The following is a 72,089-nucleotide window of genomic DNA, read 5'->3' on the forward strand; positions in this document are numbered from 1 at the left end:
CGCTCTAAGACACGAACAGGTAAAGTATGAAAGACAGGATCCTTACAGTACAACAGTGAAGCACGTATGAAGCTATTAGTGTCTCATTATCATTCCATGTTGGAAGTCAAATTATAGGGATGAATGTGGGATTAGATGTCGCTCGTACCTCTGCATCGTGGATAAATGTTCCAGACAATGTGAGGCAGCAGCTTGTCTGCTGAGCTGCAGCTCCACTGCAAGAGGACTGCTGGGATTCGATCAAGGAAGTAATTGGACACAACAACATGTGCAAACTTGATCACAGCTGTTGTAATTAGGAGAAATATGGGACAATCAATTGTTTCATGATTCAGGCTCGACGCTGAGTCACCCACAATAACTGCACTCCAATATACAAGACAGTGTAATCCTCTTATGGTGTGCTTAAAATGAGTCTGCAATATTTTTCGGAGAATGAAACGAGACACTCTGATCTCAACCACAGTGAGAATTTTCTATATTATAGAATAAGAATGACTGCAGAGCTGAAATGCAGGTTTATACATTTGGGGGGCCAGTGTGTTGGATTTAGGGGGATTTATTGGCAGAAATTAAATATAATTTTCATAATTGTATTTTTTCTTAGTGTATAAATCACCTGAAAGAATCATGTTTTCGTTCCTTTAGGATGAGTGAGAGCTGGGCGCCACCGTAAGATGCTTTGCTGGCTTGAATTTATGTGCAATGACAAAGAAACTAGACAGCTTTTCTTACGCTATTAGGACAATGTTTTGAGGTTTGTTTGTGAAACTTTGACCCATTTTGACTTTTTTTTCAGTGTTTTATTTTTCTTCTGTTGAGCTTTAAGGGACTGCATCGAAGTTATTGGAGTGTTTAAGTCGCCCATTCGTAGAAAAGGTTTGCTCCATGCTGAACTTGAAATCAATCAGAGGTTAACGTCATATGACACATTTCATACTGACTTTATGATGCAGAAGAAAATGAATGTGGTTCGTGAAATATGATGCATATGAGATGTTCAATACGGCTCTTAAAACCGACCTGTTGGCTCAACTGGTTGAAGGTGATGAGAAAATAAAGCGCTGACACAGAAACAAGATTTTAGATTTTTATCCTCTGCATAAGGCCAAGCACATTCAAAAGCCATTTTGTAGTGAATACAACATAAAGAACCACGCCCTAATACTTGCCATACACTCCCTAACTGACAGCATTTCACCAGCATAAGCCATGATCAAATATATTTTGGAAATTATTAATTTCTCACGATATTCAGAATAATTCCCTTGACGGAAGTGAAGAAAAAGAAATCCCCTTTACAAATGGCCAGCAGAAATCATTAAAAGCCAACTTTGATTGATCTCTATATTAACTAAAGACCTGCGGAAGCAGTTTGACGAGTAAGTTGGAAGACGGCTCTTTGTCATGCTCGTCCAGCGAGTCATGGATTGAGTTGTGCCGCTGTGAGGAATGTCTGGCACGTGCCGTTGAAGTGAGGAAAGTATAATGTCTCAGTTTGGGGCGATGAGATTTGTGCTGTGAGCCAGAGACATTTCACCTCGAGGGAATGACATCATGGATACACTGCCGTCTCCCAGTTATAGAGCACTTGAGGCCAACTGTTATGTAACTCCATCCATCTGTTGTATCATAATCTGAGCGATTATGTATTTGTCAGCTGTGATGCTGTTTGCATTTGCCACTATAACACCAGTTATGTATTACATGTCTGTGTTTTTTTAAGGCTCAAACCTCTTGTTCTCTCATTTGAGTCATTTTACATGTATGAACAATTCTTGCACTCGGTGCATATTTCAAAGAGACGATTTAAGAGTCAAATTTAAGCTATTATTTTCTGGGACGTTGGCGTTTTGTAAATTATGGGCTTGAAGAGAGAACGGCATGATGTTTATGAATCTTAAGAAGCTGTCTGTCGGAGAGCTTTGTTTCCCTCAGCCGGGTGTCAGTGTCTGCACGGAGCAACAAGACCAGAACACAGTGCGAATGGAGACTGTGCAAAGCTGAGGCGAGAGCTCCCAATCGAATCAAATGGTTCTGATGCAGGGTATTGACTGCTTTTGGAAGCTTAATAGGAGATTTAATAGGCCCAGACAGAGAAACAGCGTACATTTTTCATGAGGCTATTTCTCAGGTGTATTTGTGTTTGAACAAGCTCACAAAGCTACATGATATTTATAAACGGGTCTTGTGGTCGCTGCAATTCATGTGTCCCCGAGGATCTTTTTGGGTTGGATTCGTAGGGCTCAATTGGATTTCTCTCTAAATGAAACACAGACATACCTGCTTGGAGAAAATTGGTTCTACACTACAGTACAGTAACGTTATTGATAAATACCTCTTTGGCTGAGGACAGGGTCAGTATAATTCAGACAGAATGCAGTTAATACACCATGCCAGACTCTGTGGATGGATGGATTGATACATACATCGATAGATCCAGGGCTGTAGGATGTGAGGAAAATATGCGCCGTGCGTTAACGTCGTTGAATATCCCGACAACAATATTACTTGCGATAAATGAACCGACATGAAAGTGTACTCAGTTCTGTCTTTTCCTGCTTTCAGTACGGTACTAAAATACCACAAGTTGCTTCTTCAATAAAATAAATGAAGGGAAATTATTTCCAACATTCTTTTATTGAACAAGTTGAACGTTGAACTGAACACAAAAGCAACCAATAACAAACAATGATACTATTGATACTCTCTTTCAACCAGCTCAAACAATAACCTCGCCGCGGTAATATGACAGGAGATATTGTGTTAAGAGAAGACATCTTGTTAGCAGCTTATAAGAAGGCCAAGAGAATGTACAAGGCAGAACCACCATCACAAGATGGGTGGCTGATAATTGTGAATGAAATATATGACATAGAACTGTTAACACACAGAATAAGAGCACAAGAGGAGCGATGTGGTGAGAAGTGGGAGGAATTGACGATGTTTACAAGTGAACGATAAGACAGGATAAGAAGCCCTGAATATGTCTCAGGATGTATCATGCTTTTGAGGGGACAGAGCAATCCGGATCCTTTTTATGTTTTTTCCCTTTTTGTATGTATGTCTTCTGTCTATGATGAAAAGGCAACAAAAATAAAGTGTGAAAAGAACCCAGTATGAACAGATCCTTCTTTTCAGTTTGAGGATGTGCTTGTTGACTAATTGTTGGTATCAAACTGGTCTCTGTATTTAGCTCTTGTCATCACAGCAGTTGGTTAACGTTTGGAAAAGATCACGGTCTTGGTTGAACACGGAAAAATGTTAAAATGTGATGTGCAGTACAAGAAACATGTTTACTTTATAAGCGTTTAACCGAAGCCCTAACTTTAAGCCCTGAAAAGCTATTTTCTCAATCACCTTCTTACGATGAGCGATGTGGTACCTGAAGACATTTCTGTGAAAAGTAAAACAGTTTTGGTTGTTTCATAGGAGCTGTTTTTGTATTTGTGTATTTCCTGATTGGTTGGAAGTGGGCTCAGTTTGACAAATGCGATGTCACGTTCTTCTCAGCACAAAACTAGATTTTCAACATTTGAATTCATACAGATCAAGCACCCTATGCGCCGCAACAATCTCCCCATTGCTCGTGTCGCAGTACATGAATTTAGCTGCACTACACACATAATCCAGGCAGCATTTTACATTTCCTCATGAAACACAATTGGTAACACAATATTAGCAGTATAGACGGTTTATTTCTAGGAGACAGGGTTGGTGTGGGGAGGCAGTTAGCCTTGAGGACGACACTGGGGATACTGTGAAGCAGGCTGTTGATAGTCAGTAAATAACTCCAAAATTAAGGACTGCCTGTTTTTTAAAACACATGATTCGTTTTCTCTTTCTATCCATGATGAACACAACATATATGACAAGTGGGTATGAAGGCTCTGGGGGTTGCTTCCTGACACCTTTGACGGACCTGGGATGAGAGATGAAGGTATACGTAACATGTAACAGACCGAGATAGAGAGTGAGAGTGAGCCTGAGACTTTAAACAGAGATCGAGGCTTTTGCAGGGTTAGCGTCACAGAAAATGAAATGCATCCTGCCTGCAGACACCATCCGCTGCACTCTCTCCTGCGGGAGTGGATTTAGTTGGATTTTTAATTATCCAACTCTGATTTCTAAATTAGTTTTTTTATGCCAAAACTAATAATAACAATAGACAGTGATGGATCTTGGGAGACTTGAATATGCTTATGTGGAAACAGATTGTTCTCTATCCATGCGTCAGAGATTACCACCCCCACTCAGAGGGCTGTAAGCAAATAAAAACACTTGTAAGACAATTAAATGACACAATCCCACGAAGGTCTTAATCATTCTTCTTGATAGCACGAGCATGAGAATAACATTCATTCACTTCTCATTGATAGCCTATTTGCCCAACAATTAAAATATGTCAGCATTTCAAAGCTTGATGCTTCCTTCTACACGGTAAATTGTTGAATGAACAAGAAAAAAACGTGATTTTCTGTATACAAGCAAATACGCTGACGTGAAACAGCAAGATACGATGATTTTCAGAAATATAATACTGAAGTCTGCAAGTAAAGCAATCCTGATGGAGACAGTGTCTTCAAATCACAACAATATGTCTTCCTCTCCAACTGGGTGAAAGCTCCCAACTGGGTGAAAGCTCACCCATCCGTCCACCCACACACAGACGCATTGTCACCACTGTCACACACACACACACACACACGCACACACACACACAAGCAGACTCCGAGACAAACCTTCGTCCTTCATTTGCTGGCACCGTCTCTGTCTGTGTCCCTCCGTACAGCTGAAACACAACACCAATAATCACTAATTTTGACCAAGCTACACCACGAGGCTGCCTTTGCTGGCGCTTCAAGGTGAAAAGACATGATTATTACCTAAAGGCAACATACTGTATCGCAGCAGCTTGGATGCCAGCTACAGACGAGGATAGACAGATGGTAATTACCAATTCTGTGTGATGCATAGAGACTAAGCAGTCTGCTTTGGCTCTCTTGGTGTGTACCATTGGCAGTAGAGTCCTATTCGAGACCCTCTGAATAAGCACATCCTCTTGCTTCGATCTCAGGAGACTTAAGTGTAGCTGGACATTGTTTGTGATTCCTGCCAAATTGCCGGAAAGTTTTCCTCTCTTGCAGCTTTTTGTAACCCAAACACAGCAGGGTCCCTGTGCTGTTATTCTCAGCCCATCATCAGATTCACGACTGTTGAAAAAAGCTGATGAGACCAAAATAACCGCCATCTGAGGGGCATCATCAGTCACATTACGTCCTCGGGGTCAAACACACAAGGTATGATGTCTTGATAGTGCTTGCATCACGGATTGCTTGCTCACATTCCGCATGTATGACTGATGTTTTACCAACCCAGTCACCAGAAAAAAATATGAGCATTGAACACGTTTCTGCAACCAGAAACGTTGAGTGTCGACGACTCTGAACCAAAACCACGTTTCATAAGTACTTTTCATATCCGCCTCGTATCGCGCTTGCAGAAACGCACAATGCCACGTCATTAACGTTGTGAAAGGTTGAGGCAAAAAACCTGATTGCTTTAGGTTAGAACAAATACAGCGTGGTGGTTTGTGTACAATGCCATTATTCTTTCCGGGCGACTGGGCTGTGTTTTATAGAGTTCATTAACTGGTAAAGCCGTACTGAACTATGTCATATATATTGCTGATCATTAGAATCTTACTGACGGTTAGAAAATGATCAGACTAAGATGAAAAAAATATCCTCAATATTAGTATTAGATAGAAATGAAAGCCTATCATGATTTAGAAAGAACACAATTCAAATACATGACTAATATAACCTAAAAGGTTTTCCATGTCAGATTCCTGTGAAAAAGCCTTAAATATACATGTTGGGGTAAACAGAAATGTAAGAGCCACACTAGTGACAAGAATAAGAGTCTACAGTCAAGCTATAACTCTGCAAAGCTAGAGGCACACTGGTGCTTTGAACTAAATGCTAATGTTAATACGCTAAATGTTGACCTGCTTGTACATGAGAAAAGTCATTCATCATCTGGATTTCATAGTTGTTGATATATTTCAGTCTGGACCAAAGTGGTGGACTGCTCAATGGACCAATCAACCGATAGACATTGCTAATTAAAATGTAGCCTTTTAATTACTTTGTGAGAACAATACAAATATATCTTAACTTTAAGGGTGTCACTTAAAATCATTGCTGTGGAAATGCTTCAAATATCCATATTTGGGGAAACACAAATTTCCCATTGCGAACTCAATTTAGTGGGATAAAAGAAGTGAGGCAATGCCCCTGAAAGCATTTCAGCAGTTTGAAATGAGCTTGATCAGTGTTTCAGTTAAGAAATGACAATGAAAATACACGAAGAATCATCGAGGCACAGAGTGGAACCGACACACACTTGTATCTAACCTCGTAAATATCTCTGCGGAGAGGCACAGGGAAATGAACTCTTGTCTGTAAATAACGGCGTCCGGTGTCAAACCAGTGCTGCATGCACACCGCTCTGCTCTTGACGTGTTACTGTCAATTGTCTACTTCTACATCAGGCTGTATTCTTCTACGAATACTGTTCTGTTGGTTTCCAAGTGAAGATATCTCACCAAGAACATGATTACTGATGATAAGTTGCACGGAATGATCTGCAAAATAAGGTTATAGTCCCACACATACCTACTTACAGCTGTTATCCATTCAGCACTCGTGTCACACCGTCACACTGCAGCTGTCAGAGAAAGCCACTCTCGTTCATAATAAAGCAATCCAATTGCTAACCAACATTACGTTTTGTGTTGTGCAAGTTGCAGATCACAGTAATAATGATGTGAGTCATAGCATGTGAGTTTGTGGTATTGGTCCCAGTGGGGAGGTTCTCTTTCTGTTTGCCTATACTCTACAGGAAGTACTGGTTTAGGATGCAGGGTCTTGCTGACGGACACTTCAGCAGGGCGGATGATTGCTAATGCTGGAGTCTGAACCCAGATCCTCGAGACGATAGAGCTCCCTACTCGCTAGAATAGACCGCCGATATTGATGTGGTAAACAGATAGAGGTTTGTGTGCCGTTTCCTGCACTCGAAGAGATAAGGTGCTATGGCCCGTTACGATTAAACCCTGAATTTATGTACTCACACTTGTAATTCAGTGCATGGCACATCGGCAGCAAGGTTGCTCTAAACTAAAGCAGGTGAGGGAAAGACACAGCAACCTTATTTACCAAATTACAGATGCATATGAACCTATTTTAGGAGTCATCCGGGCGATGCTTTAGAATAGATAGTCGTCCTAAGGGTGTTTTAGATTTAGATGCCCACACAAATGGAAGGAGGTATTCATGTGGGAAAGCTATTGGAGTGCTGAATTAACCCTCTCAGTACAGATATGTGGTTGTTGGGACATGTCTGCCGAACATCTCAATGAGTGTTTGCAGAACAAAGACAAAAAAGATGTTGGTCCGGATAATTACTCTTTTTGTCAAACAAAAAACATCTTTCAACTGGTCGGACCTCGTGGTGGTCTGTCTGGGTTCAGACCTTTGAATCCGCCCACTCCACTGAGTTTGAGTAGACTGTTTCGTCTGGCCTTGGGACATTAAACAGGGGTTTCTAGAATAGCAAGTAATTGACCAATAAGCTCAGCGGGGGGTGCTAACGATTACTCAATCAGCGCCAGGGGCGGGACTATCATGTTCTCAAGCTGTTGTCAAGATGTTGTTAAATGTGCACCGGAGCCGAGGACTCACAAGAACAAGAACGGAGACCTATTAACGCTGCTATCGAGACTGTTCTAAATCAATAAAAAAGTATTGAATACTTCGACACCTAAACATCACTCTGCTTTGATGTGTTGAAAAAGACGTATTATTTACCTCTGTCGCACTGTACGAGATGCTGGGTCGACACTCATAGCTTCTTATTCCAAGATGTCTTTGTTGGCCTACATGGGAGAATTACTTGGACGTCTCTGAGTCTGTCACTCTGACCTCTCTTTTGTGTTTGTGCTGTTTAATAACACTTTGAATTTGACATGACCCCCTTATTTAATGTTACATGTACGGCATATACTCTCGCAATTGCCCGACATCGTTGACTAGTTCTGTTTTTCTAACTTTTTCTTTTACCTCGCTCCGCTCCACTCTCAGAACACTGGCACAAACCATGTTGCCGTTGGCAATACATCATCGCCTGTCCACTTAGAATGCCGTTAGATTCAGGCAGGTACGTTGGTCTCTAGTGATTGGCAAGCGAAAATTTAAACCTCAACCCCCCCCCATGGAAAATTGATGAGAGTGGAGGCAACGTCAGACTGAGGATGGAAACAGAGTGTAACAAGGGGACAGTTCTGTCTAAAACAGGCAAGTTCCACAACATAAACAACCGGAATCTAATCTGGATTTTATCGTTGCTCTGTAAATCATAAAGTCTTTCATCGAAGTGCACCTCCAAGATTTTGCCTGTCCTTGATTCCCCGTCCATACATACATAAACCCTGACATCCTTGCCTTTCCTATTGGGCTTCCTCATTTCCTAAATTGTGTGATAAATGTTTCTGCCTCTTTTCCAGATAGCTCAATCATCCGCACACAATAACTGTATATACACAAATTGCTTATCAATTATTAATAGTCACAGGGGGAAAAAATTTAAATTAATTCAAATGTTTCTGAGCAAAGGGATCTTGACATATATTGTCATGGTACTGTAACGCTGGGGACGTCTGGCCTTCTACCAAACTGATTATTATACAGACACCAAAGGTTCCTGACAAATGTCTGTTGAGACGCCTGCGAGTTTGACAGAACGTCCATATTGTACCCAAGAGAAGGTGCGGCATAATTGGACTGAATGTTACTCTGTGACAGCCTGCTTTTTATCCCCCATTAGAAAAAGTAAGAGGAAACACCACAGGAAGTGATACAATCTTTGGGAAGCAGATGTTATTGGTTCATTGTGAATGAACACCAATGTGGGAAATGTTTACTGTATGTGATCGCCTGTGTTTAAGTTTTCCTTTACTTACCATCAAGATTAATGCCGCCAGCGTCAAGGTGATCAAAGCTATGAACTCCAAGAGGAAAGGAGGCCACTTTACAATAAGTAAGTCTAATTCTTATATTCATTTATACCATAAGTGAAAACTTGTTTCTGATTGGCTGCAGGGTGTCCATTAATTCCTGATAATGGACACCTACCAAGTGATTACGGTTAAACTGTCTCTTATTAATTCCACAGTGAGAGGACGACAGACGTTTTAGTTTAGTTTTAGACAGACTTTGAATTGCATTGTGGCTTTCAGGGGGGTCTCTCTTTGTGGGACGAGATGTGATTTTAAGTCAACCTCACCTTTTGAATTAATGTTCAGGGGTGAGCATGTTCCATGACCAGATCCGTGTTTCGGAGGTTATGTCACAGAAATCCTCCTTCAGAAATTTACGATTTCAGCAATCTATACATTTCTCTGTCATCATTCAAATCCCCGGGCCCACCCAGACGCTTTATTCCACAAATATGTTCAAAACTAGTTCATCCTCTTTTGAAAAAGTATGTGCAATGGCTACATATTCCCTTCCACGGTAAGAGAGAGGAATCCCAATATCAGTTCAACTTTATTATTCGTAACTAGGTTTAAATGTAAAAATTGGGTCAGCAAGAGACACTGAAGGGACGAGAACATCATTTACAAAAGAAGGTAGTTCCTCTTCAAGTCAGACACATTTTGCGGCAGTTACATGCAAATACAGCAAATTCAGACTTGAAGAGCTCTGAGTTGTGAGTGATCCCTTTTCATCAATGCAAAGATGTTTATTGATCCTATAAAGCAGTCTGTGAATTTGGCACGGATGACTTTGATGTCTCTCAACTTCCATAGCAACATCTCCGAATTAGATGAGTCACAGCTAGAGGAGCTAGGTGTTTTTGGCTATATAACACTGAATACAAGATTTCAGCTGTTTTTGGAGTGATATACAAGCAAATCATTATCGGTTCATGTTGTAAAAAGAAAGTTAAATTATTCAAGTGAAAATATCGTCACATCCAGCGAGGTGAGATTTCACCGACAGGTTTCTTTACACCAGTGATTCTCGAGCATCGGTGTTGATATGTGAATTTAACACACAAGGTCGCTTTTTGTTTTCTGTTTTTCCAAGCTAGTTTCTAATTAATATTTTAAGCATGACTGCGATTGTTCCCTGACATAAACCACCCGTTTATAACTGTAAACCAGGGGTGTCAAACTCATTTCCACTCTGGTCCACATCAGCATCACGGTCGCCCTCAAAGGGCCGGTTGTAACTGTAAGACTGTAGAACTAACTTCTCCTGACATATTGTTAAATAACTCTCTGCATTTGATTATTGTTTATTCAAGTGTACAAATATTGTACATGCAGTTATATAAATGAAAAATTATATTTAAACACATTTCTGTTATTATAACATGAATCATTTTAATTGAGGGTTAAGAAACCCACATGACTCTATCAAAGATCAAACTATTAAAGAAAATAACAAAGATAAATATCAAACACAAGTTATTACAATAACTTTGTTCAAAGCTGTTTGTGTCACCTCTCTGCATCACTAATGTTCCTCCCTGTCGTCGTCCTGCATGGCAGCTTCATCCAAGAGCTGCTCACTGAGAGTCAGGTCTGATGAATATGGATAGATGATGTCTCCGTGTTGTCTGTGCTTTCATCAGCAGTTCATTAAAAACACAAGTACCTGCTCGTCTCTTAGCTAGCTGTGTTGTTAGATTGCTGCTAGTTCATGAACTCGGTCTGCGATGGTGTTTCTTCACAAACTGACATTTGTAAAAGTCTGTATCTGGTTGGAGCTCTGCTCACACACCTTTAGCATGCACTGGGCTGTAGCTGTGTAAATATATTCTGCTGTGATTGCAGTCTGCCTTGGACAACTTGATGTTTTTCTTGGAGGCTAAATTTAGTTCCGTGTTTGGTGTCAAAATGCCGACGTCGTGAATTATATCCTTCATCACCGACACTGCCTCATAACACAGAAGACAGACCCGTTTTTCTCCTTGAAGCACAAACATGTATTTGCTTTCCCATCTTTCATTACATTTTCTTCCCTCTGCATCAATTGTTGTCTTCGTGGACATTTTGGGATTATTTGTGGATCTTTTTCAATCGTTGGAAAACCGCTTTTCGGGCTGTTGCCTCTCCTGTCCACCTGTTGTGACAACATGCTATCTCATGATTTCAACTTTCTATCTCATAATTTCGACCATGGGGATACTTTTATTTTCAAGTCTAACTTAAAATAATTTTTCCAAAAAAAATAAATAATAATTCTTTTGTTTTTCTTTTTTTTTGCTGGCGGATTGGCGGGCCTTGAGTTTGACACATGTGCTGTAAACCCTGAAGGCCCTGATCAAAGAGAGTGTTTTGTGGCTTTTTGTAATTGTTTTCAATGAGAGTGAGGGGTTTTGCACTGCTTTTTGCGTTGTTGAGCGCCTCACATTTCTCCACTCTGTGCCACTTGGTTTTTTTTATCGGCACCGCACTGAACTCCTTGAGTCAGTCGCGGTTCTTTTCGTAGTGACTTTTGCTGGATACCCAGAGCCATATGACTTTATCAACTGCATTACTGCACTTTGGCTCTGGATATACATTGTGAGATACAGAACTATGTTCAGAAATGAGATGAAATGTTAAATGTAGAAATACTGTTTAATTAATTAATTCATGCTAAATATGAACGCGTTTCATGGGATACCAGACTCACAAGATGTAAAAAAACATGTACTGTGACACCACACACTGAAGTAAAAACAATCTTAAGGCCATTGCAGTTGAACAACAAACAGTGACACATAGGCCCTCTCTAGTTAGTGCATCTGCGTTTGTCCTTGCTAAGAAACTAATTATGAATCATGTGACTTGTATACAAATTATACAGTTACAGACTGCAATCAGCTGAAGTTGAATGTGTTCCTATACTCGGAGCTCATTAGGTCAAAAAACCTCAAGTCAACACACTGCAATTAGGTCTGAGAAACCACTTTGAAACACACTTACAGGGCGAGATCTTTTTTTTCTGTTGGAGCTTCTCTTTTTAGAATAAAATCTCTTCAAAATGCAGATTTAATTTTCAAGGAATATGTCTGTGGGGGCTGGAATCTTCCCCACGGAGAGAAGGCCGGAGAGCACGCTCCACTGTTATTTTACAGTAGAGTCGCTTCTTAATAAATCTACCATAAACTGGTTTACAATTAAAAATAATTGAATCCTACTGGAGCTAATACAATTACAGAATGAAGTACACTACTAACAAAATATAAAATATGTGATCCGTGCGGAAAGGCTATTCACTCGCAACTCAGCCTGGAAACACAGATGTTTCCATGCTGAGAGCAAAGCAAGAAGAGAGTGAATTCTTCCCCAGCACGTCCTCATACAGTTCTCATACAGTTTGAAATCCCCCCCTTTTGTCCATCCTAATTCCCATTGGCTAATGTCGGTTGCCTCCTCCTGCCTTAGTGGACCCTGCAAATCACTGTCTAGAAAATCTCTCGCTCTCCCTCTGCTATTCTAAATACATTCAATGACTGTCTTTTATGGCTTAACACTTCTATGACAAACATTCTACGTAAAGATAAGGATTTGCAACTTTTGGCAAAAACATCACACGTTTTACAAGTGTTGATGGTAAACTCCAAGTACTTGCTTTCATTTTAATAACTACCGTTAAAGAATATCTACCGATAAAGATGCTACAAATTCTACTAAGATACACTTCTAACTACAAATTCTAAAACAGTCCTATCATTAAAAATCTTCTAATTATGAATTCCAAAACACTTCTAATTATGATTTCTTATTTATGAATCATTGAACACTTCCATTGTAATTTCTTAAAACACAGTTCTCAACCTATATTTCCTACATGTCTCATCTCTGCAAGTCAGCACCGGTATTCATGGTTTATGTATGGCACTGTATCCGGAGGAAGAGCGGCAGGAATCAGTAAGGGTTTAGAAAGAGTTTATAAACAGCTGTTTAAGAACACACACCAAACCATACTGGGCTGCATTCCGTTTAGCTTCAGGAAAGTCTAACAAGTCATTTGCTGATTGGTCGATACTGTCTGCTCACATATCTATAGTCGGACTGTCTGTATATGTCTTTTCAGACTGGAAGATGCTTGAAATATTCACTCCCTTAACAACTTCCATGCGTATTGTCCATTAAATCCACTAATGCACTTTTTGATTTGAGTCCTGCTTGAGCTGCCATGTCAGTTAAGTAGTCCCCCCCACTCCCCCGTTCCTTGCTTCGGGGTTTCTCAGGAGACAGATGACGAGACAATGGCAATTCATCTTCATCGTGCCATCGGCATCACCATTAACGTGCGGCTCTTTTCCTTACATAGTGCAGCTCGTCTCACTCACGAATGCATTCAAAGGAAAAGTACAATATCCTGAGAGCCGGTCACGTCATTTGTGGTTAATGTCTGATTGGAAGAAATCCGCTGTGTGTGTTTGATATGAAATTACCTGCTATATCTGTTCCCACAAATATTCAAAGTATCATTTCAAAGTAACCTATATGGAGCAGAAAAGTATATGTACGATCAGCTTATTTCTCAGGTGTAAAATGTAATAATACAACATAGAATATTGATTTATTCGATGGGGAACGCCTTCTGTGGCTGCTTCACTCCCACTCTATTCCAGATGCCTCGCAGTGCACCAGCACTATATACACAACCTGGACTTTGTGTTTATTTGAAAGATTGGATTTTTGATCAATAGATGTCAGGAGGATGCTTGTTCTGCATGTTCTGTTTTCACTGACTAGGGAAATTACACTATTGTCAGACGGGCGGTACCTCTCCAGACACAAATATCTGCCTTTCTATAAACTCCACCTGGAATTCATGGGAATATTGTGATTTAGCTCCTCTATTCTTGCTTTTTCTCTTCCTAAGAAATGATTTGCCAAAAAAGATCTCGGTTCCCCAGCACTCAGTCCCTCTGGATACTGACAGCTGCCTGAATAACAAAGGCAGCAATGTGAGTAATGAACCAACTGAATCTCATCATATCGAGCGACTTTGAGCAGCCCCTCTGACCTCTGAGCATCGCACAAATGAGCTCTTCATTTACTATTCAGAAATCAGAATGAGGCATGTTGCACGCACAGAGGTGCTCTGAAGAAACGCACTGCATGCAAACATGGTTTTGCAATCCTTAAACCCAGCAAATCAGCAAATCTGTTCCACGCTTATTTGCATGCAGCACTCGCATATTCTGCCTCTGTGCACGGCGTGAAAGTACAGGTTTCACAGCAGCCCTGTTTAATGCTCATAGAATTGTTTGGAACTCAGTTTAAACTGAGGTGGGATACATGGAGTCATGTGAAGCAAAACATGTTTTTATTTAATGACTTTGATCTGTCTATCTGTATAAAGCACTGGTATTAAACTATTTAATCCTGAATTACATGAATGAACATGAGTCACCATTTGAAATAACCAATATTCTCTCTTCAATACCATTAATTCAGAGGACAAGCTGTTCATTTAAAAATAATCATATACGTCTTATTTTATTTATTTGATATGTCCTTTAAGTGCATTGTTATCTCCACAGTTGAGATGACTCTGCAAATAAAGAATCTGATTCATCTTCACAAAACATTGTTGCATTAAAGGTCAGGGCAGGAGGTAGTGAGGTCAAAACAGCTGTTATCCACTATTGTCCCATTCTTTTGTGTTGTGTTTGTCTCTTGTTGTGTAATTAAGCATCTTTACTTCAGGCAGGCATCCTACAAATTCATTCCATAACAGCAGCTGCGTGGCGGTGTGTCCTTACGCCAATAAAGAGGAAATCGGCTTCAAAATCTCACATTTGGCCTGGCACCTTCTCCAACAATGAACGCTGGGAGGACAGCGGCCGGCAGCTGAACGTTTATCACAGACAAAAATTGCTACGCTTATTTATTTGAAAACTGGTCAATTCTTGTATGTTATGATCAAAATGCTTCCTCTAGACGTGTGCCAGCGGCAAGAGAAAATAACCCGAACACTGTCACAAACAGCCTCAAAGCCTTTTTCTTAAGAAGAAGAAGAAGAAAAAGAAGAAAGAAGAAACCATTTTTATTGTCATATACATTTACACATACACGGAATTTGACTACTGCATTTGAGCCATCCCTGTATATAGGGAGCAGTGTCAACTGTGTCACCAAAAACATCATTGCACACAGGTGTGCAACTCCTCCGATGGAACGCTGCCACAGAGAGCGAGAGCGAGAGAGAGAGAGAGAGAGAACAAACCAGGCACACAGCATTCATAAATGGGCTCACGGGGGTGGAACCGTGACAAAAACAGAGCATTGTAAGCTTCATATGTGTTCATTGAAAAGCTGTTGTTGAAGCAGTACAAGTGTTGTCACTATTCTCCCGTATCATAAAGAAATGTTGCTATTGTTTCAATTGTCCCTCCATGGGGCTAAGAATAAAAGAATCGGAGTGAATGGATAGAATCATAATCCTACTCACGGGTCATGTAACTGTCCTCCTCATCTTTTGCTACCTGAAGCACATAGCTGTCTTACCAGCAAAGTTGTTTACTTTTTCAAGTACTGAGCAACCCGATCTCATGGGAAGAAGTACAAATAACACGTCATATCCTCGTCATGGTCTCGCGTCCAAGGCTTTTTCCATGTCGTTATTACGCATTTAAGGCTCTTCAAGTGTCATTTTTAAGCCACTTTTGTGTCATTTGATGCCGCTTTTCACGTTCACATTAAATGAGCCGTCGTTACTGTGAAACAGTTTGGCAGCAGAACTACAGTGATGGCTCACAATGGTCTTGAACAACGGTCTGCTGGTCGTCCTGTCTTTGTTTGACCCATCCACCTCCGGACTCTCCCCCAATCAGTGGTCTCTCTCCCCCAATCAGTGGTCTCTCTCTCATTTTATACTGCGTCACTTGTTCGGCACGCAGCATATTCACACACATGCCTTTACGTTTGTACGTCGGTACAGACTACACGGCGTACAAATTAAACGCAAACAGCGAGAAAGGTGAATTGCGCGCAAAATATTGTAAAAACTGTTGTGCCAATCGTACGCTAATTGGTTGAAAGCGAGTTGGGGATATTTGTGAGCATAGACTGCATATAGAAAGTGGACATAACGTTACGTCACCCATTGGTAAATGAGATCATAATTTACTCAATGAACATCATGCTGTGTTCAAGAAGACTTGAAACTAGTTGAGACCATGAACTCACTTCTGGTTCCTCATCTCAAAGTCATTGTGTTTTATGAATATTGGCTTTTGGTTAGACAAACGTCATAACGCCGACTAGTCCGCCATCGCAGCCTCATTGCATATACTCGTGCTCATGTGACTGATGTGTAGTCTGTTTATAGCCTCACGTTAGCGTTTTACCTCGGCCAATTGCATTCACGCTTCCAAAATCATAAAAGTGGTGTTTGTTTGTAAAGATTATCTTCCTGGAGGAAACGTGTCACCGTCATTAACTTGAGTTTATTTTCGGTAGTAATCCAAAATCCAATGGAAAACAAAATCACATTTGGCTATTTGTGCAGCAGATTGATGCTTTTCAATTTAAAATACAGCTTACAACATGTAAGAGTGAATATTCCTGTTTTTATTTCTAAATATATCTCAGCAAAAACAATGTTGCGAAGTGGTTTTTTTCCAGCCCAATTAGTAAGACACAGTCGGTAGTCTGCAATGCCAATGTGTGAAGCTGATGTTAGATAAACCCACTGCTCAATCTATTCCTTACACTTTTGTTGTAATGTTTTTGGTTTTGGAAAACATCTGTTTCAATATGAAGCACAAAAAGTCCTTTGCAATGTCTGCATCTTTACTTTAGTGCTCTTTAAATAAAATAAGAGTGTCTTGCAGCTACATGAAGGTTTTAGCTATGCATGACTTTGTCGATGTTTTGTAAAGTGTGTGAGTAGAGCTGAACAGTACTAATACAGCATGCAGTACCTGCTGTGCAAAACCACCAAGTCATACAGCACATCCTTTTGCACGTGTTTTTTTTTGGAGGGGGTTTTTGTCCTATTGTGGACACCTTTTACCAACCATGGACTAAATGTGTTTCTCTGTTTAGAGAAGGCTCATGTTTTGCTTTACTTGGATTAATGCTGACTATACTTCAGTTCAGGGGTTATGTGTGTCCCCCCCCCCCCCCCCCCCGGATGCAAGCAAAGTGAACGGTGCTCCGCATATCTCAAACCAAGTGCTGCAAACAATCTGGGTAAAGTGCTGCACTGTTTAAGGACAGTATACTCAATCACACCTCAATATTGTCCTCTAGAAATGGCACTAGAAAGGTCAGATTTATGTTTGAAATTCGACACGGCACACCTGCCGCCATGTCACTTTGAGGACAGGAACTTGTGTCACTAAAATCCTCTTTTCTGCAACAGCGTGTTCCCCCCCCACACACGACCATAAAATCACAGAGTATAAAGTTCTCAGGATGACCTTCTGTTTGCTGTGGATTTGAAATTCATGTAAAGTCGAGAGACGTGCAGTTTACTGAAAATGACTTTCTCGCTGGATCTTTCTTATCTCGTGAGCAGTCAATCTGTCAGCATGAACACACCCGGGAGCAAATCAAGCTGCAGCAGCAGATAATCTCCCTGCAAATGATTTTGGGATCAGATTCATTAACGGAGGGTATTATTGCTTTTTTCGCGGTACATCACAAACATCAGAGAACAGGATTTAACACGTTTACCGTCACTTTAATTCTAAAGACAGACAGTGTTTTTAGAACAAGGCCATTAGAAACACATTTTCGTCCATGTAACAATTACCAATGACACGGATTGCTTGTCTTTTTTAATTCAAAATGTTTGACACGCTTGCTATTCATGGAAGTGTAGCGCCACAATTTATCCTGCACCCACACGACTGGTTGTATATTGAATGTATTTCTTTTTTAAACTGAATGGTGGTCCGTCACAAAAAACAGCAACAAGAGCTCTGATTAGCAAACTTCCCAAAGCGTATAGGATGACTGGCCAATAAAAACTGAAAATAACTTTATAGAAATCATAATTTTTATTCATCATTTATCACCAGAATTTTGTAATACATTAATTGGAACATTTAATGAACATGTTACAACCTTTGAACCCATATATTTACATTTGCATCAATTAAACACAAAGTTAATAAGCAATAACGTTATTACCTACCGACACTATTTTCCTTTTCGAGGCACAGTCCAGCTTCCACAGTCATTACGAGCCAAACAATGTGACACAAACCAACAGTGATGTTGATCCAGAAAATATAGATTGTTTCAGTTTCACCAAATAAATATCGTGTCATGATGAATAGCAAGTTCATTCAATTAATGCCACCATTCTTGTGCTCTCAAATACCTGTCAGGGAATATGTTTGCACTGATAATAATATAGAGTGTTGAGTGTACATGTTTCAGCCCTGTTTCCTTGATCGATGATTGGTATGAAGTGTGACACAACTGAACTGCACACAGCTGTCATTCATACCTTTGCCTCTTTATTCACACCAGAAGACTAAAACATCCCTTCCATCAAAGCGTTCTCCGGTCACACAAACTCATCAGTCACTGACAAAAATCTTTTAGCAACCAAGACATGAATCTGAACAGCCGAAGCCAGCGCCGGTATGGTTCAACCGGATGAGTGTGCAGATGAATGTTCCGGGGTGAAATAATGATTTCAATAAGCTCTCCAGAAAAGCCTCAGCAAGCTTTTAGGTCGGTTTGAACAATTCAGCTGCACACACTGCACCAGCTGCACACATTGCAGTAAGCGCACATTGAGCTCAAGAGCAACTATTAAGGAGTTTATTAATTCATCAGATATCCCAGGCTGCCCAGTGGAAGCTGTTTATGCTCACCGACAGTGGCAGTAATCTGTTTATAATCTGCATGTTAACTGGTTAACGTCAACAGATGTCGAGTCAACCTGACTGAGGTCCATAAACCACAAGCTGACGTGTGCAAGGTCTATTGTAAATACACAGGTAGAAATTACATTTATGAACTACTAATTTTCAACAGCAATACAATTAGGGAGACACGTAATGCGGCCTGAATTGTGTTTTCTATCAACATAATGAGAAATAATAACAATGTATTTTCCTGACAATATCCACTTGTACTGCAGCAACTAAAGCATTCGACATCTTGTCTCTGCAAACGGTCTCCTTATTCTTTATTACAGTGTCATTTATCCCTATCTTTCATGTTGTAATATAGTTTGGGCAAGTACTTTTCCTACGACTCTGCAAAAAAATGTTGGTCCTCCAGAAATGTTTTGCTGGGATCGCAACCCGATCAGAGTCACACTTCTCTTCTGCTCCTCGATTTCAGAAATTGCAGATTCTTACCATTTATGACATCAACATTTCACAAACTTGTGTTTTCATTTATAAGATACTTTCAGGTGAAGGGAATAGTCCTGATCATTTCAAGACCTTCCATAAATTCAATTCACAGGTTCACTCTCACTCAACTCGTCAATCTTCACATCTTCATCCTCCTAAGTTACTGACTAGCAGAGGTCAATTTTCAATAAGATTTAGGGGAACCAAACTATGGAATGACTTTTCCCACCGAACAAAAGAATGTCCCTCTGTAAAATGTTTCAAAAGACGCCTAAAAGAACATCTAATTGCTGTTTTGTAACAGTTTGTTTATGTATTCGTTTTCATGTCTTTCTTGTTTTAGCCGTTACATTACACACGCTCACTCACACTCGACACAATTACATTGTTATTTGTTTTTCCTTTTCTTTCTTTCTTTGTTTTGTTGTAATGTAATGTCTTATGCATATTTTATTTCTTCTTTGTAATTTTGTAAAATGTTATTATTATATCGGTGGAGGCTTCAAATAAGCCAAGTTGGCTTTCTGTCTCTTCCTGCACTGTGATTCATTTATTTCTGTTCTGTTTGATTATTTTAAATTTTGCTGTTTGAATTGTGCAAAATAAATGATCAACACTTTGTATGGTTACGATTCGGCACTCGCAGTACTTGGTTAATGTCAGGGTGTACGGTCAGGATTGTGGTATAACGGTATAACTTGGGGGCAGAAAAAACTGTAAACAATGACGTATTATCCCATTTTAAGTTGGTATGGCTTACTTTGTGAGGAAGCAGTTCCCCATTTACACATCAAGCATATTCAAAGCAAAATGAGCATTTATTTGGAGTCATGTTTGTTTTTCCCTGGTTCATTTAAGTCAAATATTTTGTTTTCTGTTACCCTCCTTTTAGTTCTGTTTGGGCCTCCACTAACTCCTGGAAAGATCTGCCTATAGCTGCTAAAATGCTCCACTATGTTCAAAATTGTCTCTCTGCAGTTTCAGCTTTTACGCTGAAAATAGATGCCTGCTGCAGCCGGAAAATAGCGTTGATGAGAGCGCAGAGAGTTCACCAAAATATGTAATTCAAACAACTATAATGCTCCATCGATCTAAAGGGAACCGCAGAGTCCGGTTATAATTTATCACCACAAGCAAGACAGTTCACAAACAAGTAGTCATGTGACCAATTGTTAAAATGAAAATATTCATTCCAACCACTTTAGCCAAGTGCTTCTGTCGCCTGAACCCAGCCACACGTGAGACTCGGGATGCTAACCCAAGTCTTCAGAGTCACAGTCCACTACAAAAAAACGAGTCACTGAATGTAACTTTGCCACTTATCATAATTCAGGCAATAATTACTTTTCCCCCCAAAATGTATTTAATACCAGCAGCCTACATGATCAGAAATATGATCACATCTGAACTCTGATCATGGATGGATGATAAAACAATGGGCCCCCGGGCACCGACATGTATCAGGTTCCTGATCCCTCCGACCTATGAGTAAGACCCCCATACTGAGAGAGCAGACCCCAGCGGTCAGTTGTTTGTAGTCGGTTTGTGTCTCTCTGTAGCATTTGTGGTGGTTTGGTGCCTCTTTATGGTCACTGTGCTTGTTTGAGTAGTTGTTTTGTCATTTTTGTGTAGCCTTGTGGTTGTTTTGCATCTATTTGTCGTTGTTTTGTATGTGTCTGTGGTCATTTTGTGGTTAATTGTCAACTTTCTACAGTCATTTGAAGTAGTTTGGAGTGTTTCAGTGACATTGCAGATGAAGCCCCGGGGGCCAAAGGGGTCAGGAGGCCCCTGTGGCCGGCAGGCTTACTCAATAATCCACCGATGCCTTTCACCAAACACACTTTTCAATCAGCATTGAACGTCTTTCTTTGACCACCTCTTTACCTGGAACAATTAGCTCCAGAGAAGACGCCCCCCAACACTTACAATGTGAATACTTTGGTGATCACAAGTCACACAAGCATTTACAGTTTACAACCAAAAGGCAGATATACTCGAATGCAACAGTTGCACATGATATAAATCAGTATGCTAAATATATTCAGTGAAGTCAAAGTTTAAAAAGTACTTTTGGGATGTTGCAGCGTTTTCTCTCTGGGGCTGCTTGAGTGACAGGAACATACAGTAGCGATAGGGAATATTTCAAGTCTCTTTCATCTTGACGGGGGATTCAGCACATCCAGTGAATGCGAATGATTTCCAAAGTCATATTTCCTCTCTGTGTTCGGATCCACTTTCTCAACAACTTGGCAAGATCCAACGGACGCAGCAGCAATGTTTTGATTATATGGTGACGAGACATTCTTTTCTTTTTACAAAGGGAACACGAGAAAGCCAGAAAATGTTGAGTATTGCCATCCACCAACGAGGTTTCCCTTCTCCAGCTTTAAGTAGACTTTGTCCTCTTTTTCTAGATAGAGCAGAACTCCATTGGTGGCCGCCTCACGAGTTACATCTTTGTCACCCGCAAAGGCAGAGATGACTGGTTTCCCATTCAACATCAAGTTCACCTGGACAACAGAAATAACAATTAGCAATGGGAACGGAAAAGGAATCGTTTTGAGGATGTGTGTGTTTGCATAGTTTGCGTCTTATACGTAACATCTTATATCTATATACAGAGCGGGTCCTCTTCCACATAGCCGGCTGCCATGTTTCTACGGTAGCCCAGAACGGACAAATCAAACATTGTCTCTTTAGGACTATTTGTGTTTCGTATACTTCTCCTACACCCTCGCACACACAGGAGAAGCTTCTCACTTGTTTTTTGAGAAGTGAGAATTGACTTCAAAGATGTCACTACTTCAATTTGCCATTGCAGAAATTATTATAAACAAGAAACAAATGCAAAAATTATGAAAATCATTATTCCACAACAAACATTAATATTAGAAGTTAATGTTGAGGTTAGATTGTTTATGCTTTGCCGTTGATAGTTTTAAATTTGAATCAGATCAATCCTGTTGTATTACTTTGAGGTATTGAGGAAGAGTTGTTTTCTATGGGGAGGATTCAAATGAAAGAGTGACAACTCTGTGGAGGGTCTTTCTTTCTTTTCTTTAAAAAAATGTAAAACACATGGTTCAACCTCCCCTCAACACACCAATCATTCTCACACTGTCCCTAAAGAAGACATATTGTCCCAATTCAATACTAAAACCTGTTTACAACCAAATCATTTGCACAGCTATGTTAAATAAAATAGAAAAAGAAAAATAGTACCTGTATGGTTTGGCTCTGGTACACTTTAATGACATGGAAGTTAAAACTGTAGATTCCTTTTCTTGGGGACAAAAATACTGATTCAAATGTGAAATAGTTCCCTATATTCACAAGAACCTATGAGAGAAGAAGGAAAAAACACTGTATGACAAATGTGTTGATATAGCCAGCATTTTAACAATGGCTTTTACTTCAATGGAGCTTTAGGATTTAAATATCTCAATGCACCACAGGATTCTGTTGTGGCTACTGGCTCGTTCCTGCTCAGACACAAACTGAATGCAACGCTTAAAAAAATATTCAAATCAAACTTTCTGGCTCGATCCAGCAATGAACTTTCCTTCTTACACAAGAAACCAAAAAATATGCTTGATGACATTTTTTTATAAACAAATTCCAGTGTGGAGCAAAATCAGGATTTTTCTTCCACTCGTTACACCGATAAGAAGACAGTGCCTGAAAAGGATCAGACACTTCCTCAGTACTGTATTTGCATGTGACAATAACCTAATGAATATTGGAGCGTTGACAAATAAATCTTTTTTTTCATCCTGAAACGATCCACCCTAAATATGCCAGTCAGCATAACATGTAATGCTGCCCCATGAGTGTCGCTATGAGGCTTCAAGCACCCTACCGTCATATTAGACGTGCAGTATTTACAGCAAAACTAAATAATGCACTTCTTTGGGTCATGATTGATGAAGGCAGCAAGAGCTCCTGTCTGTACCTTCAGAGCCTCAAACACTTGGAGCTCACCTGTTATAAAACACCAGTGCAGCCTCAGCCACGACCTTTGACAAGTGCTGCTTTCATAGCAACAGCACGGACATGATCCACACCAATCAGATCACTTGCAGTGTGTTGACAGCAAAGAACGTTATGTAATTCAAATGAGTGGGCAGAGGATCAGTTGAGTGATATGGTTACTCTGCCCACCGTTGTGACTAATCTTGTTGCTTCATTTCATTTTATTTGTTTATTTTGGAGAGGTGTGTGGGGGTTATTAGGTGAGGGTGTGCGCGCGTGTAGCTATAGCGCGTGCGCTCGTGATGGGGTAACTTGAGGCAAACTGGTGAATGCGTGTGCAGGCTCTGCGGGACGCCCGCTCTCAAACATGATCCAGTCACTTTCAAACCTGCATGCGTTTGATGTGCACTTGTACGGAATCCACATGCCAACTACAACTAGCCTCCAACTAACCACCGGGGTGCAGCTACACTTAACTGCAATGACACTTTAATGTGCTGCAACACAAGTCACCACTGAGCTCAAATAATGAAGATTCATCACAAAAAAACAAAGGACTAAATTACACCCGGGTTTGACAGATCGGAAATCATGGGTATGATGAATTTCTAAGCACTTTTTTTTTTTTTTTTTTACATTATTGTCCATAAAAATCGTCTTAACCTGGTCGAAGTAGATTATTCTCGTTTTGTTGCTCATCTCCGACGGTTCGTGGTTGTTGCTCCGGACTGCAGAGAAAGCCACCTTGGAGTTGGCGGCGCGCACGGAGATGCCAAGCGGAGAGGATGAAGCCTTCCAATCCGTGGTCGGGTTAGAGTCGCAGACCACGAGACATTTCCCCTCCAGGACAATAGGCTCCGTGTCATTCTGAGCTCTCGCCACCCCAGAGATCACAGTCCAGCTGAGCATCAGTATGAGGGAGTTCAACATGGTTCTCTCTCTCCCGCTCCCTTTCTCACTGAGACAGCTGTGGCAGCGCCGATTCGAAAAGAGAGACCGTCTCCTGCACCACACAAGTTTCCGAGTCCCTCCACTGGTCTCTCCCCGCCGCAGACGCGTCTGACGCTGTGCAATTCTCTTATTGGATCCAGATATGTGCCATATCCAAGTGAGACATCCACGAGAACAAAAAACAGTCCGTATTAAGTCTAAAGCTTATCTAACAACCGAGAAACACAGAGATCACCGATCGTTGTGTATGCCTCTCATTTTCAGGTAGACTCGAAGCTCGTGGATGAGACAAAAGTATATGTTTTAGAGAGGGCTGCTCCAGTCTGAGAGGCGAATCTCTCGATAGATCATCCATAGCCCCCACTCCCACTCCGAGTAACGCGTCTGACAACTGCGGTTCTCCGCAATGATGTGCTGCGTGTGTGCGCGCCCAGCCATTACGCACGCACATGTGGTAGTAGAAGTTGTAATTAACTGTCCCTGCGTAATTTGGCAAAAGCTTACATTTCTTAAATTTCCCATAAAATAGCTTCCAGCTTATTTGTAGCTTTACTTCAAATGAGTGGCTGTGTTATTACTGCTGAGTACAGTTCTAACTCTCTCATCCAGGAACAAATCCATAAAATATGGTTTCTCAGGATTTCCCAGACTGTAATATAGAAGTATAGAACTGAAAATGCCCTTCAGCATACATTTTTTTCTTTTCTTTTTTTCTAGTTCCCTGACCTCCCAGTCCATTCTGACTGTGTTGGGTTTTACTGTAATGCAGTGACTCATAACCGCATTGCACAGCTGGGCTGACACCAGTAAAAATGTAAAGCTCCACAATCCATGGTGTTCCTCAGAAGTCAGTGAACATCATTGGTAATTGGGTCTTGGTTGTTTTATCACGCAGCATTAAATCAACAAGTCCTCCAAAGTGTCCTGTGAGAATATAATACATACATCACAAAATATATAATATTTGACAAAATCACCTCATGTCCTTGTGTCACTTTAGAGGCTCCCCATAAAACAAAAGATCAATAACAACCTCCTCACTGACTAAAGTTTTATAAGGAAATTTGCAAGTGAGTATTTCTTGGGTCTGTAAATGCTGTTATCCTAGACATAATGTGATTTGGGACTATATTAGTTTAGCAGATGTGCAGGTGTTTAATTCGTTGAAATGTCTATATTTGCGCCCGGATGAGAATAGTCACACCACAGCTATTCTGCTATTTACACCTCGCCAAGTTGACTGTGCAACTTACTTTAGCAATAGATAGCTGAAAGGTTAGCCATTCAATGGGTCATACATACAACTATATCACCCAGGAGAAAGGGGATTGAGTCCTTTCAGAAGGGTATTTTTACACTTAGCTGACTTCAGGTTTCAGTCTGATTATGTTCAGGCAACAAAACTACTTGATGAGGTTTAGAAAAAATATACATAGCCTACAGTAGGTTACATACAAATACAGTATCTAATATTGCAGGGTCAGGTACAAATAGCATTGTTGGCTATGGACACCTGGTGCTTACCTCTGACATGCACCCTGGGTGTAAATAGTATCGTTTGCTAAAGACACGGATATTAATAGCATCTGCCTCAATCAGGACTCTTCCAAATAATTTGAATTCACTGTTAAGGTAAATATTTTTAGTCAGAGCAGCTAAAAAAGTCTATAGCGTACAATTCAACATGTAGGAAGATCAAAGCTTCTAACAATAAATGAATGATGCATGTATATTGCAGCGTTTAAGATCAACACAACTAACTTACTTTCCCTCATTTTTCGTACCAAATTCTTTCCAGAAAACTGGAAATAAAATGAATAAAAATTTAAAATGAAATCAACTCCTCCTAAAGCATCCATAACTGCTATATGAATGCCTGATAACAAAATATAACATATCTTTAATCATATTTTATATGTTCACACAACTGTTACAAATATTAAAAACATTTATGAACTGTTAATACGCATTTACACACCATTCACAGATGGCTTTCTAAAGTCACAAAGACATGTGGAGCTTGAAGGCCAATTCATGACCCTGTGAAAAGAACAAAATACAATACAAATCTCAACTCAAGGTCCTCTTCCTCCCACATGATGGCAAGCCTCCATCGTGTGGCTTTCATCGGCAGATGGAATCACCTCAGCTGTCGTAGAGAATAAATTATTAGATAAATAAATATTGGTAAATCATACGAGGAGTTACACTTGTTGACATATACATGAATGAACACAAAATAATGTCCTTATAGCTGCCATTTTGTGAGATTTGTGTGATCACCCAGCTCTTGAGAGTCTAATGTTGTGCATGTCAACATGTTTCCATGGCAGTAGAGAGTTTACCAAGTTAAGCAAGTGTAACCCAGCTGAGAAAATGATTTTATCTGCAGTAAGCTTTTCTGTTAAGAAGAAAAAAGAGAACAGTTCAACACCATTTAACTCAGTGGCCTGTCAGACTTGTTTTGTTTACATTTGTGTTTTACATGTGACAGTGGTGGAGGAATATTCAGACCGTCTACTTAAGTAGAAATACTAAAACTGTGCAAATAGTCTACAAGTGAAAACCCTGCTTTCAAAACTGTACTTAAGTAAAAGTATCGATGTGTTATCAGTTAAATGTACTTAAAAGCAAATGTAAATGTAGTCATTATGCAGAAAAATGGCCACTGTTATTTATTGTTTCTGGATTAATATTACTGCTGCATTCATGTGTATGTTGCATTTAATATTTAAGGTGGTATTCATTTTAACTCTACAGCAATGTATCACATTCTGTAAAATCATCATTTTGTAACGTTGATTTTCCAGCTGATCCAAGTGTATTTGAATTAGTTTATGAAGCTTCACAGTCAACTGATTAACACTTAATCCTTCAATTTACTGTTGTTACAGAAAATGTTGTTGCTATGATGTGAAAGTAGCATTATTTTGTGTCTTGATGATGTGGTTATTTACTATGGCCATAAATAACTGAAGCTTTGGGACTGAACGTAATTACCCTTTTTGTAATTCAGGCTACCTTGTTGAGACCTTTTTGAAGTTGGACCTTGGATTCTGACAAAGGAGATGGCGAGCCACCGTTGAGCCTCCTCATCGCTGATTCCTCAAGAGGGAAACTCTTCATTCACTGCCTCATTGTGATGACACCAGTGTGGTAGGACTGTGTCACAAGTTCACATCTTTGTCACAGTTAGGTATCGTTAGGATTGTATCGATACTACTACTCCTTATCTGTTCTTTATCGATCCTCCTTGTCTTTTTCACAACTAAATAATAGCTTTTGTGCATATTATTTATAAAAGAATACATTCAAAACAGGATTAGAATTTATTTATGTTTTAAATTGAACTAAATGTTGTTTCCAAAGCCACAACAACAATGTTTACAACAACAAAGACTTTATACTCAGTAATATCTCGCTGGAAATGTATGTGGAAATGCTCAGCCCCGAAACAGAGCACAGGGGAGCTGCTGCAGTGTGATAAATAAAGCACCGGAACGTTATAAAAGAACCAATAAAAGAACCAATAACGTTGACGCTTATCAATACTCTGGGCTTCAATAATTTAGCGGTGGGGCCCGTTATGAACCAGGTTCACCATCCCTCGTCATAATTAAGGAACACTTCATTCATAAGTTTTGAAATTCTTCATATGGTGTATACAATATGTTCGAAATACTGGAATATTGTGTATGAATATGGGTCATGTTCAAGCATACTGTGAAACTAATTGAGCTTTTTGTGGATTAAAAGGCGGGTTAGGTTGAACAATAAATATAAAATCTGAACAAATGTTTAAAATCTGTCATGATATGTCAGACACAAATTATCACAGACATTATCACAGACATTGGGCAAATTTTCTGACAGGGATAAATGTTGCCGATTCCAATATTTTATGTCTGACCTGCTGATTCCGATTTTTTGCAGATTCCAATTTTTTTTTTTTTATAATAATTGACAGCAAGGCTTTTTCCACGACCGTCCTGAAGAGTAATTCACTGTTGTCATTGTTCAAAACAATTTGGAGTTGACATGTTGCGAACTTTATGACTTCTTCACTCACGCTGAAGAACTGCCTTACTGACGACATGGTGTGTGTGCAGGATAGGATAGTCTATATGAGACAAAAAGGAATGAGCGGTTGAATCTTTGTATCGTAATCCAATTAACATAAAAATAATTGTGATTCAGGTACAGCCCTGGAGAAATGTAAGTCAAAAAACGGAATTTAAAAGTTATCTTTGTTTTAAGAATGAAACAATCATGACATTCAGGACGGTCAAATCAAAAGTATTACTTTTTTACACATACCGGTACCTAAAAAAACCCAGTGATGACTTGGAGTACAGCAGAGCCCATGTGCGCATGTTTAATGTGAGGTCACTTATCTCTCTTTCATTTCGAAAAGTGGTACAAAGAATTGCCTTAATAATGATGCGTCCAGCTGCAATTTTGGCAAATTGGAAATCTGAAAACTAATAAGATAAAATCTTCGGTTTAAATGGAAATATGTTTCCAGCTAATTAATCAACGTTTTCTGCTGATGCCACGTTTTAATGATAATCAGCGGATTCTCCTTTTCCAGGAAAATGTGCAACCTTTCCTGCCCGCTACGGGGTTTGATTCTTTACACGCTCACGGTTTACAGTTCTAACTACAAATAGTATTTCTGCTGTCAACTGATAAAAATGTCACACACAAACCTGAGTAAGACATAAATCAGTTCGAAGACAAGATCAAAAAGACAACGTGTAAACCATGGATATGCCCATAGCTGTAACTGGCAAAAGCCATAAACTTACATACACAATGCCGACGAGGGATCGGAATTATCTGTAAAATGGTATTTCATATTCATGGCCTACTTTATTGCCTTTGTACAAGCCCTGTAAAGAAAGAAGTCAAGTATTACACGCATTCAAAAGAAACATGCTGTGTTGAAGAAGACCAAACTCATGTTCACAATGTTTACTGACGTAATAATTGAGAAGTAGGGTCAGTTTTCTGATAGACTCCCATACAATCTTACTTCTTTTTGCAACCAGAGGAGTCGCCCCCTGCTCGCATGTTTCAAAATAATCACACACCCAAAGTACACCAGCCTCAGCTGGCCTCCGAAGGAATGTTTGTTTTGCTTCTCTGCCAGCAGACCGCTGTGGGTATCAGCGGCACACTTTCAGCATCCAAGTGTGTTGCAAATCCGGCATTACCGATTCGTCTCAAACATAAATGTCAGTAATCGTGAAGTTGATCCAAATCAAACTAACTTTTGACATGAAATAGTGGAACATATACAGAGATCAGTTTAGCATTCACAAAATTGATTTCCACCGACATCCTATTGCCCAGGTGCATGAGCTGTACTCTTCATACTGCATGTCTATACAATGAATCACATCCAACGCTCATTGTAAAATAAGATATCTGTACACAGAAGAAAAATACAAGCAGCTAATATGTTAAACCCAGGCATAATCTTACTTTACTGTGTCTTCATTTATTAATTACTGCATTTAAGTTGTATCCCATATGTTTTTGTGTGTTTCTGACCTGAGACTAAGAGAATAAGACCCGTCCGGTTGGCTGTCTCAGTGGTTTCTCATATGTACTCTAAAACAGTCGGCCTTTCTCTCATACAATTTCAGCATGGGCCTCCTTGAATTCGTTGACAAAATGACAGATCAACCCAAAGAGCTCTTGAGAGTCTTGATCCGCCGGTTCGCCGAATTTGATCTTGACAGGAGAAAAACAGGATTAGCGGCTTTGAAATTAACAACTTTCGTCCGACAGCAATTACACATTCTGAGACCTTTTGATCTTTAGGAAAAAATGTTTTACAATCAGCACCTACAATCCCTTTCATAAGTTAACTGGTGCCTGGGTCATGCAGATTCCTAACAATGGTCTTTTGATATAATCACCTCATATGCTGCCTCAGCATGCAATCCATTCCTTGAGTGCACTTAGACAACAAGGTAGACATGCACTGCTGAATTAATACTTACCCTTAGGTGGTTTAGGGTGGCTTGCAAAGAATATGTTCGTAATTCTCAAGTCAAACTTTATCAGGAGGGGTCACAGTGGCTAAGTGTACTAATTGGCTCATTGCATGCTGTTGACTACGCAGGTTGAAGTTAAGGCTCAAGCTATTCTTTACTTCTTCTTATGTTTAAAGTCACGGTAAAGTGAAATCTGAGATTTGTCAAGTCACTTGGGACGATGCATGAAGGTTACATCCTTTTGGATTTGACCTTTTCATCTAGAAATCGGTCCACAGGCTGTTATTGGCAACCAAGAAAGTCAGGAAGGGTCTAATTTTTTAAGTTGCGTTACAGTTTGTTCCCCCATTGGCAATAAAAAACAACAATGGATTTTAAAAAACACACACATAGAACCTCCAAAATAAAAGTACAAAAGAGGGCCACACATTTCCATGAGCTTCTTCGCTCTTTAATTAATGTGCATGTTTGCTATTCAAGGGCATCATCATGAATTCTTCCCATGACAAGTGACTAAATATGACACCTTGTCCCCAACCTGCTGCTCTCTTGAACAACACTGAAGCCCAGTCAGTCGCCATCATTTTCACCAATGCTCCTGAAGGGTTTTTATTGTATATGCAGGAGGTGGTTTGACACGCACACACACCATATTAGAACAGTGTCCCCACACAGTGAAATAAGAGGAGGGGATGGACACAGGTGGAGCTGGGGACTAAGAACGAGGCTGTGTCCATCTTTAAATGCCACAGGTCTGATTTAGTCTAAACTTGGAAGAGTGATGCTTGATGGTGCGCTGCTCTTAAAGACGACAGAATAGACTGAAAGGGATGTTTTAAAAATGTTATGGTAAGAAAAGTCATCTGAAATATTCAGAATGTTAAATATGTCCACTGGTCCAACTTTCGTTTGAAACAGACTGGAATGATGGTACATTTTGACACTGCTGCCTAATGATTAAAAACAACTCATGGCCTGAAGGGGACACGACAGTTAAAGGTCAGATTGTTCCATTTCAAAAGGCCACAGCTACTAAACCACTGGACCATTTTCAGTAATACATGGAGGAGTGATTTATGTTAAGAATAATTAGGAATATTACTGAAATATTGAGGATTTATCTAGTGAGGATCTTTCACGAAAGGAATAGTTTGACATTTTGGGAAATGCTCTTACTTGGGAGAAGATGCCTTCCGAAGAAGATTGTCTAGTACACACTCTGCAATGTGTTTTCATGTGGTTTCAATGTACAATATGAGTATGCATAAACCAACCCAGTTTGGAGGGGGGTAATGTGTTGGTAGACTTTGGTACCAGCAATCACAGTAAGGCCACCCAAAAGCATACTCCGCTTTATGGTCTATTTTACTTTAAATTGGACCATAATCTACGAAATGAACATGATGTTGTGTTGAAGAAGACTTGAAACGAGTGATTGAGAACATAAACTCATATTTACAGTGTTTACTGAGGTAATACATAGAGTGAGAAGTAGGGTCATAGCTTAGCATTGACTCTGTTCACTCACCTCCCCTCCCCTTTGCTTACTCGTGTGTGAGTTGTGGAAAAGGTTTGCAGCGCACAGGGATCACATTGTGGGCTGAATATAACCCAATTCCCTACCAGTCCTAAAGCTCACAACTCATACTGTAATATCTTAGTGCTCCAACACAGCCGGAAGGGTAATTGGACTCTCTATAATGATGGATTGTCCATAGAGATATGGGTAAGGAGAGAAGATAGGCATTACTTTTGTATTGATTGTTTTTGGTGGGTACTTATACATATAAAAAAAGACATAGCACCTGTTAAGATGTCAACAGTAGGCGTGAGCTCTATAAACCTAATCTAACTAAGTTGCTGAGCAAAAGAAATGTCCTCCGTTGTAGACGATGTAATGAAAGACAACACAGGGACCAGTACCTCCACTAAATCTGATATGTGTGACAGGAATATGAGAGATCTGATGTCAACGCAAATGCTTAATTAAAGGCAACTTCTCAGACAAACTCATTCAAGAAAATTACCATTTTTGGTCTCAGGGAGTCCAGTCAAAACCAGAGAGCACTTAAATAATAGTGGCAGTATGAATGAATTCATTGTAACATGTTACAAATATATTTCAATGATATGTCAATAATGCAAAGAGGATTATTCCAAATATGAACTACTTCTCCACATACGCAATAAACCAAAGAACATTGTGGTATGTGTCCTTGTGGGCTAATACTTTGCTAGACCATTCATAAATGTGACATCACACATTTTAGGGTCAGGATGAATAAATTATCCTAAAGGAGTAAATATAGTATTTTAAGGCCACAAATCAGTGATGTTTGCTGATGTTGTGCAGGCCACGGTTAACCACGATGTCAGATGCATTCTATATCGCGGTGTAAGCCCTGAAGGACACCTATTGGAGAAAAACAGGAATCCTCAGAGACTCCTTTCTTGGGAAATGATGTGCTCTCCCAGCGTGTGGTGGTGGGGAGGTGCTGTAAGATGACAAATAACTGAAGAGGGCCATCTAGACACTACTGGAACAGGGAACTATCCGTCTGTGAGGCTGTAGAAAAGAGATATTGAAATAATAACTCATGGATTACCAGCATGACAGAGTAGAGTTTCTTCATCTCCTCACATGTCTTCGTCAGTGCAGAGAGATCCGTGTTATATTTTTCTATTGAAGCCTAGGGTATAAAGAAAAGCACAATGAGTTTTTTCATTCGTTCAGTCTGTCATTGCTTAAACTTTACTGCTACTGCGGTTATGGGTCAAACTCTGCATGGCCTACATGTGTGTGTGTGTGTATGCTACATCATCTCAGTGTTATTCATAAAATATTTTCCTTCTTTGGAAAAAACATCCACGATTGAAATTCTTATTAAAATTCTTCAACAGCAACACCTGCAGGACAGGCAAGAAAGTGGTGGTGGAAGACGGAGGAGTGGGGCTCCTGCTGTTCTTCACCTCTGTAATGTATGTGATGAACTGGCAGTAACGTGATAACTTATAGTAGCATATTAGAAAATACACATCTCTTAAGAAATTAATTGTATCTAGGCCTTTACAACATAGTAGAAATGTATTAATAATTCATGTTTCCCTTTCGATCCAGCGAGTTACCACCACACACCGGGCAGCCTATGTATGTATGTATGTACGTGCGTATGTATGTACGTGCGTATGTATGTACGTATGCATGTATGTATGTATGCCTCCGGCCTTGCTGTCAGCTGTCCGGGCTGGACCCATGGCGAGCCGACAGATTGCTGCACGAGCAGCAGTTTACTGACTGGCTTTTAGTGACACATTAGGCTACACACACACACACAAGGATCATTCCCATATAATTAGATCCTGCAGTAGGCAACCACTGTAGCAATATTAACAATAGTTTTCATGTCGCACTTTTCAAGCTTGATAATCAACAATGTATTTTTTTTGTAATGAATGCATAATAAACACAGGATTTACTACTTCACCTTCAGGTCTTTGGAGAAGTTTGGGCGATGAACTCCAGCATTTGTCTTCTTGTATGTTTTCTTATACTGAATGACTTTCTGCAGTTCATTCTTCATGACTGAAGCAACACACACACACACACACACACACACACACACCTTGGTTACCATCCATCATATTCAACCACTGAAGCAAATGGCTGTTTTAAATCAGATGCTGTCTCCTGTGTGATCCTGTGAGGTGCCGTGTTTGTGCTCGTAGCAACTGTTTGTAAGTCATCATCTAGACAATATGCTGGGTTGAGCTCATATATGTCCTTGACAATGAGATCATGGTGTTTCAACAAAGTATATTGAAACTCCAATTACAGAAAGTGTCTAGTAAATGTTGCCTTGGCACGTAAAAACGTTAGGGTCAGTATTACAGTGATCTCAGCAGATTTGTCTTTGGACACAGTAGTAAAATGTGATCCACTCACCATCCACTTCTGCGGTCAGGCCTTTGATGGAAGCTATCCAACAAAGAGAGGGAGGGGAAAAAAGCAGTGGCACAGACAGAAAATACACATTTCACAAACCAGACCTCAATTTGAAAAGTACCACACTGATTTTTCTTTTGTTCAGCTTTGATCAAATCTTGATTAGCAAATACCTCCTGGGACAGTTTCAAATTCTGCCAACTCCTGGGTAAAAGTGGCCAGGCTCGGCTCATGCAACATGATCTGTTCCACAAGCGCATGGAGCAAGGTGAACTTCTTGTCTTTTCCACGGAGCTGGCTGAGCTGGGGAGGGAGAAAACACAAGTGTTGGAAAAAAAAAGGGCGCGGCTTGTACAAACCTATAATTCCCTGTCTACACAGCACATAATAAGAAGCAAGACACACGTGAACTGAGATATACTATTGTGGGCTCTTGCAAACTTGTTTCCTTGCTGGAGGCCAGGGAAATAATTTTGTTGATTATTTTCCATCCCACATGTCCATTGCGTTGTTTGAGTGTCTTCAACAAAGGTTTACCTTGGATTTTTCATTTTAAATAACTCTGCTTACACCTTGCTGTGAGCAGGGAATTCTATGATTTGGAGGCCCCTGACGAAGACCAATGCGAGTCTGTTCTCCATTTTGCTTATTAATCAAATTATTTTGGCACAAAAGCAGCATGCAAAGATGCAGGAGCAGTGCTTCCCACAAGGAAATAAGGAAATGGAGGAGCCATTTGAGGAAAGAAATGGATGATGTGGGAAAAACATATATACTTGATCATACTGAGCAGGAAGTTCTATTACATCATATTTTAAAAAACAAACATGATTTGGGGTTTCTGACATACATTTGCATGATTAGTCAATGAAAAAAAAAAGCGTTGGACATTTAAAATTGAAAAGTGAGTGTGTCTACATTTTCCTCATGTGACATATAGGCATGTTACTTTGACATCATTGCCTGTGTTAGTGTGTCTGCTTCTGAGAGATGGCTCTGCTGTAAAAAGTTCAATGTAAATTAAAAAAATGTATCAGTTTGTTAATGTATCAAGCCCCTCAACAGCTTTATTAGAATTAAAAATAAATGGGCCTATAATAAAGTAGCTGGCTGGACTTGAATATTTGGCTGTTTGTGGCACTTATGGAGCGCTCTGTAAAAAGGTCTAGATGGAATGGTCCATTAAATGTAAAATGTGGGCAATAATAAATATTAGCGAAAATAGATATTTAATTGGATACGCCGACATTTACATTTAGACAGGTTTATTTTGATCTATTTCAGATTGAGATAGACACTCATACTCTTTTTGAGGTTGTGTTGTTTACCAATTGAAGGCCCCAGCCAGTCTCAGAGGTATACGTATACAAAACACGCACCGAGTATTGATACTCACAAATAAAGAACAAGAACCAAAAGATGATCTGAGATAACCTCGATGCGGTTTTTTTTGGAAGCAGTCAGCCATTAATTTGATGAGAGCCTGTCTCCAGCAGCATCAGTTCACTGTTCTCAATTAGACCTGGAAACACCTCTGAGGGAACACGAGGCCGCGGCTTCATTAAAGTGCGTGGAGGACATTGCGCTGTGGGAAAGAGGCTAAACTCTCGGCACAACTGTGAATACTCGTATCTCCAAAAAAGGTCAAATGATCCCTTTAAATACACCAGAAACCTGGCTCAGACATTTGTGCTCTAAAGACAAGATCCTCTGACTGACTGCAGTTGATGACGGTTCACTTCTAAGAGATTCAGCCGCGAGTGGCCACACTTTGTGCAAAGTTTAATTTCTCCCGTGACGCCAGGTAGCGACACAAACACACAATGGTCAGGACTGTGTCAAAGACCTGAGTGAACCTGAGAAAAAAAGAAAGATGCAGAGAAGCGCTGCCGCGTATATCAATGAGTAGTCGTATTAGCCTTGTGCTGCAACTCTATCAAAGGTCAGGCGACAGCGGTCGAGTCCTACTTTAGTCAAGGAGGAGAGGCGGAATCCCTTGGCCTTTCCCTTCCTGCCGTTCTCGTTGAGGTAATTGCCAATGGCGAGGAGGTACTCCAGCACCGAAACAAATGACCTGCAGTTGTTCAGCTGCGTGCACATTCTGATCTTCTGGTTAATCAGCTGAAAGACAAACACAGAGGCACAGAGCAAAAATGATTTTGTTCTGTAATCCAACCGCATGCAGGTACTTTCACTCATTGGGCCTGTAAGTGCTGGCAAAAATAACTCACGGCTTCAGTATTTTACATTATTAAGATTACCAGCAATCTCAACACCTCATTTGACCTCATCCAATGAATAATCAGAGCTGTGTTGTTTTTGCAAGATCATTATTTGGTGTGCAATTGTGTCAAATACAAATATCCCTCAAGAATATCGCACCCCTGATCAACCAGTTCTGAACAGCTCCTGTTGAATATGGATGTAGAAATTATACCGAAAAGAAATGAAAGTGGGATTTTAGGCTTTGCCAACTTTTTGGAGGAAAAGTAAGTTGATGCTATGGGAATCGTAGTCCTTGATGAAGACTCAGCTTTGTCCAAAAGCCAGCGGGCAACAACACTCCCACCATATACTCCTGTTTTAAAGAGGAACAAAACCTGCAAGTGAGACAGTTTCAATTACACAGAAGAGACAACAGATATCCAGCTACATTATACCTACTGGATTTGCAGAGGACCATCTGTACCGTCGCAGCAAACTATTGTAGTTTGTGTAAAACATAAATGAAACAGCCCAACGTCATGTTACCTGCTTTTAGCCTTGCCTTCTGATTTGCTATTGAAGTTACATCAAAAGGTATTGTGCAATTATACAGAACAAATTGTAAACACTGTTTTAAGCCAGCAGTTACTTTAAAACACAAAATAAAAAATGAATGGAACAAGTTAAGTTCTAATCCTTTGTTCACTTATTTCTTACAAATATATATCAAACAAATAGTATTTTTTTGATATAAAAACAAAAATTCTCTCTCTATAAAATGTTAAAATATTTTGAATGAATTATCGTGAACTTAAAATGCCTCTACATAAATGTGTCTCATCAAATGTGGTTTGGGGCAACAAGCAAACCCCTTTGATCGTGTGAAGCTTGTGGGTCATGGCCGTGCATGGTCTTTGCTAGCAGAGCAACATATATTAGGAGGGGATGTGTGTGTGTCAGTGTGCAGAAGCTCCGTGTACTTGTCCCCAAAGAGCACGGCTCTGCTCTAATTTATTCAGTTCTCCCTCATCCTCCACCTCCCGATCTAACAAACCCATTCAAGCCCCATTCGGGACCGTCTCATCCCCAGAATGGGAGACGGTTCTTCATGGTCTCTGTAGAAAAGCTCAGGGAAGCACTTATCAGAGGTGGGGAAGTTTTTCTTGTAAAATCAAAAGGTACTGTTGAAAACACTTCTGATAAAGCATACTGTAATATCGACTGTGTCTTGTTCAAGTAAGTTTTCTCGCGCTGCGTCGTCTTCGCAAACTGGTACCTTTTTGTTTTTTTGTGAGCTAATTTCACGCTCACGCACATGACACAAAGGAAAGATTTCTGCTTTTTCAAATATGTTTTCAAATAGTATTTTTCAGTTCAACGAAAGACTTAAAAAGGATGAAAACCAACTGGTTGGTTTGGCATACTGTCAACTTCCCCACCTCTGTTAGCGCATCCCCACTTCCTGGATATTTCCTATGGGACAGTAATGGTGGAGGCAGGTCTACAGCCCAGTGTCTCACTACAGCTCAATGTCGCTCCGTATTAGCTGCTTTTTTTTTAGTGATCCAATCAGATCTGAAGGATTTGATTCAAATCCCTCTCATGACTATATGCCACACACATTTTCAGTTTATCCCTGAAATACTTAACATTAAAGAAGCTAAAGGTACTCTTACTTTTGTTTCTCATGTTGACTTCAGTTAGGAGGAGCGACTGATAAACCTGTTAAACTCTGCATTTAGTTTTACCATTCAGTACTGTAGATCACAGCTTCAGGGGGTTGCCTCCCTGTCCACAGCGCTCCCTGTCTACTGCATCACTGGCTTTGCTTCTGTGTCTATGCCGATTTACATTTGCAACCGGCTGCTCACCGAGCACAGCAAACAGTTTAAAGAAGAAGCCAGGTCCACAATGCAGAATAAGACCTGACATCCTGGCAGTGAGACGAAGCACCAACAAGCACATTTTAGGTGAGAAAGATCCCCTCCCCCAGGTGACGACTTCTCCATTTTCTCTCTCTAAAGCCTGTATGTACGTCAGGTGGTGAGTAAATCCTCCTTAATTTGTCTGCCTTAAGAAGTCTGTGTTCGAGAATTGAAGGATTTAGAGCATTCTGCAACAGAGACGGCCCCCTAACCTCTTCGTGCTTGAACACGTTGTATTGTGATACGCGCCGGATTGTATCTTAGATAACAACTTTTTTTTTGGAGTACCTGCACGCAAATACCAAGGTGTGATCAAAAATGACTTTTTTGTAAATAAATCTCAGCTACAATGCAGCAGAAAGAGAAACAACAACAACAGAAGGAATAAACCAGGAGTAAATTGAAACTTAATGACGATGCTAATCTTTCTTGTTGAGTCATCTTGCCTGCACTTGAGTTTCAGACAAAGATAAATTACTGCAGGAGTCAATGGATTACAGTGCCATCATTCTTATCCGTTGTTTCCCTTCTTTCTCAGTCAGCAGACAAGAGATTACTGAAGCACTGATGTAGAAAGGAACAGAGGCTTCAGAGAACCACATAAAAAAAGCCAAGGAGCTGGGAGGTATACGGTACTTGTCTGACTGCAATATCTTCACACCCTGCAGGCCTCACTGCCAATAAACAATCCACTGTAAGAGTGGTAACAATTAGTCTGCTGTCAATGTCCAGATACTCACATGTTGATGTATGTGTGTAAGGGTTAAGAAAAAGAAAAAGACATAATTAAACAGCGGCTTTGTGTATTTTATTTATTACATTGTATCTGTATTTATTTAAGGGTGCTTGTCTTTGAAGAGAGTCCAGAAGTTTGTTGAATGAAGTTAAATTCATGAATTTTTTCACAGCTCTCCCCAGTGAAAACCCCAAAGTGGGTTTTTATTGGGTTTCTGATGAAGATGAAAAAAATAATTTGCATTTTTTTGCACCACCTACAGGAAAATGGGACTTGATTTGATTAAGATCCATCTTTTCTTCTCCTTTAAATGAAGAGAGGTGTCTTAAAGTGCCTCTCATGCCTTTCTGTTTTCAAGACACTCCGGCAAATAGAACAGAAACTACTTCACCGACCACTTCAAACGTAAAATCCAAACTGCAGGAAAATAAAGCTTTTACGTCAGTTTGTCCCCAGATGTTCTTTTAATTTATATCTAAAGCCACGGTGTATCTGAACATTACCATTTTGTATTGCGGAATACATTTGGTTTTAGCCTTTTTCAGCTTGTGGGAATGGAACAGACAAAACAGCTCAACTTCTGATTCAACCTTTGATTTGACTTCTTATGCGATCGTGTAAACTCACAGGCTGCAGGTCGTTCATGCTGATCGGAAGCTCTCTCAGACTCAGCAGCAGGTCGAGCTGTGTGCTCAGACAAGGGATGTTGCACATCTGTAACGGGGGAGAAGATGTGAGTGTAATAAGCTGTGTGTATACAGAAGAGAGTGCGACGATCGCACCATCACGCAACCTAGTTCCATGTGATTATTCAGAATTATCTAAAAAGCAGCGCTGCGGGGAGATAAAGTTGTTGGGACGGCTGCAGCTTGTTCTCACACACTCCGGTTCTTTGGCGATATTACCTCAGGCAAAAGTGGAGTGCTGCAGGCCTGTCGACAGGCTGATTTAACAGAGAAACTGAAGGCTTGACACCTTGAAACGATTGGCTGGGCTGCCTCGTCGACCTTTGAGTCGGCGCTAACCTCTAATAAATCATTCCACATTGTCAGATTGTTTCGCTCATGCTCGGGTACCTTCTCCCAAAAGCCAAAGGGCACTTGGTCTGACGGATGGCGAAGGAGCGGTATTAGGATTAGTGTTCAGAATCAAGACCATGCAGTCATTTGGCTATTTATAAAATAGATGTCACTCTCCACATGCTCAAGCACGTGTTTCTCATGTTGACACATTTTCCGTCACATTTTAAATTTCTAATGCAAGGTTAACAGATCACGCTGAGTCCATGACGAGGTATCAATTTACTTCTTAGCTCCTGGGCAAAGAACGTGTTCACACGTTCTGAGTTTAAAGTAGTCACATTATCGGGTATAGGCCTACTTCGCTGACTTTAACTGTGATCCATAATTAGGAACTCTCATGTTTACCACATTTGAGATTTAAAAATAAATACTCTTCTCTCTGCTTTGGCAGAGCACGGGATTTAAGTTCCCAGAGAAATGGCACTAGATGAAAAGTCAGGATCGCCAAAGGTAGTGCATTTCATCCTGAAAGGAACCTGCATTTGTGTACCAAACTTCATGGCAACCCATTCAGTAGTTGCTAGGACATTTTACTCAAATCTGTCAGGGATCACTTAAGTCAGTATGATTCATCTTCTGGGGAGCATGAATGTATGTAGAAAATTTCATGTGGATCCATCAAATATTTGTTAAAGAGATTTCGGTCCGGACCAAAGTGGTGAGTCAACCAACAGATCAACTGTAAGACCAACATTGCCGTTAGTGGAGCCACACCGCTAGCGGGGCTAAAAAGCACAAATGCTAATCCCCAGCAGACACATGCTGGTGTTATGAGGAAGTACGCTGTGCGGTGCAGCACGACTGAGGTTGGCTCTCCTATGTATCGCATGGAGGACACATTTGTCTCCGAGTAATAATGATGCTAAAAATTGTGGAACTGTGATGATTTATGAAGAATGTAACAGCCCTTTCATTTTATTTGATAATTGAATGGGTTTTAGGGGGGAAATGGGTGGAATTACTGAAAATGACTGATTAGAATTGTAAAAAAGAAATCACCTCTTATCTTAGGAGTTTCAAATGATTTAAATTGCTCTTAAGAACAATATTTGAACACCTACTTTAGTTGGCAGCAGTAAAGAAGATGAATTATGTTGTATTTTTAGTGGCATTCAGGCTGACTACAGTCTAGCAGAGAAGGCTTGTGCCTCCAGAAGTACATGCAGCTTCCATATAGGCGAAGGCGCCCTGTCCCTAACATGTGAAATCCCTTATGACTGGTGTCACATATTCCTGAAAGGCACTGTGGGTTGATCCTGCTGTTCATCTGTTAGCCCTCCTGCAGCCTTTAGCCAACTACACATGACTCAGATGACTGCCAGGCATGCTGGAAGGTGATAACCAGATGAATGGTATAAGAGCTTGTGACACCCACAGTGTGAGAATGAGGAGGCAGGTGAATGTCTTCTCAACAAGCACTTCTTAAAGAATCATCCAGATTCTGCGTGGTTCATGATGTCACCAATCAAATCCATAGGAATTTGCATTCTTAATTCTGGAAATCACAGTTCTGGTGAATATGGGGAACAAGAACCTTTACCTCCATCATGTACTGGTCCACAATATGCAGCTCTGCCACAGCTCCTTTGTGTGATTTGTACATTTCCACATCACTCAACGTGGGGATGTACCTTAAACATAAGAGCAAACACAACAGTATCACTCTTGTTAGATGCCTCACTAGGTTTTAAAACACTTAAAGCACCTATACGCATAACTCCTTTTTCATTAAACCCAGTCATTTGAATCGCTGTTATCATCAAAATACTGATTAAAGCCCCTTAAGGGTTCACATCAGACAGGAAACAAGAAGTACGCCATCATCCCAAAGGTTAAGAATAAACATAAAAATAGTCACACAAAAAAATAACAACTTTCCCTGATGAGCCATGCCTCCCACCCCATGCAGGACACTCTGGCAGCTCTGCACAGCTCCTTCAGTCACCGGCTGATTCACCCCCGGTGTCTGAGGGACACCGGGTTCCAATAGGGTTAGGGTTAGTTGGGGATTTTTTTCTATTTCTATCCCACAAACTTTCCAATTCTGACCCTTGCCTCTTTATGTCATCACATGTTCTTTACCTCTCTGCTTTAGACTCAGGCCATTACAATGATTTCCAATGGACCGGTAAAAGGCATGTGATTAAAAGCCAAGTAGCGCTGACGGTCCTTGTCAACTTCTACAAAAATAAACGGCAAGACGCTAATGGGGGCAACCATTTTACTTGCACTGAATTTGAACCCCCGCTCAGCTTAAATTGGACTTCCTCCTGCTGTCATTTCTGTGCATTCTGACCTCAAACCAAACGCATTCACTTTTTCATGAGCCACTGGAGTAGCAACCGGCCATTAATATTGCAGCACCTGTTGGGAGTCGTTCTTTCAAAATTGTATTCCTCAGGCCTACGCCACAGAGCATTAAAATATATATTGTATTTTCATAGAATAAATAAAAACCTCCACACAGTACATTCGATCACTTGCCTTCCAGGAGGTCACCAGCTAAAGCCACTGACTAAACTGCGAGTAAGACTCGGGAAGCATTTTACCCATTTTCAGTGTTATATTCCCAGGGACATGTCAATAGTTTCCATCTCCGCAAATAACCAGAAATAAAAAATTGTATTAGCAGACCTTTCACATTGGCCTGACTCTATACTATGCACTCACATCCCTTGATGATTTGCTAAGCTGCTATTTCTTCAGAGGTTTTTCACATCAACCGGCCATGAACTTGGGCGCAAAAAAGTCATTCACCTCTCGGCTTCAGTTGTGACACTATCAGGAAGGAATACAAATCAGCAGTTTTTTTTGGCACAAAGTCATACCTCCTCAGAGAGGTGATGTGCTCATCAGACAGGCCTCCGTCTTCCTCATTAACAATGAACAGTTTGTCCTTCAGCTCTCCCGCTTGCACTGGAAAACTTTTGAGGAAAATGTCTAGAAGAACAATAGATTGAAAAATGTCAACACACGCAATGGTACATGAAAGCTTCCCTCTTGACAGATAGTCTTCTTATCCTCCGATGAACTAAAAAAAACTCTAAAAACATTCTGAAAACAAAGGGTCCTTTGCTTAATTACTTTCCCCAAAATGCCTCAGGGAAATGCACAAATTTGCATTCTATCAAGTCAAAGCTGATTTGACTTTTTTTTGTTGTACAGAAAATGCCTCTGCATAATTCAGAAGATGTGAGAAGCATTCATTAGGAGCCAGCTTCAGGAATTTCAAGACATGTATTTAAAATACGTGGTACATTTTTACAAAAAAAACACAACAGAGATGCTTCAGCCACAGTCAGACACTCGAGCATTGATCGGAAGTCATTTTCTTTTATTAATTTGTGAGCTTGTCAAGTAAATCAAGTACCGTACTTTCCGGACTATAGAGCGCACCGGTATATAGGCCGCACCAGCAGATTTTTAAAAGGAAAAAATAAGCTGTACATAGATAAGCCGCACTGGTCTATAAGCCGCAGGTGTCCCCGTTGAACAGCAAGATGCTTTCAACAGTACTAAAGTTGTCTTCTATGAACATCATAACATGTCGCTAGCTTCTAAGCTAATTTTAACATTACGGCCAATGGGGAAATGCAAACCGCGATCAGCATTAGCGAATATATAATATATCTTTGTACATCTTTTCATGCAGACATACTTGCATTACAGACTAAGGTCTCTCAAGGCTACCAAACGAAAAACAATGAGGCAATAACTGTTGTTGCTCATAGCTCTGAATAGCATTTACGGCGAACTGGCTTGGCCAGTTCGCCGTAAATGCTATTCAGAGCTATGAGCAGAGAAGATCAGCTTTTTCTCAAGTCTGCCAGTGGATCCTAACAGCCCGGAACAGTGTGAAAGAATCCATCATCACCAACGGGTTCTGAAAGGCTGGGATACTATGAGATTAAGGGGACAGCGCAATGAGGAGGACAACACAAGCTCAAGGGCGGATTTGCCCCGGTTCATGATGTGGTGTGTCATGGACCCAAATGCAGACTCGTTTTTTTTGTTGTTTTTTTTACAGTTCTACAAAACTTGTTCTACAAAACATTTATTTCTCTCACTCAAAAACACACACACAAAAAAACTCTGGAACAAGTTTTGTAGAACAAGTTTTGTAGAACTGGGAAAAAAAACTGGAAAAAAAAAAAGAACTGGAAAAAACGAGTCTGCATTTGGGACAGCACTTAACTGGTTTGAATCCTACTTGAAGGGCCGAGAATACTTCTTTCCTCTCCTGTTAATAATCTCACGACCCTTCAGATGTATTAATGATAACTAGGTTAGAACTGGACGACACTGTAGCTCCAAGTTACAACAGTAAAATATGGCATATGCATTGATACATCAATATTTACAATCTAATAATAGTCACGGGCGAAGTTTTTTACAGAAGTGCTTTTGCTTTTGATGCTTAAAGTATCTTGTTTCAACCAGTTCTGTACATTATAGGTGACCGGTGACTGATTTGATCATTGTGGCGGCCAGTAGTGTTAGAGAATCCCACCACACAGACGTCCACACACAAACTTTATACCTCAGTCTTTCATCTGCTCTGTAGGTATTTTTCTAAATAATGCAATAAAAAAAATCAATACGAGCTACAATCTTGTTGTCAAAAGTCTCTTGGATTCCTGTAGAGCTCTTGAAATACTCTACATAAGTACATGGATCATTACACCATTTTCCTATGGATTCTCGACACAGCTGATGGTCTTGCTTGCCCACAAGGATCAAGTTGATGACCAGAGGAAACCACTTAAAACCGCAGTACAACAGTAACACAACCATCTGCACAAGCTGTCTAACTCCATCTGCCTCAGTGTGTAACAACAAACAACATAATGTAGTAAAAGAAGCTGTGGACACAGAAAGAGTACCAGCTTTATGTCTGTCTGACGCAAATCAACAGTTCTGAGTTTGTTCGTTAATTATTGATCACCTTGCGATATCATCTGATGGAGGTGTAGCCTGACTGTCTGCTGTCTTTGTAAAAGAAAAAAAAAAGAAGTAAGATTTTGCATGCATACTGGCTCCCAGTGTAATGGGATCAGATGAATAAATAGTGTGGCAAAGAATTGGATATGAGCTGAATAAACAGCACAAATTTAGTGGTGATAAACATGCAAAGAAGCGAAGGGAGGGCTTGTGAGAGTGTGTCTGTGTGGGGGGTGCCAAGAGATAGAGAGAGAAGGAGAGAAAGAGCTCCTTTGAACCTATTTTGTTTTATCATATGTGGCTTCAATGAGATCTGAATCCGGGGGGGGGGGGGGGGGGGGCAGTCCTCCCGCTTTGGTCTGATTCAGTTTGTATTATTTAAGAGAAAGCCCTTTGTCTTTTCAATTGTTTAACGTAGTAGGTCAATAGCTGCAGTTGCAGTGGCGTAGTGTGACATTTACGCAAGTACCATACAATAGGTACTACCTTACTTCGGTGTTAGCATTTTGTGCTGCTTTATACTTCTACTTCACTACAATTCAGAGCAAAATGTTGCACTTTTTACTCCCCTGATTTTATTGCTGTTACTATAGCAATGGAGATTTTACATACAAAACATACGAGTCTACGCTATGCCGAGTAGTTTATAACATAATTTAAATTAGCTTCACCTTGAAAAGCTACAACCAGAAAATGCTGCTTACACATTAATGCATCGGTAATAATATTCCAATCATTTAATTTACAATAGTGTTTTGTGGTTTATGAAAACGTTTACTTTTGATAGTTTAAGTACAGTTTGGTGATGATATTTAGATGACATTTTCAATGCATGACTTTTACTTGTAATGGAGTATTTTTACACTGCAGTAATACTACTTTTACTTGAGTAAAGGATCTAAATACTTCCTCTGACGCTGCTTTAATTGTCACTTTCTATACCAAAGTAGGAGAGAGAGTAAGACACAGAGTTTCCCTTGTTCTTCAAATGTCTACATTTTTCTAAAGCTTGCAACAGAACGCTGCATGGCCTTGGGTTGCCTGAAGGCTGCCATCACTCAGCTCCTGCTCCTGACACGAGCAAAGTTTCCAGGTCAGGCAGGAGCACGAATTCTGAACGCTAGGATATTCTGTATCAGGACAGGAAATCGCTGAAATCGCTGAAATGGCTGTCGCTCAGATCCCCTATCCATATTTCATGAACATGTGAACTCTAATTATGTTGCTGGTCTGCACACTCACACTAATTCCACTTAGCAGCCCACCACCACCACCACCACATCTGTATCACTTCCCAGTGCCTGCGCCTGCTGGAAGAGATGTGAAAGGAAGTTTCTGAGATGTTCTTCCCCTGGCTTGGGTCTTGAAATACACAAGCCACGCACACTCAGTTAATCAAAAGTGAAAATCCATGAGAAGGGATGTAGAATATGTTCCACTTCACAATAGCTCTGCAGATTGCAGGGCCAGTTGTGGCACAGCGAGGATTGGTGACACACTGCCCCCTGCTGACACGTGGGAGGAACATCCATCTGCCGTTGTGGCATCAGTACAGTCTCAACCATTGTTCTCAGGTCAGCTTCCTCTTAACTGGGCATGTCTAATTAAAATAAACACTGCTTCTGCACAGATCCTGGCTACTCTTTCTATGTGCTGCTTCCCTCTGTTGGGCAACTTCTAATATACTGAGAGAGCAAGGTCTTTTAACTGACATGTACTCCAGTAGAATGCCTTTTCATTGCAACGTGAAATTATACTGATTAGGTCAATTTTGCTGGGAAAATCGAATCTGACCCATTGCAGGATTAAGTGACTTTACCTCAACACTCAGTCACATATTAATTGTTGAGTTACTCACTGAAGTTGTGTGCGATCTTGTTGTTGAGCATAATATCCTGGGTGTTGCTCTGCTCAGCCACACCAAACGTCCCCACATCTTTAACGGCAAATTGCTCATATAAGAGCGATGTGTCGATGTCAATCCTCCCCGTGCATTCCTGGATCCAAAATGATTTTGCAATCTGCCAAGAAACAAATGAATTCAGGACTGAGACAACTCCATTATGGGAGGAAATCAATGTGAGCATTACAAAAGAGCAACACTGGGGATGCAATAACTTGACACAAAAAAACAAAGAATAATTCACAACAATGATGCAATATCAGCAATAATGAAGTGAAACCAAGTTGAAACTGACCTTTCGGTGTTTGCCACAACAATAAAACACTGCTTTTAAATGTCAACAAGTTCCACTAATGAGACACTTTGTAAGCTTTATACGTAGATGTAAAAATAATGTAATCTTTAAGTTTTAACTGTGACAGTTACCTTCTCTTTGCCAACTAGGTCCCAGTGGAAAGCCTTGGTACGTGGTTTCTTTGATTTCATCGAGAGTTTGAAGGGTAAAGGTGGTGGGGGGGGTGGGACACTCGCGGATGAAGGCGCTTTCTCAACTGACGTGCCTGATTCATGGTTAAGAGACTCTGGGACTGTGGAAGAGGGTGTGAGGATAGCGTTGGAGGGTTGAGGGGAAGAGGACGTAGATAAGGCAAAGACATCAGGGGAGGTTGGTGATGGGACGGGAGTCAAAATATCAGGCCCGATAACATCAGTGTTGCTCGTTCTGCGAGGTTTCGGAACAGGCTTTGCATGATGGGCTGAGGGATAACTTTGACTCGTGTCACCAGCTGATAAATGATCTCCACCGCCAGAAGTGGGATTTGCATTTTCATAATCAACTGGAAGATACGTCGTATTTCTACCACCAAATTCACCACTTGACTCAAGCTCTGCGTTGGTGTCCTCTGCGTCTTCAGCTATGCTGAGATGTTGGAGGCCCTTTCTTTCCATCAACGTGCGCTCGTCCATAGACTTCCTCTTCCAGCCTGAACACAGTTTGTCAATAGCCTTAACCCAAGCATCTCGCTCCGTCTGGACAGATCCAGGGGAAGTTGTTTGATCTGGTACAGGGACCCGGAACCTGCAATAAATCAGCAAAACCTAACTCAACTTCCCTCATTGGCTGAGATATGTCGGGGAACTGAAATGACACACTTTTACAAGGCCGTGAGTTAATTCGAAGAGAAACAGCTGATTTGATGAACTGTTTACTGTTTGTTTCCACGTCTTAAAAATCCTCACTCACTGGTACATGTTTTTGTGGGTGATCAGTGTGAAGGCGTCGGAGCTGTTAGGTTTCTGTACACTGGTGTCGCCGTCTGACAGATGAATCACGATGGACGAGGGCACCGAGGATGTCACCTCAGTGTTAGCGGGGCCTCGTCGCCTGTAGGGGAGCAGTGTTAGCTGACCTGGATGGAGCTGCACCTCATATCTGGAACAAAATGAAGAAGGAAGAAGGACCTGAGCTGTGTCTCAATTCCTCACTATATACGGTACCAACTGTATTCAGTATGTACTGTATACAAGAAGAATATTATATCAGACAAAGTATCATTCAAGTATCATGTCTTTAGTTGTGTCACTTCTATAGTGGGAGCACAAAAAACCTTCACAGTCCTGATTAAAGATATTTACTGAATTTGTAACTGAGAATGTGGGTGACAATATGTGGCTTCAAATCCTTTGTCAACGCTAACTTTGCTGCACATTTGTTGTGTATTTGTTTTACTTTACAGTAATAAGGACACATCCGTACTTCACCCATCTGAAGGATGCCAGGCCGCCCCGGTGCAGTAACAAGACGCCTTCCTGGAGTCTCTGTGATGCTTGAGGCTGCTGACGTGTTTCTGTATTGTCGCTGTATATGTTCCCATAAATGATCTGATTCACGAGCTGCATCATCTGAGAACCAGGAAAACAAAGTCCCAATGTAAACATCGATTACAAAACGGAAAAAGAAAAACAAGACTTTGTCAGATTTTCTCCAGCCGTAGCAAATTATTTGATGGTAAATGACATATTTAAGTGTACAAACTACGTATGAATTTACCTTTTGTTTGTCCTCCAGTGAAGTGGCCTCCAATTCATAATCATGATGTCCTTTGAAGGAAATGGTGAACCTAGAACCCACTCCATCATCACAACTTTTGACATGGAGGAAGGGAAGTTGCCGTTTGATGATGCCTTTCTCAATACTGCACAGCATTTTGGTCTTGAAATCGATCTGGGTTTTAACAAAGAGAGGGTTTTAATTAGTTTATTAGCACACATCTACTGTAACACAGTAAAAACTATCATATTTGATCTTCTGAGTTCTGAGCTAGCATGCTGTTCCACCCTGAAATATCTCAAAAACTATTGGAGGGATTGCAATAAAAACAATTTCAGACATTTGTGGTCTCCAGAGGATGAATCCTACTGACTTTGTTGGTCCTCTGACTTGTCCTGTTCAAATTGGGTTCACATGTTCATGTCCCCCTCGGGATGAATTGTTAACACTTTGGTGATCAATTCGTTTTTACCTGATCAGGTACATTTGAATTATTCCAATACTTTGGTTTATGACCATTTAGCTGCAAAGCAAATGACACTCCAATCAGCCTCAATTGTACTTTAGTACAAATTAGCAAATGTTAGCATGCTAACACCCTAAACTAATATGGTACACATTATACCTGCTATACATCATGTTAGTATTGCCGCTGTGAGCATTTTAGCATGCTGGACCTCAAAGCTGTACAAATAGCTTCACAGAGCTGCTAGGCTGCTGGCTTTATGATCTTAATCATGTCTGGTTGTTGTTGTTGTTTTAACTCACCTGAAGAACCCTCTTCTGCCATCTGTAGCGACTGTGTTTGTGAACACTGAAGTTGTACTGTGAGGGTTGTGGTTCCTGCAACAACAGCCAAAAAACCCAAATGTCAGACATGAATACGTAATGGCATTCTCCTTTTAGTGAACACGTAGCATCCTAAGGACACTGTATTTTGTCCTTTATCTGTTTCCTGCTAAGGAACAGACAAAACGAGCTACATTCCTTCAAAGAAATGCACCTGTCCTCATCAAACTGGCCACATACAGATGTACTTTAAACCGATCCAGCAGGCTGAGCAGGTCACGCCAGAGTTCCCAGGTAGGTCATTCACAAAGCAATATAAGATGCAAATTATATCTTTAAAATGAACATACTTCAATGTGGCAGAGAGCCAGATGAGACGATTGATGCCACTCTCATGTGTTGTGGAGATGGGGAAGTTCGTGAACACAACATCATTGTTTTAAAGGCCCCAAACTTAACTGAATTGGTTCATTTTCACTGCTTTCATGTTGTTTTCGACAGCTGTTTCCAGTGAAATAGCTCTGAAGACCCACTGTGCCCTACCCGCCTATAGCACCAAACGGTAAGGCCCCCATTTTTATCAAAATAGAGTAGAAAACTATGCCATACTCAAAATCAGGTTGACAGAACTTCAGGATCACAACCGTCAAACTAGTGAGGAATTGATTTTAAATGCTCCTACCTCTTCAGCCACCGTCTTCTGATCAGGCCCCTGCGTCCCGCCCTTCCTGGCCTGGTTCAGGGCGTCCTCGATGGACAATTCTCCTCTCTTTACCATCTGCATGATGCTCAGCTGCATCTCATTGCTCAACTGAAAGCACAACAAGGGACATATTCTTTCTTTTTAAGAAATCATCTCCATTGTGAACTAAGTATACTCTACGTGCACCATTCTGGTTAGTATTTCCCAAAATATGCATGGTGGTGTGTGACAAAAACTAGCCCTTAGATGTGTGGCAAACAAACAAATAAATACCAGAGTTTTACTACAAAGCCATTTTCAAACCTCCTTTGGGGCTTCTATGCTTTTTTTCCATTTAGCTGTCATGCAGTATTCTTTTCACCAAATCTTCTATTGTGTGTGGAGCTTGAAAAGAGAGACCGGTTGTTTCAGGCTCAGTTCACTGGAATTGTAAAGAGGAACCACTGCGTTTCAAAGTACAATCAGTATCTGCAGCTCTAAGATACGTGCAATTACAGGAACGTGTACTTCCGTAAATCAGTCATTGTTGCTCACATTTCTGAGTACAAAGGTGATTCATTTGTGGGAAACTTCAAACAGCAGTGAAGTCAGGTTGAATTGAGGAAGTAAGTAAGAAATGCTTGAGAGACTCCCATAAAACAAAACTGTATTTCCTCTTGCTGCACAGTGGAAGCGAGAGGGCTGATTTGCAGAAGCAATGATTTTACACTTTCGTGGTAAAGTAGGACTTGAGACTGGCTCCTAAAAGGAGTTACTGCTTGATGCTTGCTCCCTTGTCGAAAGTATATGAACTGAAATCTTACCTGTGGCAAGTCATCGGTGTGTCTGTCCAATCTGGATTGATTGTCCTTCTTCTTTGATCCTAAATTTGGCATCATAACTGTTTCGATTTCACAGGAAAGACCATGCAGCCTCTCAGTCCATCAAACCGATCCTCTTTTAAAGCAAAGATATGAAAGATGCTTTGGGGTTGTTTTTTTGTCACACAAAACCTAACTGCTTCTCTCACCGGGGGAAAACAACAGTGCTGTGGTTTGTGTCAGTCTTTCTGCGGCCGCCCTCTTTGGATTAAAGGTTTACCTCTTCTAGTAAGGCAGGTAGAGGCAGTTCGGCCACACCCACTGCAGAGCAGCAAACAGTTCCTGCAAGTTTATGTGTCTCCACTTGCAGAACAATGCGTCTTATCTGCTGCTCAACCTGTTTGACCCAGGAGAGAGAGAGAGAGCTGAGAAACATGCTGCTGTTGCCATTACCACAATACAATTAAATACACTAATGCACGTTATACCTCTCATGTATTCTACTCAGAATGTTATTGCCTATAGTCATATGAAATATGATTTAATTGTAATGTACAGTTTTTAAGGAAAATGAAAAGGTAAAGTCAACTTCTAAAGCAACACAAACTTTTCATCGTATTTTTATAAAAAAATATTTCACACATAAAAGGTGGATTCAACAACAACAATAGTTTGGCACTTTATTAATGGTGAATATATCCGACTGAATTCATAGCAAAACTGTTCAGACCTTTTAATATGTCTACTGACTGAAATTGGATTTTAGGCTGCTATTTAATTCTCAAAAATGGACTAAAAAGTTGTTTTTCTATGTAGGAAGAGAGAATCACATTACTAGGAATACATTAGATGTCATATTTCTGTTCTTTGTTCAAGAAAAAATGGAAAATGTCGAGTATAGAGTGATGAAAAGTTTACATTTTACCCTTCACCCACCCTTCCATCATCCCTTCCTCCCCAGTCCTGGTCTTTAATGTTGGGCAGGGCTAATACAAGAAAAGCAACACAAACAAAGTGCATGTAGGAACACAAATGTCACTGTAAAAGAAGAAGAAAAACACAAAAATACACACTTATGCAAAATAACTTCTCTCGCAGGTATCCTGTAAAAGGAATGACAAGAGATCCTACAACTAGCAATAGCATGAAGGTAAAGTCAGTGATTTGTACTGAAGCATTTGTTTTACAAAACTCAATGTCTCATATGAGGGAAATGTACAAAATTCAGATGTTTCATGAATATTCCTCGAAAATGGCATCATGTTCAATGTGTGCACAGGAAAAGAACACTATTATCATTATTGGGAATCCATTGGAATTTCCAGCAAATGAATGGTTGTGAGAAATCAAGTGCGCATGTGCTTAGCTGTACATGTGCCGTAATTGCATGAATACACACGCAACACAATCTGAACGGTGCAGGGCTCACTCGATTACGTTTTAGACACTTTAAATGGTCAGTGCGCATGTCTGAACACAGCAGCGGCACCAAAACCAACAGGCACACGCTGAGCGTGTCGGGAAATCCCCCCTGGTGAAACATTCTTGGGGAATCCCTCGATCTGGTGTAGTTTCATGCTCGAGGCACACGTGTGACCGAGAGCAATGAAAACAATAGGCCTCTATCGCCTATAAAAGCGAATTATCCTTTTTAAATGCAACGTGGTATTGAATAACATAGTAATATGACTTACTACATGTTGTTTCTTTGTTGTTGTAATCGTTATTTATGTGTGAAATTATCACAAAACATTAGGTATTAATCTAAAATAGGGATACCATAACACCTTGTCTTAATTCCCACTAGGGTGATACATTCAACCAGGACGTAAGAAACGATATTACTATACTATAAAATGAATAAATAAAAGAAAAAGAGAGGAGCGGAAAAAAACAATAATACAAATAATAACAGGCAATACCATTTCTTGATAAGATTCCTGGAGCAAATAAAGAAAAGAGCACATTTGTTATTGTTTATAATTTGGATAGACAGTTTTCTAAATTCAAACCTCAAGGGTTCAAACGATGGGCGAGACCTCGAGAAGTTTACCAATGTGAAATTTCCCCAGAACAATGAATGAATTGACAGTCCCTTCTGGACATTCTAGGAACCGAACTACCGGCACGATACTATTAATTTACAGGAAACGGTCAAGTAAAAAAACACACACACACACACACACACACACACACACACACACACACACACACACACACACACACACACACACACACACACACACACACACACACACACACACACACACACACAGGAAATACCCTAAGAGCAGCTCCTCCCTCCATGATAGAAGAGGGCAGACTTGAGAGGAGCGACGACACACATTCCTGTTGTTGCTGTTGAAGCGGAGCGCAACATGCCGCGGACACGATCCACTAAAATGCATCTATCGCTGCTGACGATGATAATGATGATCATGGGTTGTTCGGTGAGTAAGCTAATCGATGTATTTCGTTGTTAGATATGATAAGTAGCAGCATTTACGCTGTATCGTTTAGTCGTGGGATTGTTGGCTATAATTGGTGCTAATTCTAAATCATTCTGTTGTTTTACTCAGATGTACAGCTAAATGTGATATTATGGCCGAAATTGTGCATTTTGTATTTCACGGTTACACCCTTTGACGCACGTCTGTTAAAAGTTACTTTCACTTTCGTTTAACTCGCAGCAGTGAAACGCATGACTTTTTTTGTCTTTTCTTAATTACACAAAATACGCAAAATAATGATATTAAAGCAGATACAATGTGCAAAAGAAAGCACGAGAAGCAGCTGGCATTCAGTTTTAGAGTTGACAGCTTCTTGAATGTTTGGGACTTTCCGTCATGCCTCGTACAGTCAGTTCTGGAGAGGAAGTGGTCCAACAGCCGTGAGACACCTCCCCGTCAATACAGAGGATACTGCTCTTATTCATGTCCACTGCTCTTATTCATGTCCACTGCTCTTATTCATGTCCACTGCTCTTATTCATGTCCACTGCTCTTATTCATGTTCACTGCTCTTATTCATGTTCACTGCTCTTATTCATGTCCACTGCTCTTATTCATGTCCACTGCTCTTATTCATGTAGACTGCTCTTATTCATGTCCACTGCTCTTATTCATGTCCACTGCTCTTATTCATGTTCACTGCTCTTATTCATGTCCACTGCTCTTATTCATGTTCACTGCTCTTATTCATGTCCACTGCTCTTATTCATGTCCACTGCTCTTATTCATGTTCACTGCTCTTATTCATGTCCACTGCTCTTATTCATGTCCACTGCTCTTATTCATGTCCACTGCTCTTATTCATGTGCACTGCTCTTATTCATGTCCACGGCTCTTATTCATGTTCACTGCTCTTATTCATGTCCACTGCTGTTATTCATGTGCACTGCTCTTATTCATGTCCACTGCTCTTATTCATGTCCACTGCTCTTATTCATGTTCACTGCTCTTATTCATGTCCACTGCTCTTATTCATGTCCACTGCTCTTATTCATGTCCACTGCTCTTATTCATGTTCACTGCTCTTATTCATGTCCACTGCTCTTATTCATGTCCACTGCTCTTATTCATGTCCACTGCTCTTATTCATGTCCACTGCTCTTATTCATGTTCACTGCTCTTATTCATGTCCACTGCTCTTATTCAAGTTCACTGCTCTTATTCATGTTCACTGCTCTTATTCATGTTCACTGCTCTTATTCTTGTTCACTGCTCTTATTCATGTTCACTGCTCTTATTCATGTCCACTGCTCTTATTCATGTTCACTGCTCTTATTCATGTCCACTGCTCTTATTCATGTTCACTGCTCTTATTCATGTCCACTGCTCTTATTCATGTCCACTGCTCTTATTCATGTACACTGCTCTTATTCATGTTCACTGCTCTTATTCATGTTCACTGCTCTTATTCATGTCCACTGCTCTTATTCATGTCCACTGCTCTTATTCATGTTCACTGCTCTTATCCCTGCTTGTTGTCTTACAGGTGATGACCGCTGCTCAGCCCGTCTGCGACCCTCTAACTCAATATGAGAAGAATGGGGAGTGCTGCAAAATGTGCGGTCCAGGTACGTAAGCATGCTCCGCTGACTTTGTTTGCATATCTAAAAATGATCCAGGAACATGTTACTTCTATTATTGCAGCCACACAGGCACTCACTGTCCTAAAAACATTAACAATTGGGAGCCACGTGGGTCTATATCGAGGTGTAAATGTAATGGATGTCCCACCAACAGCTACATGAGTTAAATAAACATTAAAGGTACAGCATATAGAAGTCACAGATTGCAAAAAGTAGCACATTTCTCAAAGAGCATGATCACTGATGCTAATAACATTTACTTTTGATTTCACTTTGCTTTTTTTCCTTTGTTGGGTTCTCTTTCACTTTCCCATTCCCATTTTAAGATGTCACCTTGGGAATTTGTAATGGGCATGAGGATTTAACATGTCACAGACTAAACTATACCAATATATATATATATATATATATATATATATATATATATATATATATATATATATATATATATATATATATATATATATATATATATATATATATATATATATATATATATATCTGCTGATCTATAGATCTGCTGAGCACACAACCCCACGAGAAATTGCAACTTCTTGTTTTTACACTTTGTCTTTTGTAAACTCATCGGAAACGTTTAACGAGCGAGATTTAGAGGAGCTGGTGGAGGCATTGTTTCGTTACCGTCCTTTAGGCAGAGCAGGCTAGCCTGTGCTCAGTCTTTATGCTAAGCTAACTGTCCCCTGGATGTAGCGATGTAGTTAACAGACAGACAGGAGAATGGTATCAATCTTTTCATCTAACTCTCAGCGAGAAAACTATTTCCCAAAAATGTCGAACTACTCCTTGAAGCCACATGTCCCCATTCACTGTATATACCTGAGACAAATATCGTACTGCACAGACTTTTGACTGTGAACAAGAACTTACAGTATGTTTTTTTCAGGGACCCGAATGCCATCCGGCGGTGCTTGTCTGGATCCTCAGTGCACAGAATGTGGAGACAATGAGTATCAGGATAAATACACAACTGAATCCAAGTGTCAACGTCAACCATACTGTGACCTACGTAAGAACTAAACACTACTGTTGCTCGGTATACACTGATAGACTTGACTTTGATGTAGCACAACTTACACCGTGTGTCCATTCTACTTTCAGATAAGAACTTTAATGTTAATGTCCAAAAGAACAAGAAGGAACGAAGCACCTGCATGTGTAAAGAGGGATTCCACTGCTCAAGTGCAGAGTGTATAACCTGTGTGCCACACACAGCCTGTAAACCAGGACACGGAGCTCGATCCACAGGTATGACACATCGCTTTGATTCACATTAAAACGTAAAGTATGGCCAGCTTTCTTTTGGCAATGTGCTGAATCTTTCACACTCTGCTTTCAGGCAACCACACGCATAACACGGTGTGTCAGAAATGCACAGAGGGCACATTTTCTGAAGACAACTCATGGAGCGATGTCTGTAAGAAATGGACAAAGTAAGTGCAGGAACTCAAATTTCACGTCCAAAAATCTCACACCGAGAACCTCAGTTTACCATTTCATCTCGGCTGGTGTATTTCGGCAAACAAACCTTTTTGTCCTCAAGGCTGTTTCAGAGATAAGCATGGAATTGATTTCTTCTCATTTTGGTTTTTGTCTTATCATGGGCTCCCTCAAGCTTACTCAGTCACTTATAAAGGAAACAATTCAGAAAATCCACTTATTTGTGCTTTAAAAAAAAAAGAGTTCAATGACAAGATCAATACCACTCATAGATGTACCGGTATGTTAAATATGGATCTATGGCCAGCAGCAGGCCTAGAAATAGTCCAGCTCTTAACCCAAATAAGATATGACATATTAATCAGTGAGCTTTAAAAGTGCTAGTTGGTGTGTTTTTGTTACCTTTAGACACAGCCAGGCGAGCTGTTTCCCACACATTTGTTTATGTTTTTATGCTAAGCTAACTAACTGTAGCTGTATATTTTCTGGTCAGGTAGGAGAGTGGCAGGAAGGGGCTTCAACTCTTTTTTTGTCACTTCAGCAGAGTACCCTATTCACCAAACGTGTCAGTATGCTTGAATGGGAGTTGAATAAGAAGCTTCAGGACATGTAATCACCTGAATCTGAAACCAGGAATGATCCTTTAACGCTGTACAATCCTTTGCAGATGTATGGATGGACACCATGTTGAAACAAAAGGAACAGACGTGTCTGACAACATCTGTGGTAAGTTCTGCGTAGGCTGATCAATTGTAAAAGTTTCTCACTTTTCGCTCTCCTGCCACCTGCAGCTGTGTGGTTTGTGGTGGCTTGCTTAAAGTGAAACTATGGAGGCGACGTGACGGTAGAGCTCGTAAATCTGTGTTGGTCTGTGGTTTTGAGTGTGACTAACAGCTTTCACCGACACATTGTTTACACTACATTCATGTCTGGGCTCCACTGTGTTTTAAACGGCTAAATAACCACATTTTTAGAATTTAAAAGTACGCATGGACTCTATGAAAATCCTCTTTTCTTACATTTTTATTTGTACTTCCTCTGCTACAGTGTGGCAAACATGAAAGCGTTTCAGTGATTTGCTGAACACGCATTTACTGTTATTTAAATTCATATCCTCCTCAAATGATCCTGTATTATTGGAGATGATACCTTGTGAAAGTGACACTGCTGGAAGGATCAATGTGTGATTCATGTTTTTTCTCTCTCTTTCTTGTGTTGCAGAGGAAACCACACGGTCACATGGAGTTGTGATCGGAGTTGTGTGTTTTCTGGCCTTCCTTGGGGTCATGGGTTTTGCTTGCTGGTGTTGTTTATGCAAAGGTACGTTGTGCTTTAAATGCTCATGTTCAATGAGTTCAAGTTCCAGTCATCCACTTACTGTACTCATGTTCTCTGTTGTTTCCGTGTTAGGTAAACCAGGAGACGCAAATGGAAAAGTGAAGGTAAATGTGATTTTCATCCTACGTTGTTGACTGCAGTAAACTGACTGAAGTAACCTGTAGCATTCTGAAAAGAATCCAAATGATTGCACTCTCAAAAACACACTTTACTGTGACTGATTTTGTTGGAAATAATTGTTTCTAAAACAATGTTTCTTTACCTCTCCGGTGTCTTTTTAAGATGCACACTTAAAGGAACAGTTTGAGATTTTTTGATTTATTCGCCTTCTTTCCGAGAGTTCGATTAGAAGATTGATACCTCTTTTATATCTGCTCGCTAAATACGAAGCTGTAACCAGTGGGTGGTTAGCTTAGCATCGCATGCAGTCTAGAAACAGGGGGAATAGCTCGCCTCACTAGTAAACTAGTTGTGTGTCATTTATTTAAAACGAACAAAAACTGAAGTTTGAAAACAACAAGTTGTGTTTTGTGTACTTTTTAAACAGAGCCAGGATAGCTGTTAATAAACAGTCTTTATGCTAAGCTAAGCTAACTGACTGCTGGTACTAGCTTCATATTTAGCCAACAGCCATGAGAGTTCCTTGAATCTTCTCATTTAACTATCTACAAACAAGTGAATAAGGTTAATTCCTAAAATGTTAAACTATTATTTTAATTTGGGGTCTACAGGGTGTAACGCTGTTAATATTCTTAATCTCATGACCTGATAACAGAAACCAGGTTTTCTATCATTGTGGAAGTGGAGTAATCTCTTACATTCAGAGCATATAAACACACTGACAAACTATAACTGTTGACCTGGAATTCATGAAAAAAGTTTTTGCTGTGGCCACAACTGAAAATGTAATATTCGGTATTTCTTATATTTCTACATTTGAACACTATTTTACTCTCGTGTAGGTCTGTTTCGAATCATGTCTGGTTGACAAAACGGAGCCACTGAGAGAAACCAACGTGCTGATAACGAACCCAACTGATCCTACTGATGAAGAGTCCATGATGCACGAGCTGCAGTCCTCTCAAGAGGAGGCTGGCGTGAGGACACCGGAGGAAAACGAGGATGAGCTGAGCCAGGAGGTGTTACCAGATTTAGTTCTCAGTGAGAATGGAAACTATGTGACTCAGGAGAATGGGAAATCGTCCATCCTTTCTCGACAGGAATCGCAAATGCAGACATTTACAGACTGAAAGCAGCTGATCATTGCTGATAGCATGTAATTATCAATTGAACCTGTTGTGTAATGTTGCCCTATGTTTCTGTTGTACATAGTTTTGCCCCGTATGATGTATATTGTAGCTTTAAGTGTTTCCAGTGTATTTACCTCATTCTCTAATAATGGAGTTGTAGTGTAACTACTTTAGAAAGTACATTCTACTGCAGTGTATGGCATATGTTATAAGTCTTTTTATACATTTTGTCATTGTATTGTATGTTAATCTTTTCGATTGCATTATTAAAAAAAAAAAATACATAATTATACAAAGTTCTGTTGTGGGGATAATTGTGCATGGAAAGCGTCACGTCGTTTAAAAACATTAAACTTGCATTAAAATGCACGCGACTTGAATGTTCATCTGGAGTGTTTCTTTTTCCTGATATTTGTTAGTGTGTCTATCAAATGCAGGAGTTTTTCAAGGTCTGTCAGTAAAATCGAGTCCGTTCCCATAATGCCTTGGGGGACGTTATGAGGAAGTATATAATGTCCTTCTAAATCCATGTGTCGGAAGTGTTCCAAGCGCAGATTGAATGGAATGTATCGTGCTGTAGTTCCACTTAATGTCCTCAGAGGGGCGCGATAGATTCACTGCAGACTGTTGGAGATGCAGCTCATCCAATAGTGTCTACAGTGCCCCCACTGCTGGACTATCTTCTTTGTAAACGGGCACTATAAGGAGGAGAAGAGTGTAATTAGGTATGCTACCACTGTAAACATCCAAATCAAAAGGAGATAGTTTTAGAAGTAGCTCTTAACATTTTGAAGTTTTGTGACATTCTATATGCATGTGTTTGTTGTGAGAAAATGGGCTCAGATAAGAGCTAATCTGCCCTCTGTGTGTTCCCGTTTGTAGGGATTTGCAGGCAGAGGCGAGGCCAGAAGACAAGGCAACAACGCGCCCAGGGGCTTTCTCATTATCCCCGGATTAATGAAGGTACAGCCCTTTGAATTTACACGGAAACGTGAGAGTGAAGAATCCTTCTTCCAGACCCTAAACGCAACTAACACTTGGAACAGACGTGAGCCTGCTGCTGCCTAGTCTAAAGTTAATTTCATATTGCAGTTTAGCTGAGGATAAATTGGCTAAAATAAACACAACTATCAACATGCAGTCATGGCAGGGATTACCCAACAACAATCTGACCCAAAACCTGTTTGGGAAGATGAAATAGACTTGGGTCTTGGGTTTGATATGTAAAGTAAGGCCAATACTCTCTTTGTACTCATCCAATTTACATGAATAAGCCAACTTCTCTTTTAGTCTTACATGAGAATTTAAGTTCATCTTGAAGAAAATGCTGTTTTGTGCCGAACCTTTATTAACACCAACTGTTATATGTTGGATTTTTCACATTTTATAGGTTTTCCTATTAACGAGAAACGATATGGCTTTCCATCGATCCAAAGTAAAACTGTCTGAATTTATCATTGCGTTGAAGTCGAATGCAGGCCAGTCAAAACAATTGTATTTAGACGCTGAACTTTATTCGAGCAAAAATATTTCTTCATGAATAGACAAAAGGAAACATAATTGACATGTTGGCGATGGAAAAATACATCTACATTTATTTACAACATGTTTATAGTCTTTGGTCTCAAAACAGGTTTTCGTTTCACTGCAAACTTCAGGAATAATCGACCAACTCCCTGAGGTTTGAGAGTTTAAAGTGCATAGAAGTGGAAAAGTGTCTCTCGTGTGTGTCTCAATAGCCACTCAGACCATTTCACGAGTGGTGTAACACGACGGAACGAACAGTCCGTTTCTTGAAGCCCACTCCGCCCACAGTTTTCCGGTCGGGTGGTAAATATTGTCCAGGGGTTTCTTAACAGTCTCTGAGGTCGCGGTCTCGGCCAAAGACCAGATTTTGGGTTTCTGACTGGCAATGTTTTCTTTACTCTCCGATAGCGTGTGATCAGAGTCGCTCTTTTCAACTTTCTTAACAAGTGCAAGTTTTCTGTCCTCGTGATCGCCGCTTGGCTGCTGCGGCAACTCCAACCGCGCACCCACACACGCTGAGCTGTCCAAAGCGCCGTCTTCGTGCTCATCGGTGTGTGCGGAGTCACCTCGAGGCTCTTCCTCATCCAGATGACAGTTCTGCATGGAACTGTCTGCATCGTCGCTCTCTCCCTCCTGCTCATCATCCTCCTCCTCGTCTGATTTCCCCTTACATGCCCAGCTGACCCTGTTCTCCTTCTTAAGGCGTCGCCTTGCGTTGGCGAACCAGGTGGAGACCTGCGTGAGGCTCATTTTGGTGATGATGGCGAGCATGATTTTCTCGCCCTTGGTCGGATACGGGTTCTTCAGGTGCTCGTTAAGCCAGGCCTTGAGCGCGCCGGTGCTCTCTCGGGTGGCTACTTTGGCGACCCTACCGGGATCCTCGGCTGCTCCAGGGCGATACGGTGGATAGAAAGCCCCCCCGCGAGCCAGTAGCTCGTGATGGTAGGGAGAGGCGGCCTTCAAATCGAAACCGTTGTTCTGGGAAACAGAAAGAAGGAACGTAAGAGCAAGCAAAGGAATCTCGATTGTGCGCAATTACGCACGGATTTGGAGACCCTTGACCCAGAGCACACAATTCAATTGTTTATAGACAGAAATATAATAAAGGGGAATATTTCTTGAACTCGTGGATTCTGGAAAGGTTTTTGAGGCTTTAGGCTAATATAACTTCAGTACAACTCCGTGTGCGCGAGTACGTTCTCCACGATGCCGTTTCTGAAAATGAGTTGTTAAACTTCTCAAAAATCAGATTGTACTTACGCTTCTGTTTAAAAGTATGGTTGTAATGATTCCACTTGAGCTTTTAATGTAAATGCTTAATTACTTTGTGAATTATCAACTCACCATGTGTGCGATGTGCCTGTGGTGTGGATAGGGGATGAAGTTGTATCCCTGTAGTCCAGAGTACGTTATTGGAATTCCAGCTGACATCGCTGCCAGATGCTGAGCCTGTTGCTGCTGCACACTCGGTGGGCATCCCAGCACCGGGAACTGATATCCAGTCGGCATGCTGATGTTCCGCTCCAAGAAAAAGCTGCCAATTCCAGTATGCGATGCGGGCATCTTTCCTGCGTCCCAGCTATTCGGCTTTGAGTGGCAATCCGACCTCCTGTTTCTATTTATATACACCCAGCTGCCAGCGTGTGTTTGCAGGGGGGGGGGGGGGGGGGGGGGAGCAGGGGGAGGTCCCACTGGTAGTGACTGACAGCTACGTTCAAAAGACCCACAGCTTTCACTGGCAACAAATCCCATCAAAGAGGCCCTCCGCTGTTTTCGTGGAGGAGCTACATATGTGCTGCTTATCGCAACACAAGATTTGTTTGTAAAGAACTGAAGTTTCAATTCAAATGCAACATTTTTCTTTTGAGAGGTGAATAAAGACTCAGACTTTACCATCGGCTCATATTTTGTCATAGAAATACAGTCTTTAGGTTTGTATTCCTGATCTCATTTCGATAACAGCCGAAAATAAAACTGTTTTTCTTTCTTCAGAAGACGAAACGTTATAAATGAAATCCGCCCACTTAGCGACATTATTTGATTTACCATAATACGTTTTAATCGTTTTTATTTTGGTTTTATTTTACCTCTTTAGTTTTCAAGACATAGAAACTTACACCGGTTTGATGTATTTTTAAAGACGGATTTAACACTTCGCATGTCTAGCACTAATCGCCGGAGAGCTTAGAAAATGACCTGAATTCAGTTAACAACATCCCGCCAGTCTCTACTGTCGCTTATGACACTTCATCCTCTACAGATCTGTCGTTTTGTGAATTGAATCAACCATCTCAATGACATTACATCACGCGAATAAACAATTAAATTACGTTTTACGCATGTATGCGTAAAAGTCACTATAGACGGATGTGTTACATTCTCCAAAATAAACCTCTTGCAGTTCTTTCATTAAATAATTGAATGAAACCAAGTTATCTTTTCGAAGCATATCTTTTTATTTGTTCACTGAACCATAACAAACTGCCCTTTTACATGTCGGATGGCATTGTTTTGAATGAAGCACAACGTTTCAATGGTCCTAATTAAACGAGGTTAAGTGAAACAGGTGTTGACTAATGTATATGATAATTGTGAGATAACAGATGCTAATGTATGTATGTGTGGAGGGGGGTTATTGGAGATAAGAGGAGAAGATTACACTTCTTATTCCACTGTCTCCCCCCCCCTTCATACCCTTCAAAAGAGCCACATAAGCTCTGTGTTTGGGTTGAAGGGAGCTTCACCTCTTTTATCTTGCATAATTTGTATTATTATATTAACCCTATTGAGAGGGGTAGTGCTGGTGGCGATACTGACAAAAGTATTAAAGTGAAAAAAACGTGCAGTGATGATACCTAAAGCCACTTTACATATATTTATTTTACAATATTTGTATTTCTGTTTTTGTTACATTTCTAAACCCAAAATATACAATTATATATATACAATTTTATATTTGAAATGCTGTGAGTTGTTCAATTGCCTACAGTTTTTATTAACTGTAACTCTTTTCACTAATAAGTTGCCTTTTTTCTTCTTATTTTTTGAGGAAATGCATTGGCCCTCACTGTTAATCATAACACCTGCATACAAGTAAGTTGCAGACTTATGAACTGAATTATTTATAATATTTAAGCCTCACATTAGCCTATAAGTGTGCACATGCACATATTTAACATATCTGAGCATGTCCATAAGTCAGACTTTATAAAAGTTACACCAGCAGTTGGTATTATTTTTCCTAACTATGTGAAACAGTTAAAAGGATAATCTTGCAAATGTATTGGGGGCAAAAGTTCAATGTCGTGTGTTGATTTCCTTGTTGCAGCAAATGTACACCTACTAAGAATTTACACTCAGTTTTCAGTACATACAGCTTGCAAATGCTGAAAGGATTTATGGATTATTCGATTGAAAAGTAATATGCTCCTATTTTGAATGGAGTAATCGATCAAGTCAAGCATTAACAGTGAAAAAATGCCACACATTATCAAGTTCCAGCGTTATACAATAATAATAATAATAATAATAAACTCAATATCTTTGGGTTTTGGACTTTTGGTCAGACAAAACAAGACATTTGAAGACGTAATTTCGGCATCTTTTGAATTATTGTTTGACATTTGTGGTCCAAACGGTCCAAAAATAGTCTGATTTACTGAAAATGAAAATAATCGCTTATATTGCTGACCTCTCCTGTTTTGTTTCTCCCACCATAGCCCCGTAGTTATCATAAGAGGTGTTTGTAAATATGATGTTGCATAATTGAGGGTAGACTAGTGTGTAATGATGGACCCAAAATATGAAGCGAGAGAGAAACTAAAACGTGGTAAAGGAGGAATTTCTTTGGGTTGGGTCCACAGAACCTAAAGCAAATTTGAACAAGAGCAACAATAGCTCCAGCTGGAGTGCAAAGAGAAGGAGGCCTATGGCATCAGTAGTCTACATCTCACAACACAAACAGCTCAGGGCAGCGGCCTTTGTCCCTCTTGTAGAACTCCTTTTCATTCTCTTCCTCTTTTGGCAGCTCCGACCACAATGCAGGTGTTGGTCTTGCTCTGACAGGTTGAGTTTGCGCTGTTTGCCATTAGGATGTCAGTCGTTTGCAGGAGAGAGAAGTGACCAAATGGAAGACGATTGTTCTCAGCACCCAAAGAGATACAGTACAAGATAGCAAGGAGGATGGACTTATCTTTATCTGTGAGAAGAGAGTCATTCCTCTGTATTGAAATAGTGCTGTGAACCTTCCTTTATCTACAAATCCTGTGCATATTCCACACAACTCACTGCACAGAAAGCCCCTGGCTTTGGATGAACATGCAGAACGACAGTGCGAGGGGCTAATGAGCAGGTCAGGACAAAAGGTTTCGGTGTGACCTCAATTACAGGCAATCCCCTATACCTGCGAGCCGACAAAGGGACGAAACATGCAATTACAATAACTCATAGGTAGGTGTGAACAAGACAACAAGAGCCTAAAGAGAATCCCCAGAGTCTTCCACACCTATTGCTTGTTAGTTTATTTTTGCTGAGATGAAAGAATGATATTCGTGAAACATGCTTAGACATTAAAAAAGCGAAATGAAAAGACGAAAAATGTGTATATCGAAAGTGTGTTTCAGACATTTTGCCAGAAAATGTATATAGAGCCACAGAAAAATCCCAATAAAGACTTAAAGCTAAAGTTCTACAGAGACATTTACATTGTGAGAAGCACAGATAATCAATTGACAACAAATGCATAATGGTCTCCAACCAGAACTCCCTAATGAGATTTCCCTGGGGCACCAACGACACAAATGAAGAGATGTAAGCAACGTGTGAATGTTATCAAGCTCTCCCACCTCTTTACTATCTGACTCCCTCTGCCCCAGACCCCCCTCCACTCTTTGTCCTTTGTCGTTCCTCTTATCAGGACCACTCTATCATTCTTTCAAAATAGTAGTGGCGCTGAAACCGCTTGCAAATGTAAGTATGTCTTTGTTTGGGGCCGGGCAGTGTCCCGCCTCCCAGCTCCCTCCCGGGTGCAGCCTGATTGACGGCCCTCCGCTGGGTGAGTGACAGGCGGCGTTGGTTAGGCCGTGATGGCCTGCGTGACAGCTGGTGCTGCTGGTCGTGTCCCTGCATGTGTCGGGCCCCGGTGGGTGGGTGCAGGGCCCCCCCGGGATCCCACAGCTGGAGCCCCGGCCCAGTTTGCTGCATGGAGCTCAGTCAGAGCAGCTTCCCTGGAGTTCCAGACCAGCTTGTTAGCTCGCTGCACCCTGTTTCGACACATCGGCTGCAAGTTTCCCTGCACAGACGTAGAGGATGTAGCCATACCGGTTATTTCTCAGTGTTACAGGAGTGGCTGTATTGTTTTTTTTACGGTACTACCATCGTTATTTCTCCCCATCCCCTTTCTCCACCGTAGTTGCAAGCTGTATGTCGATTTTAACAATGGACAGGATGCCATTTTTCCCTGCACATGTCTCATCCGTATAACAAAGTCAAATTAAAACAATTTAAGTCTTCAGCAATAACACTGCACTCCTGTTTAGCAGTTCTAAGCAGTAAACAAACAATGCATTCACATTTTATACACTACATTGTTGTTTGCAGACCAGATCAACATTTCTAACTTCTCCTGAAGTTTATCACTGTGTTCCACAATACTGTCATTCATTATCTTTTTGTACACCATCCTCCACTTATGGGTGTCCACAGGATGAGTAATAGTTGTTATAAACACTAATATCTGCTTCCAACTACATTATAGTGTCATAAACCGTTTATAACATGTTTATGTGGATGCTAAGGGATTCTTAGTCACCCTATGAACTTAATCGCGGCAGTTTCTCCACCTGTTGAAAGTTTCCACCGCCCATGTATCTGTCTTTCATCTGTAGAATAGGGGATATTGCAGTGAAACAAATGTGTTTAGAGTAGTATTATCTCAATTTTACACAGAGTCTCCATACAGATGCACAAACTGAAGTTCGTGCATCTGTTATTTTCTCTCTTTAGCCTCACAGAGAGCAGCTAATGAGGTTATTGGGCATTTGTGACGTGACATCTACATTTTGGCCTATTTGTGAAACAATGGTAACAAGGAAGCCCGGGACATTGGGCTCTGTGTTTTCCAACTCAAAATAACAAAGCCAAGCAGCCGCTGGTGGGAGGCTGTGCTCTCATGGAAATGAGCAACTGAACCAACAATGTGGCGCCTAATCTCTTCAGAGAGAGGAATCAGTTACACAGCAGTATGCAACCCCTCAATGCTTTTCATTAGAGTCAGCGTGCTATTGAAACGGTCACTCCACCCCCCCACCCCCCCCACCCCCCACCCGCACACACACAACCCTCGTGTGTAGCCACAGGCCCTACTCATACAAGCGCTAGATACAAGGTAGCCCCCCCAACAACAGAAGGGTTGGAATAAGTGGGGCAGAGGGTGGTATGGGGGTGCAAGGCCTCAAAGCATCGGATTAGAGTTAATGTGCCCTCCCTGGGTTATAATCTCTTCAGAGGGGGACTTTGTTTGAGGGGCTTGAGGGCAGTAAGATAAGTATCTATTACAGAAACTCCCCTCTTATCCCCCAAATATCCTCGCTTCAAAAATGAAGCACAAAAACACTTGCCTCTGTTCCCCTCTGTGCCGTCTGATATCCAAGACCCAGAAGCAAGTGCTGCCCTTTTCAGCTAATCAGGAATTAATGTCTAAAGCCGTATGGAGAGTTAGCAGGCCCCATATTTACTCCATCCGTAGCCCACAAAGTCAGGTAGTTGAAGTAAGATCAAAGGCGGCTTAAAAAACTAGGGTTATTGTATTGAAAGAAAGGGGGGGGGGGGGGGGGCATTATCACAAGTTGTTATTCTTCTCTGCTTCGTATAAGGAGAAGCTGTGTGTGAGCAGCCAGTCCAGAGGTTGATGTTCGTAGACACACAATGACTTTCAACTGTGTTCAAAGTGAACAATGCCGGAGCAGAAACGGTGTGAATGAGGAATAAAGCACAAATATTCAGTTTGATATCAAATATAGTTCAATACCAAAACACCTTCATTACATAAATATTGTGCAAAAGATGTGATGGAAGCAGTTTTTTTTTTCTTGTTTAGATACAATTAGCTTTAAAATACACGACTCCCTCTTACAATGGCACTGAATTATAAACAAACACTTACAATGAGCATCTTTTGACAGCAGATGGAAATGTTGTCTGAAACCTTCTGGTGCTGACATGTCTCTGGCATTAACACTTATGGTTGTGTGTGTAGCCCAACAACTACACTTTACTCACAAAGCTGCAAAGCGTAGCGTTACCTTTTACACCAATTTGCTTCCTTCCAAGAACACAGTTTGACAATTTATTTGAAACTGAATCTTGCTTGAAACAGCTAATTAATCACAACAAACATGTAACATTGTATTGATGGACTGGCCTTTTATGTTGATTAATACATTTTTCTGTCAACGTAAATGTATTGTCTCATAAATATTTGAGCAGGGTTTGTTGCTGGTGTATTCATTCACGGAGAAATACAACTTTGCTGCCATGCAGCGCTGCAAATTCACAAGCTACTTGGAAAAAAACAAAACAGTAAACACAAACTTGGTGACAACAAATGCAAAGGGTTCAATTGCGTCACAAACTCAGCTGCTGGAGTTGAACAATCAACAATACTTCATTGTCATAAGGGACTGTATAAAAATGATTAAAATATTTAAAACGCTGTAGAGGTTTATGCTGGTTTAAACTTCCGTTCTATCCCTTAGTTGACAGATTAATTGTGATCTTATAATTATTAATTCAATACAAAATGAAGGTATATCTGCAAATTGAGTCTGATGCAATACTGACATGAAGATAAACTAACTTGTGGTATGTTATGGAAAATGTCAAGCAAGTACAAATCATTTTTAACAGACCAAAACATACAAACCAGTGTCTATTTCAAAAAGTTGAGTCTGCTGATTTTGATGTATTTTAATCATCATTTAACTCCACACTGAGAGTGAATCTGGATCACCTGGACATCTTCACAGTCCGATCGTCTACTCGTCGTCTTTAACGCAAACAAAAGGCGACGACGCTCTTAAAGAATCCATGTGGCCTGAGCTCATTTGAAATTGTAAGGCACAAGTAACATATAGCGACATTCATTCAAATGTAAAGGCTTGAAGAAATACTTTCATGGTAGAAGCATAAATATTGCTAATACACGTAGAAGCAAAGCATCATCTGCAACACGTCCTATTTAATGTTAAAGCATCCGTGTTCAGCATAGATGAGCCGTTCAGGTGTGATCGTGTCTTTAAGCACATACGGTTTAAATGCCAGTGTATGTGTGTACATAACACATCTACACATATTAGGCTTCCATTGTACATACATGTAGGTTAACATCATGTGTGTAAATATAGATGCATGTAAGGTTTAAGTGGATATGTGAGTGTAGAAGACCTAGCAGAGTCAGAAATCTGTTTTGTTTCTCAGCGGGAGAATTTTCTGGGTCTGAATGGAGGAAGGGCGAGCTGATGCGACGCCGTGCTCTCCTCCTCTATCGGGGCCAGCTCCTCTGCTGAGCCCCACTTTTTCTTGGAGTGAAACAACGATGCCAACTTCCTGTTCCTGTTCCGTTCTCTGGCCTGAGTCACTTGAAACTCTGCGATTCCAAGAAACAAAAGGACACACGATGAGAGAAAGCTTGTGATTACCATTAACTACATTTAAGAGATATCACTTTCAGACGCAGGGACATCTGGTTGTTGCAAAACTTACAGCTGCCCTTCAAGACTGCGGCAGAATAATTATTATAACAACAATAACACCTCGCTGATTTTAATCATTTTAATCTCACGAGTGCAATAAAAGGCTCAGACGCTGCTTATTTTTAAATCTGTAATACTTTTGTTCAGAAATGTTTTGTGCAATATGTTACAGTAAGATAATGAATAGAGGTAAGAAGAGGTGCTGGTAGGTGGGTTGTGTTGGCAGAGCCAGGGTAGCTGTTCCCCCCCCCCAGTCTTTATGCTAAGCTAAGCTAACCAGCTGCTGGCAGTATAGCGTTGTAATAAGCAGACTGATATGATCGCGGAATTAATCTTGTTCTTTAATTTGGCGTTCAAACTTTTCTTTGAAATAAAAACAGCATATTTTACTTTGTTTTACAAATGCATTTAAATGTTATACTTCAGACTTAACAAAGACAAAGCAATTCAAAGTATCTAACTCTTAACATTTCATAGAGCAGCATAAGTAAGAGTCACTCACGCAGGTCGCAGTCTTCCTCTGGACCCTCTGGTTCTTTGACGTTCAGATAATGGCCGGCAAAATGGCCGCTGTAGTCCCTTAAGTTTTCTTTGGCCCCTGATGAGAAAAAAAAATAAAATCTCTGAAAGCTGAGACTAAAGTCTTGGAAGACTGCAGGTAGCTACTTCACTGACACCTTTCACCTGAAGCTTGAAGAGACACTTCATGATCCAAAGGTAAACTAAACTACCCAGTCGACACTCGTAAACTGATTGACTGCACTTTATTGTTAAATCATGTATTTTGTTGTGCATTAATGGCGGTGCTATACTGGTTAAATGAAAGCAGTTTTTACCATATGTCACGATGAGCAGGTCTAGAATATGCCGATGACCATGTAATGCTGCAATGTGTAGAGGCGTATATCCCTGCAGAACAAAAGGAAAACATGCATCAAGAACATTTGAAAACTTGTATGATGAACTTCATAATTATTCTCATTTTAGGGACAGTGGTGATATGACGCGGCATGCAAACACACCCCGTACAGTCGGCTCATTGACACATTAAAGAAGGCAGTTCATTAAATGAATTGACATTTTGACTTCATGTTGAGTTCAGAGGTATAAGTGTGGCAAAGTGTGGAAGGGTTTAGTACCTACCCCCTAGAGTTTCCCAGGCCCAAACACAGCCAATGAAAACAATGTGGGAAAAAAATATACAAATTAGCAAAGGTTATGGAAACATAAGATAATGATAAAAACATAATTGCTTGGCAATTTGCTGAAAATTGCATAGTTCTAGCGTTGTGCATGCTGGCATATAGACGCACTGTTTTGGGAAACAATTAACATGACATGACATGATTTATTAGCGGAGTACTCCCGCAGCCCGACAACACGAGCTGCTGTGATACATTTGCACAGCTGGATCATTTAGGAGCGTTACGTCACTGAGGGGCACAGAAGAAGAAACCAGCAGCCACGTTGCTGTCCTTTTTGTTGCAAGTTAAAATCAAATAACTTACTGTACATACCCATCACTTGCTGATTAAGAAAAACCTGGATACTCACATGCTGCAAGAAAGAAGAACACCACGAATAAATCAGTGATGTTGCACAGAAAATAAATAATACATATAGTTTACTGTTTACACTGTGTAAAGATTTTATAAAAGCACCAATGGTCAACCATTCATGATCGTAACAACAGCGGTATCGAGGTGTGTTGAAATAATATGTTTGATTTTTCTCCATATCGCTCAGTCCTATACCCAGTAAAATTGTGGGGACTCGCCTTCCTTTTGGGGACAAAATGCACATCCCCATAACGTAAATAATTACATTTTAGGGTGAAGACTCGGCTTAAGGTTCGGGTAAGTTGAGGTTCGGGTAAGTTGAGGTTCGGGTAAGTCGCCAGTAAGTGAATGGAAGTCAATGTCCTCTAAAGTGATGGAAACACGACTCTGGGTGTGTAGGTGTAGTGCTGCCGGAACGCACTGTAATGCCACTCGCAGTTTACATAATCCAGCTTGAAATTCCTAAACTTTGTTTTTAATCGCTCGACGATCGGATCATCATTTAAGTGTATGTCTTGCAAGAGAGACAATATTTTAAAAAGTGGTCAAAGTTGTCATCTTGACATTTATGGTGTGTTAATTGATTCACAACGTCAACTGGTGCAAGTTAAGTTAATTACATGAGTAACATGCGAGAATGTACAAAAGATGTTGCTGAGTTGCATCATGGGAAATGTAGGAGCCAGTGTTTTTGGAGCTTGACCT

At 40.5% G+C, this 72,089-nt stretch overlaps 4 protein-coding genes across 4 annotated transcripts in view; 1 reads left to right on the forward strand and 3 right to left on the reverse strand.

Moving 5' to 3' along the window:
* Nucleotides 1-21,716: 21,716 nt before the first annotated feature.
* On the reverse strand, nt 21,717-24,306 carry cbln4 (cerebellin 4 precursor; the record flags this gene model as incomplete). The annotated part of the gene is made up of 3 exons (XM_079274470.1): nt 21,717-21,914; nt 22,627-22,743; nt 24,040-24,306. 3 exons carry the CDS (start codon nt 24,304-24,306, stop codon nt 21,717-21,719), a joined length of 582 nt encoding a protein of 193 aa, XP_079130596.1.
* A 4,980-nt stretch (nt 24,307-29,286) lies between these two features.
* On the reverse strand, nt 29,287-51,576 carry LOC306780713 (uncharacterized protein). Its single transcript, XM_079273147.1, has 18 exons — nt 51,413-51,576; nt 50,589-50,717; nt 49,886-49,960; nt 49,118-49,291; nt 48,824-48,969; nt 48,311-48,499; nt 47,940-48,145; nt 47,494-47,654; nt 47,023-47,185; nt 43,052-43,163; nt 41,764-41,854; nt 39,769-39,855; nt 36,244-36,396; nt 34,449-34,578; nt 34,276-34,308; nt 33,818-33,915; nt 32,939-33,022; nt 29,287-30,066 (listed from the first exon to the last, which is right to left on the reverse strand). The coding sequence occupies exons 1-18, from the start codon at nt 51,485-51,487 to the stop codon at nt 29,965-29,967; spliced, it is 2,208 nt and encodes a 735-aa protein (XP_079129273.1). The 5' UTR covers nt 51,488-51,576; the 3' UTR covers nt 29,287-29,964.
* Nucleotides 51,577-53,738: 2,162 nt separating this feature from the next.
* On the forward strand, nt 53,739-59,914 carry cd40 (CD40 molecule, TNF receptor superfamily member 5). Its single transcript, XM_079274276.1, has 9 exons — nt 53,739-53,859; nt 55,406-55,487; nt 56,407-56,529; nt 56,622-56,768; nt 56,860-56,953; nt 57,628-57,686; nt 58,182-58,280; nt 58,371-58,402; nt 59,261-59,914. The coding sequence occupies exons 1-9, from the start codon at nt 53,788-53,790 to the stop codon at nt 59,546-59,548; spliced, it is 996 nt and encodes a 331-aa protein (XP_079130402.1). The 5' UTR covers nt 53,739-53,787; the 3' UTR covers nt 59,549-59,914.
* Nucleotides 59,915-69,025: 9,111 nt separating this feature from the next.
* LOC306780714 (uncharacterized protein) overlaps nt 69,026-72,089 on the reverse strand; it is a 16,452-nt gene continuing 13,388 nt past the window's right edge. Inside the window, exons 10-13 of the mRNA XM_079273148.1 lie at nt 71,255-71,382; nt 70,662-70,789; nt 70,328-70,423; nt 69,026-69,719 (exon numbers count right to left, since the gene is read on the reverse strand). Coding sequence (XP_079129274.1) covers nt 69,547-69,719; nt 70,328-70,423; nt 70,662-70,789; nt 71,255-71,382 — 525 coding nt within the window. The 3' untranslated portion in view covers nt 69,026-69,546. The remainder of the gene's footprint in view (nt 69,720-70,327; nt 70,424-70,661; nt 70,790-71,254; nt 71,383-72,089) is intronic.

This window comes from Melanostigma gelatinosum, assembly GCF_949748355.1.
Source record: "Melanostigma gelatinosum genome assembly, chromosome: 8".
NCBI classification, from domain to species: domain Eukaryota; kingdom Metazoa; phylum Chordata; class Actinopteri; order Perciformes; family Zoarcidae; genus Melanostigma; species Melanostigma gelatinosum.

What these genes read in the sequence shown, in the direction of transcription:
- cd40 (XM_079274276.1), top strand. Translation starts at nt 53,788, where the DNA reads ATGCCGCGGACACGATCCACTAAAATGCATCTATCGCTGCTGACGATG. An exon ending in TGATGATCATGGGTTGTTCG is followed by an intron (nt 53,860 to 55,405) that starts GTGAGTAAGCTA and finishes GTTGTCTTACAG; the next exon opens with GTGATGACCGCTGCTCAGCC. An exon ending in CTGCAAAATGTGCGGTCCAG is followed by an intron (nt 55,488 to 56,406) that starts GTACGTAAGCAT and finishes TGTTTTTTTCAG; the next exon opens with GGACCCGAATGCCATCCGGC.
- LOC306780713 (XM_079273147.1), bottom strand. Translation starts at nt 51,487, where the DNA reads ATGATGCCAAATTTAGGATCAAAGAAGAAGGACAATCAATCCAGATTG. An exon ending in CACTGGAGGACAAACAAAAG is followed by an intron (nt 48,970 to 49,117) that starts GTAAATTCATAC and finishes CCTGGTTCTCAG; the next exon opens with ATGATGCAGCTCGTGAATCA. An exon ending in ACCTAGTTGGCAAAGAGAAG is followed by an intron (nt 47,186 to 47,493) that starts GTAACTGTCACA and finishes GTTTCTTGGCAG; the next exon opens with ATTGCAAAATCATTTTGGAT.